This window comes from Ischnura elegans, chromosome 1, assembly GCF_921293095.1.
Source record: "Ischnura elegans chromosome 1, ioIscEleg1.1, whole genome shotgun sequence".
Lineage (NCBI taxonomy): Eukaryota > Metazoa > Arthropoda > Insecta > Odonata > Coenagrionidae > Ischnura > Ischnura elegans.
In genome coordinates this window covers 39,447,207-39,508,154 of record NC_060246.1, presented here as the reverse complement: position 1 = coordinate 39,508,154, position 60,948 = coordinate 39,447,207, and the positions used below count along the sequence as shown (strand labels likewise).

Below are 60,948 nucleotides of genomic sequence, written 5' to 3'. Positions count from 1 at the left end.
GCGTGCAATTACTTTTCTCCATAAAAAATGAAAAATCATGAATTAACAAAGTATTTATTTGAATATACTTGTCGATTATGAAAAATGTTAGTTTAAAACCCTCTATATATTACCCTGTTTCCCCAAAAATTTTCCCCTGGGTTAACGCCCCCTCCCCACGAACGAAAATCCTGGCTACGCCACTCTACCTACTACTACCTAGTACTGTACTACTACCGTACTACCCTCAATATCGATACCACTACCGTGGCGTAGCCAAGGGGGGGGGGGTGTCCGGACTTCCCTCGAATTATAAAAACACAATTTTTCCTTCATAAAAGAAAACAAAATATTGAAAAATCATAAATTTACAAAATATTTCTTTAACAACTTAAGTTTTTTGATTATGAAAAGTGTTAAATTAGTTAAAACCCCATTACTAGTGCCCTGTTTTTCAATAATTTCCCCCCCTAGTTTTGGACCCCCCCGAACGAAATTCCTGCCTACGCCACTGGATTACTATAATGCAAGGTGACTCATTATTCGTGCTTTAACGTATAATCAATGGGTACTGTGCACGGCACCGCACGACACCATGACACTGCACGGGCATGATGTCCTTATATACCGTCCGTAAATAAGGACCATTTAGGAACCATGATACATATGTTCATGGTCACGGGAGAGGGAGTTACTCGATCGATCGATTCAGTCAAGGAAGTCGATTTGCGAATTGTGTGGATTCGACTATCGAATGATATCGACTGTGGTCGACGAGTGGAATAGACAAATAAAATGGAATGTAGGGGTTGATTCAGATGGATGACAGTTATCTATTATCTTGTTTAATGTCCGTGTAATTTTTTATCATGGGGTGTATCATCGGCATAGCGAACTGTTGTGGTGGGAAGATTGTGGAAGGGAGGATTAGGAATTAGTTGTGAGTGTTATTCGCAATTAAATTTTCAGTAATTGCGAACTTCACAATGTTTAGAAGCAGGAGCTGGTTTGGAGGTGGGCTCTGGAAGCCTAAAAATCCTCATTCCTTGGAACATTTAAAGTAAGTGATGATTTAATTTCACACTTTTTTGATAGAATTACCCCTAGCATCGTAAAAGAGGTAATCGATCAACTTCTCTTACAGGTATCTTTACAATGTTCTCTCCAAAAATCAAGTAGTATCGGAAAATAACCGTGGACTTTTAGTAGAAACCCTGAGATCTATTGCTGAAATCCTTATTTGGGGTGACCAGAATGATAGCAGTGTTTTTGAGTGCGTATTTTTTCGAGGATCACTATATCTTTTCTCTCTTTACTAGAAAGTCTCTGTTTAAAACCTTTTAATTGCAGTTTCTTCCTCGAGAAGAACATGTTGTCATTTTTCTTAAAAATAATGAAGCAGAAATGTGGCAGCTATGTCTGTGTTCAACTTCTTCAAACATTAAACATTCTGTTTGAAAATATTAGGAATGAAACTTCATTGTGTAAGTGGCTCACCAGCGCATTCTCTTCGTCTAAGCGTAATTTATTTTGTGAATTTGTGTTGCATATCGTGTTCTCTAATACAAACTCGTTTTTTCAACAGATTATTTGCTCAGCAACAACCATGTAAATTCCATTATTGTTCACAAATTTGACTTCTCCGATGAAGAAGTGATGGCATACTATATTTCTTTTTTAAAGACGTTGTCATTGAAGCTGAACACACATACTATTCATTTTTTCTACAATGAGGTGAGTGCTAATAACATACACGCAGGTCCACCAGGGAAATGGGAGGTGGTCCAAAACCTTTTGGCCCTTACATCATGTACTGTTGGGCAACATTTGATATACGGAATGCCCGTGTATCATTACCTACTTATCTCAGGGCCCGGTTGAGCTCTTGGTGGCCCAGATTAAATTTTTATATTTTACTCCCTAATGTATTCCCTCCATCTTTTATGGTTTCTCCTGTGCATAGTGAAATGGATTTCTGGTCAGGCTGATAAAGAAACTTAATTTATATGCATAGGATGAACCTCCGATTTTCTAAGGACACAATAAATTTACTGGAATGTATAAGCTTGTAGTAAAATTCCACAGATGATGGCCTGTGAATATGTGTTACCATGACTAAGTATTGCCTCTACCAGTGCTTGTCTGCTGCACAAAGATGTCACTGAAGGTCCAAATTATCTCAGGAAAAATTTACTTCCATATTGCTATCCGATATTACCTATCCCTATTTATCCTTAAAAAGAGTAAATAGCCTATAATTACTGAGTAACAAAGCTTCTAAGTAAATGATGAAAAAATGTGTTGCATTATTCCATTCACATTCAAACACTGGGTAAAAAGTGGTATGTGATGATTTTTAATTTATTTTGACTCTGCTGAGTGGATTCAGGACCAAATGGGAATGGAAGAGTGCTCTGTGAGGATACTGCATAAAACTGATTTTAAGTTGTATGATGAGTTTGTTTAGTGCGTATATGCTAGTAAAATGGATTAACTGTTACTCTCAATACTCACACAGCAGTGAGTATAATAAAGCTGTTCCACCAGAGGAACTGCCTCAGTACTTGAAATCTGTAATTAGTTTTTAAATACTATGGACTCATTTCTGGTGCTGGCAGTTGAGTTTGCCTAAATATCAAGTCTGTGATGGTTGCAGTAGGGTGAGCCTCGGTAAACAAGGTATCCAGATAAGGATTTTGTAGACCAATGAGGCGGGCAGAGGATGTGATAGATTTGACTCATTGAAAGGCACCAATAGGGTAGTTTCCTTCATTAAAGAAAACGAAAGGCATTGATTGCGATTTTTACCCAACATTAGTGTATTCATAACAAATAAATTATTTGGTTTTAGAAATCCCAGTTTAGACGAATGTTAATGGTCAATTTGAACCTTATTTGAAAATGGCCAGATTGGTGCCCATGCGATGCCACTTCACGTGACGTCACGGGGACCTAGATTCTACACGAGTAGTCGGGAGTTTTACATCGTCTGAGATTATCAATGCACACATGTGGCACAGAGCTCAGGGAAACATTTTTTTATTATCACACCTTAAAACCTAAATGTCACTGGCACAAAATTATAACACTTTTGAAAGCTTCCACGGCAAAACTCTCGGCAGCGAAGACACACCCGCACGCCACAACTTTTACAACCATACTCCCCCTCGCCGTCCTCAACAATCTCCCTCCACCATCACTTGCTGCATTGTTCCTCTCCCACCAATTGTCACATCAACACTCAACTCACATATAACTCAAGATTAATCGTTAAACACCTATTAAAATTGCCTATGGTTGGAAAGTTTCCTTCGTTTGATAGGGTGTTAATAATCCTTATTTAACCCCTCAAGCGCGGCGGGCATTTAATTAAATCCCATCTCAGCGGCCGGATGAGATATAAATGACTTCGCCTTTTTGGCATACTATTATTCAATAATTTATATCTTTCATAATATACGATCAGTATCGTTGAAAATTTGAGTAAACTTGCGTAATATAATACGCTACTATATAATAATTTTTCGAGCGATTTGAAAGAATATTTATTGTTTTATGTATCTCCTTTTATGAACTAATGAATAAATTTTCAATTTCGAAAGATTTTAATTTGGTTTCGAATAAGGTACGAGATGTCTAACATTTCATGCATTAAAAAAATACAATTACATGATGTAATTTAGTTATTTGGGGTTGAAAATGTCATAACAGATTGAATACTTTCGATGGGATTACCCGTTTCGCCTACTTGAAATTTACCACTCCGCCCACTTCTCTGACTTTGTTCCATTATTACCGTATCATTTCATTTAGGTAATCACGTGCTAATGTTTCAAACGTCAATATGTGAATATTCAAATGATTTACCTTAGAAAATCTGCTTTGTGTGACATGATTTGAAGAAATCCAAACATATCCCACTGCACATTTTTCACACCAGTACACAGAGTCTCTTCATTTCCCATACTAGGCGCAAACTGCACACCTCCTTTGAGACTTTGATTTCTTCCCAGATGCAGGAATTTTCTTTAGGAAATGTATTTCTGTGAGTCTTGGTACTAAATTGTGCAATGAGTGACGGCCATGTCCAAACAGTTCGTATGACGTCGGATATTTCAAAAATATTACCTCGACCAATGGCACGCGAAATGATAAGTCAAATTTTTATACGTGTTTTTCTTATGATCAACATATGAATTTAGGACTGCCGCATTCAATTGTCTCCTAAATAACTTCATACACCGCTTGTAATGGCGTTTTCTTTCCATTAGTTACGAATGCAATAACAGGTCCTACAAATTCACCCCACCAATGAATTTACTATAACCTAACACACTAACAGACTTCTGAGTCTCTTCTTTGCCTTTCAATACTATTCCCATTTCGTAGGATCCCCAATTGTAAAAAAATACCACTCACAGTAAGTACACCCGATGAGAATTTCAACACACTACCTGAAAGAACACCACACAGCATGAATGACTCAAGTGGACTGAAGCTCGTGGTTTAGAAGCTCCCTCAAGAGACGAGAAAATATCTCGAAGGGGCCCTGGTATATGCTGACTGTTTAGATGGAATCTTATCTTCGTTGATTACTGTCCAGAAAAAAATACAAAAAAATAAATGCAGAGCGAGGCACATGGCCCCTTCGCCTAGGACGCTAAGGACTAACGAGGCGGGCCAAACACACTTGAGGCTCGAGGTGGCGACAAACAAGCAGAAAAAGGAGACAAGGCATTCAGTTCTGAAGATACCATATCTCAAGCTAAAGTAGCTGACCCTTGTTGACGTCTCTCAAGCAGAATAGGCGGAAGTTTTCATGATAGAACAGTGGAAGGAAGGCGTTGAGTTTTTGGACCTAAGTCGTCAACGCGCTGGTTTAAAACGGAATTTATCGAAGCATTTTAAAAACATTTTGAAAGCATAAAACCGTTATGGATATTTTATTGGAGAGGAAAAACATTTCTTCAAATGATAGAGCAATTAGTTTTAATTTAACATGCAATGTCTGGCGGAGAAAAAATATTATATACAGTAGGTCAGGAAGCGTACTGGGTACGCATGACGGCGTTGAGGGGTTAAGCCAAGCACTACCTGTTAGCAGGGTACTCTGCTACCTGCTAGCAGCCTGAATCGTATCGGCACTCATAGCCTTGCACCAAGGTGGCCTCACACGGCTGCAGCTGGAACCAGAATGACGTCACACTGGCTTTTCCCAGCATTCATACTTGGCCGTCGCGTTTTCGTACTCATGATCATTTTCAGTTTTCATTTAGTCATGAAAAATACCGTATTTCTTTGAATATAGTCCCCCTCTGAATATAGTTCCCCTCCTCATTTTGAGGCTTCATTTTTGGGAAAAGTTAAAAAAATGTGTTTGCATATAGTCCCTCCCTTTACTTTTACCACAGGCATTTTTGGAAAAAAAGGGGGGACTATATTCAGACGTACATGGTAGATATCGTCATTTAAAAATCTAAAAACATGAAATACGTACACCAGTAATAATAATATTGCAATTTAGGCAATTAAAAAAAAATAGGAAACCACCCTAATTTAGGCCCCAGCTTGTGCTTTGGCAGTCAATGACACCCCTGTTGAAGTGTTGGGTTTCCATAATGAAATAGAGTCGGTGCTGAAGAGAATGGAAGAGGTGAAAAAAATTGATCAGAAAAGTATATGAAAAAAGTGTTGGAATGGAAGAATAAGGAAAAGTAGGATAAGATGGGTTTGAATGGAAGAAGAGCACCAAGGGAACGCACAAGGTTTGGCAATACTGCTAGCACATTCATGATGATGACGCAATGGAGGTATGAGAGCGACTGAATTTCCAAAGCACTTGGTCTCGTCTGCTTATTAGCAAAGGGAAAGTCACGCGTCGAGAAACTTTCCCTCCCTTCTCCATCACTTAATTGAGCCACACCAGTTCACTTGCAAACATAAAATGAACAGTTTCTAATTCTGACGGATCATTTGCTACTTTTCATGGAGATGTCATTTGTCCTCTATTGTTTTTAGTGTATTGTCTCTATTATTATATCTCCATTGTTTAATTTTTATGTTATTATGCCCAATATGTATATTCCTTGAAGCTGATTAAAGTAGTTGTTTTGCTTTTAAAAGTGTTGTTATGTTTTCAAGCATTATTTATAATTTGTCATTTTTTCAATGTCATAGGCTTTTTGGTAATGGGTATGCGTAATATTATTTTTTAGGGTTTGTATTGGTTATCAAATTCTGGTATGGTGAATAAGTGGAATTTTTAAATTTCAGAAATATTAATTTTATTCAAGGCATTTACAAGATTATGGTGTTCTTTTTGTTCAAAACATTATTCTCTCAAGGCAATATGTAATAAATTTGAATTTCATTTCAGCACACAAATGACTTTCCCTTGTACACAGAGGCAATCAAATTTTTCAACCATCAAGAAAGTATGGTTCGCATTGCTGTCAGAACCCTCACGTTGAATGTTTACCGTGTTGATGACAAATCTATGCTCAAATTCATTGGTGATAAGACTGCAGCGCCATACTTCTCCAATCTTGTATGGTTTATTGGAAGTCATGTTTTGGAGCTGGACTCATGTGTTCGAAATGATGCAGAGTATGTAATAATTATCCTGATTATGACTATTTAAACTGTACTTAACAAAAAACTTAGAGAAGAAGAATATTTAAGAATTAAGTTATTGAAAAAGTTACCCCCTTTTCTTTGCTGTTGTTTGCTTTAATTTAGCATGTACTTAAGAATACTTAAGGTTCCTCTCTGACAATTTTACTTATACAGCAAAGTACAATTTTCATGTTTATATGTCTACAGTACAGGTTGCTAAAGCTATGTGCTATGAGTGACTACAACAGATGAAGCTTCGTTGTATCTAAATTTAAATTGCCTTATGACTTGTTAATTAGCATTAAAGGAGAGGTTTTATTGAATGAAGCATTCATTGAATTTAGTTTTAAGGCATAACAACAGTAAGAGAGATGATAAAAAAGGATTGATGGCCATTTCGATGATGAAGGGTAATGTACAAAATCAGAGTCTAGCATTTAAAACTTTGTGTATTTTCACTTTAGAACTCAGATTAAACCACTGGTTTGTGGCCTATTTCACCTTTCAATCTGACTTAATTGTAGGAAACTAAAGAAACTCATTGATTGGGTTATATACTTGGGTATTTATGTAAATGTGGTGGTCCTTTTTGGAGTATTTTTGGTGTGTCTAGCCTCGGGTTATTTATTTGTTATTTATGCTATCACTTTTCTTATTCCAGCCATCAGAGCCAGAATCGACTCTCAGATTTGGTTGCTGAACACTTAGATCATTTACATTACTTAAATGACATTCTCTGCTTGGAAATTGGAGACCTTAATGAAGTACTCACTGATCATCTATTGAATAAACTGTTGATTCCATTGTATGTTTACTCTCTAACCAAAAGACGACGACATTCTCAACTGGAAGTAAGTGACTGGATAAAAATAGTCTTTTAAGCCAGTAAATGAACTCTTCTTATAGATAGATACTCAATAGATAATTTGTGCGAAATAGATAGAGACACGAAATTATGTATTTTGTGTCTTTTTTTCATTTCAACAACACCATGGTACCTCATTCTCAACTCATACTTAAATATAGCTAATATCATTGATTTAGTACTTGAACCCATCTGCTGCTGGAAAAATAAATTACAAATGTACTGTGACTGTATGAAATATGTTGAAGAACATTGGACCATCTCTTTTCTTCTGCTCTCCCTAGCATTTTTTAATTTTTATGACCCCGAAACTTTTTTTCATGAACGGGACTGTTGGCAGCCCTTCCTTCTTAACCAAACTAGGCTCTTCTTTGATTGTTAGCAGTCACTTACCATCAGGAGCGCAGCTAGGAATTAAGGCTAGGGGGGTTTCAGTGCAACTAATACTGGGGGTCTGGGGTATTGCATACCCGCCAGCGTAAGCTGGAGGTGCATAGGCCCTTCGCCAGAAAATTATAATATTAAGATAAATGGTTCAAAATGGTGATTTTTACGGCCTTCTGAGGGATATTTTAGTAAACAATTCTATAAGTAATATTAATCCAATTAAGTAAATAGATTTACATTAAAAATTTCTGTGAGCTCTGGGGGGGTTTTATCCCCCGAACCTTCCCTCGCTGTGCCACTGCTTTCCATTCCCTAGTATGGTTTGTCCATCAATTATCCTTTCAATGCTCTCTGGAGATTGGATTCTAGCGATTAGTTTCATAGACAAGTTTTAAACAGAGTCTTTAAATATCAACCCATTTCCTTGGTATTTGGGATCAACTTAAACGGAAAATTACAATCACACTTCATATACATTGTACTTTTTGTAGATTTTTGCCAATGAAATAATGTCAACAAACTATCTGAAATTCCACTAAGGTATCCCTTAGTGAGTGGGGTCCTCCCCCCAGATCCCTGGAAAAAGGGATGGGAGGAGGTTACAAGGGTCTTTTTCCTGATCTGCTCTTCCCAACTAAAAAAAATCTAGCTACTGCTGCTGAAGGGTTAAGTTATTGCTTGGAATTTAAATTCAATTCAACTGTTTCAAGCAAGCTTCGATAGGATAATGGGTTAGACAATAAAGGTAAACTTGTTGTAATATTGCTGTCCCAATAAAAAAATATTAATACTGCATGTATATGTATATTAAATGAAATTGAAAACATTGCTATAGCTACAAAAAGGTATTGTGTATGTTGTTTTAAATTTAAGCTCAAAAAAAGAATGTTATCCTAAGAAATGTGACTTAAAATTTGACATAAAACCAGCAGTTTAAGTGAAACCATATCAGTAAATGATTTTGTATCTTTTTTGGGCTTTTTCCATCTTCAAACCTATGCATGGTCATTCAAAATTTTTTGTGAGATAATTGGATGGTTTGTAACCTAATTAGCCATTATAGGTGGTGTGTAAATACTGAATCTTATAATAATAATAATTTATTTTGTTATTGCATTGCTATGTTATTTTGGTTGATGTAGCAGAAAATGAAGTGATGCGGTGCCCATGTATAGAAAATAGTTTTGTGAGCTCAAGAACATAATTTTCTTAAGTTTAAGCAAGATGTTTTCCATTTATTATCAAGAATGTATTAGGCAAAATTAAATAAATTGATTTACAAGGCATAACATAATATTTGATAGATAAAAGTTAGAAATTTTATGAAGATCAATATGATTCCTTTACATTATAAGGAAAATATCTGTGATATACTTGAGTGTACCAGCATACCCAAGTTTTGCTAAAAGGTGCATTTGCACCAATGTTAAAAAGAACAGTGATAATTATGTCTGAGAATATCCATATCTAATTTTTACTCCATGCCACTTGTCTTTTCATATTTTGGTCTTCTAAAGAAATCGTTAATTTTTCTCAATTGCAAGTTTTTAAAGCTAACCTTTCTTGAACTACTGGTATAGTTTTTTTTAATTTAATTTTTTTCCAGGACTCAAAACCTCATGTTAGCAGTGTGGTTTCTTTGTTCCTTCTGTCTCAAGTGTTCCTCATCATTACACATGTCCCTTTGGTACATGTTCTCGCATGGATTATCCTAAATGGTGACATGAATATATTCTCTGAAGGTGCATCAGAAAAACTTGCTTCCTATCGACAAGTGAGTATCATAACATATTGAGTAGATTTTAATTTATTTAGCATAAGTCATGCATCATGACCGTTTTATTTTTGATGTTAAAATTTTTATTCCTATGAATGATTGTGAGAGGAAAATCTTCAGTAAGGACGAGTCTGTTCTTAAATTTTTTCGGTTCTCGGTACTGGTTCTCCCCATATTGCGGTGGATATTTTATGTATATGTTATATTTGCTATCTCTGATCGAAAAGCTTTAGCGTTAATTGTAAGACAATATACTTTGACTGATCGGCCAAATTATGAGAGAAAGTAAATTGACGTCCTGGACGCGGATTTATTATCTAGCATGAGCTGCACAATTTATGTGGTATTAAACATTGCACATATCGGGCTTACATTTCTCTTTAATGATGTAGTTATAAAAACACTGCGGAAGGTGAGAATTTTGTTCAAATTTCCCTCCCACTGGTATAATAGAAAATACCAAAACTCAATTTCCAAACTGCAGTGAAAGTGGTGCCGCTCCTTATTTGCAATACTTTTGAATCTGACTGTACATGATTCAATCTTAAGAATCTCACTTTTTGACGAAATGATTTTCTGCCGGCCGCTATTCACAGCACAGCACACGGCATTGCAGATAGTCGTTTTATCAGAAAGCCGCCTGAATTTCACGTGAACGGCAGCCGGCGAAAAGTCGTATCATCTGAATGCGGCCTCAATGTAGCTTTGTCTGTATTTCACACCTTAGAAGGCACATAACCAGGCCGGATTGAAATGGGCATTGGTGGTGGATTGTGGTGCATTGTGACTCATTTGAAGGTGTCCATGGAGACCTATGGTAAGTTGAAAGAAAGGCACCGTGCAGTAGACAGTGGCAGGTGTATAGTCAGCTCGTTTGGAAATGGTCGCGGCTACGGAAATGTTATAATGTTGGGTTGAGGGTCAAACTGACGGACCCTGAAATGTGCGAGTTAGCGAACAACTCTCAAAAGAAATAAACGTGGACGCCATGCAATCAGAAAGCAATGTATGCGTTTTTAAATATTTTTTTCACTTTTTGTCCTTGAATATACTGCAGACCATTTTGGCTTTGGGTGCCTAATTCAAATTGTCACCACCGTTCTGATTTGGTTCCATAGTACTGACTTTATGCGATCGTTTCTTGATACCAGTTCCACAGGCCAAGAACCAGCTGTACCAAGAGCTGGGTACGGAACCGACCCATCTCTAGTCTTCAGCTTTCCCGTCATATTCACTAGGCTAATACATTTTAGTGCTTCTCAAATAGAATGTAAGTTATTGTCTTCATCTCTGCCAAGGATTCTATGGACCATTTGCTAATAATATTTTGGGTTAGTAGGGTGATGACCAGAAAATGGTCAGTCATTCATCAAACCATTGATGTAAGTGGAAACTCTTTGTGAGTAAAGATGGATTCAGCTAATCAGTCTATTTTTTTCTATCTTTTGTTCATTGAAAGCTGTATCATTCAGTGAAAATAGAATCTTAAATTTGTTTTTAGATATAACTTTTCCTGCATTGAAGTTCACTCATTGATTTGCCTTGTTTTCTTGCATTTTTCATCCATTTCATATTTACAGCTTAGAAATTTTTATCACAAACTTTATGTATTTTATGGTTAATGTTTTGTCGTTTAGAAACATTTCCTTGGCATTTTTACAGGGAGCATCTAGCTCTAAACCTGGCTTTGCACCTCCTACAGAAACATTGGAAAAGTCCTTAGAAACTAAAATCAACTCATCTGCAGTTGTTATGGCCTCTGAAGCCAATGTGGACGGTAGTGAAATGATAAATGATCAGACAAATGTGGCTGGTGGTGTGTTGAAAACTGAGTCTGACCCTCAAGGTTAGTAATTTTCTTCCTTTCCTGTTTCCTTTTTGAAACCAAGATTAGGTTGTCATGGGACAAAACTTATGCTTTATTTTTAATTATCTTTTAATGTTTTTCACTATATTTTTACCAGTGATCCTAAAGTGAGGTGTTTACTTGAAGCCAAATTTCAAATCATAAATTTGAAAGGTGGATGGGAAAATTTCCGTAAATACAAGTTTTTTTATTAAGCTGCTTGCTCATAAATTGAAAAAAAAAATGTTTAAGCTGACATCCTGCTGAAAATTTATTTGCTAAACTAATTGCTATCTATTAAATAAATATCCCCAAATATTTATCTCTAAAGTAGAGTCCTGGGAAATACCAACAAGTCTAATCGCTCACGCAATTGAAGTGAGTCTGTCAGATTCGGTTTGAGTGTAAGCATAGCTTGCTCAGGTAGCTTGAGAGCTCAAAAAGCTTGCTCTACATCATTTTTCTCATGCAAATCTCTCTGCTCTTCCCTTATTCATCACATTCAAGCCTAAAACAATTCTAACATATTAGTTGAATTCGGGTATTGTGGCACTTAGAAGGGTTGAAATGACTTGCTTCTGAAGTTATGCCATCGTACACACCAGTATCAATCCATCTGGAATAGGATAGTTTCCTTAATCAAAGAAATCAAAATCTAATAATTGCCGAATTAACCCTATCATTTTTGTGATAATTGCATGTAAGTGGCTGTGATGAAGAAATTCTGGTTTAGTTAGAAATCAAAGTTCAGCTTTAACCTCATTTGAAAAAGCTCAGAATGGCAGCCCTTATGGCTTTTGTGCATATGGTGTCATATATATGTCTATATTCTATATTGCTATCAGCAACTGGCTTGCTGGTGTTATCGGTAGCATACCTGACTGGTAATCTGGAGATCTGGGTTTGAATCTTGGCTAAGCCAAATGATTTTTTTTCATCATGAATTTATTTGTTTGTGTGTAATTGCACGTGTGCATGAACTGCTTACGAATTTTTGTTTATCATGCTGAAAACGTCCTTTGCAGAGTAGCGACTATGTAGAGTTATCTCTTTGACAATGATTTAATTAGCACTGTCTCTGTCTCCTATGCCACAATGTGGGATTGAGACGTCAAGACCTTGTCCGGTAAAACCCTGTCCGAAATTTGCCCTGGAGAAAGATGGCTTGGTAGTGTAACCGATAGCACACCAGACCGGCAATCAGGAGATAGGAATTTGAATCCCGGCTAAGCCAAATGAATTTTTCTTAGCAAATTTCATCTTTGGTGTACACGCTATTGATAATTTCTAGTTTTCCCTTCTAATTAGACATCATTTTAATTTCGTGGAGTACCGTATTTCTCCAAATATAGTCCACCTCTGAATATTGTCCCCCCTCTTATTTCGAAGCTTCAGTTTTTGGAAAAAAATTAAAAAATGCACAGGAATATCGTCCCACCTTTACTTTTACCTTGGGCACTTCTGGAAAAAAAGGGGGACTATAAATATGTGTATTCAGATAAATACGGTATATGTTTTTCCGCATTCACCTTTCTTGATCCATTACCTTATAAAACATTATATGTATCAAGGTTGTTTGGGCCAATAATCATACTACATTCATATTTTTTTTGCTAATCATCATACTGCAGTTAGGTGTTGGTGACCTGCAGCATTACTGTATTTATTGACGTAAATAGTGGCTTAAGATATAAGTACTTGTTATTTGAAGCAAGTATTAATCTATGATGAAAATATATTTCACATTGTTGGACTTCAATTTAAATTACTGCATGTGTATGAAGTTTAATACTGGTGATCTCTTAAAATTTTTCACTCCATGGTTGAACTAAAAGGTCAAGCTGGAATACCTGTGTGTAGTAAATGAAGGTCTATTTCTTTTATGTCCTAGATTATTCAGGCATGGATGCTGAAAACAAGTCGTTTCCCGCTGACAAGAGTGGTACAGATCCAGAAGTAGAATCTATAGTACCTCCTTCACCAAATGCCAACATCACTGATGAAGAAAAAGAGCAGCGATTGGCATTGGAAAGTAGTAGTGGTGGTATAAGTGGGATGTCAGCTACAGAAAATATCTCTCCAATCCCAATAGCTCAAGTGTCTTCTCTCACCAATAAACCATTTCTGGAAGCTGTTTTTAATGCTCTGCAGTGTTCTGATAATGATTATGTTGCCCTCTTTGCTCTTTGTTTGCTCTATGCCCTTGGACACAATCAAGGTAATCATGAGTTTCTTACAAATGAATACAGTTTTTGGAATACTGGAATTATTTGCATTGTTCATAATTTTGGAAAATAAATATATACTTAGTATTACTACTATCATTTAATCGACATAGATCAGTTTTCTTAAAATTACTTTCTTTATTCCACGCTCTCTTTCTCTGGATAGATGGTATGAATAACATGCGTTTAGTATGAATGATTGAATGATTTTAACTCTTTGTTACTGTTTTCATTGACTCCATTATTAACTTCCCCAGGTGTGAATGAGGAGTTACTGGATTCTGTTTTGTTTCCATCCGTGAAGCCAGAGACAAAGCATTGGTACAATGTCCTCTTGGTGGAAAGGCTTATTAAAATTATATCATTTAGTTGTCAACCAAGTGAGTAAGGTAGTCAAATCTCTTTTCTGCTCATGGAGTCATGAGGAGCAGTTTTTCAATTAAAGTTGTTTATTCTCACACAGATTGCAGAATTCGTCTTGTCACATTGGAGCTTACAATTAGGCTGTTAACACAGTTGGTTACGAAAAATGGTATCAGCTATCTCCATGATTGTCATCTTGCAATTATTGAAGGTGCTAAGGAAGAGAGTACAGCATTACTCCGAAATTTTTACAAGGTATTTTTTGCTGGTAACATTTTAAATGTCAGAAATTTATTTTTATAACTGAATATGTACTGGAGTAGTAGTAATATTGTAGTAGTTATCTTCAATGTTGTCTATTTTAGATAGGAATAGTTCAGCTTTTTCACCATTGTTAAGTTAAGCACTGTTGATGGTGACACCAGATGGTAGTTTTCAATCTTAATCGCACATTTTAATGTAGTTTCAATTGCTGAAAATCTAATATGAATCATATAAGTAGAGATGTGGTAGGGATTAGAAGATTTGTCCAAACATTAGTATTATTGCAACTGTTGATTTGATGGAGATGGGATTAGAGATACATATAACAAATCACTTGATAATTTTACCATCAATTTTATTTTTCCGTATGTTATACCAATATTTCTGAACTCTGACAAAATTGATGAATGTGTACAAATGTATATTCGGTATCTATGCATGAATGTGAATGATAATGATGACCAAGAAAAATGAAATATAATTTTTTGCTGGCATATTAATATCATGGTGTGACAGTAGGTACTCTGAGAATGGTTGTTTTTTATTACAGAGTGAAGAAATTTTCTTGGACATGTTTGAAGATGAGTATAATGAGATGAAGAAAAAGCCCCTTAATGTGGAGTGGTTAATGATGGATTCCAACATACTCCTTCCACCTACTGGAACTCCAATGACAGGCATTGAATTTAGCAAAAGGCTCCCATGTGGCGAGGCAAGTGAAATATTTTCTCAACTTACCCTGAAATAGGATTCATAAATTTACCATGCCCTCAGGAGTGTAACCCCACAAGCCCGCCCTGGGTTCTTGTCTCACCTGTTTGTTTGGTCCCAGCTTATGGCCAAGGTTAGTGGAATGCTCCAGGACTACTGATTTTAATGCTTGGCTAGCAAGAAATGACATTGTTGGTCCTTCATTCTCATTTCAATGGACTGAAGGCTCATGGGTTATATCAAATCTATTGCAAATTTTGAGAAAAGACCCAAATCATTGAAACAATGAGGAAGTAATAACTACATCATTTCCAGCTATGCCAACTAACAAAGTTGGTAATTTTGAAGCATTCCATTGATCTCAGCTGTGCCATTAGGTGGGACCAAGCGAAACAGATTCTGATACAGAAACACCAAATTTGTCTAACCAGCAAAGACTTTAACAGAGACCAAGGGCTAGACCCGAGGAAAGCAATGAATTCAATTTAGAAAAGGGGGAAAAGTCATATGTGGCTACTTAACAATTACAACTGGCCTCACTTGCCCATGACAGTATAGAAGCCATTCACCTGAGCACTCGACGTTAACTAGTCCAGGGGACAATGGGACAGTATTCCATTGTTAAGTCAGCAGAAAATGAGGGCATAGTGTGGTTGAGAACCTGAAAAAAATTTATTGCAGTCCTTTTCTGGGTAAGGTATTAGGGGATCATTTCAAATCAACAGGAACCAGCTTTGACTTGTGTGCATTAACTGAGTGACTTTGCAGCTTGTATCTACACTTACTATGACAGACCTCTGTATTTGCATTGGTCTTCAGTGTAGTGATATATTTGTCTTTTATTCAGATTTCACTTCATTTCATTCCCCTTTGAACATAATGGATTAATGCAGTTGATCACTTTCACAGTTTTGGTGTTGGGTTTTCAGTGAAATTATCTGTTGTTCTTTCATTTATTCAGATCTCTAGAAAGCTACAGGATTATCTATCCTCGATATAATTATCATTAATCACGAATTAATTTACCTGTAGGTTGAACGTGCACGCCGAGCAATCAGGGTCTTCCTGCTCATCAGAGAACTCTCACTCACTCTCCGCAAAGAACCTGAGACTCAGCTGCCTCTAACCAATCCTAATTCTTATGTTCCAGTAAATGAAGTTCTCGATCTTAGTGAGTTCCTCTTTATTTGTCCATTTTTTAATTATTTACTACTTAATTAATCAAGAGTTGACACCTACTGTGCTTGCAGAAATTAGAGGCGCATGAGTTTGAATTGTTGTATCTTGGTAACAAATTGATCAGTTGTGATGAAATATGTTGGAATGGAAACGAAATTTACTTCTTTTTTTTCCTTCCTCTCATTAGGAATTGATACTAGAAATTGGTAATAAGTATTTGTTCCAAAAGTTAATGTGAAAGAAAACTGCGCTTTTTTCCATATTTAAGGATTTGTAGGCAGTCATTAAACATTGTGGGCACCATACAGGGTGGAGAAAAATTGTGACACCAAATTTAAACCCTTGATAGCTGATGCCAGCAGGAACCAAAATCACTAAAGATGTTTAAGTCGAAAACGAACCATTTTTAAACTGCTGAAATTTTGGGTAAACACTCTTTTTGGCTGCAAATTTGCCCTGTTGCCAGATGCCCTGGACAGCTCATGAATTCAAATAATTTGCCGGAGATTGCGATGAATCTAACGAAGCTCACTAGCTCAGTGGTTTGAATCCGCTTGGTTCTAGACACTTCCAATTTTATTTTCATTTCATTGCGTAAAAAAGAAAAAAAAAACATTAGCAGCTGTTGACTCTAGTACAGAATTTTTTTAAATATTGTGCTAGCCCTGATAAGGGTTTCTTTTTTAGCTAGGACATTTATTACTTACAGCAGGTTCTCAATCTGGCGACACTCAGGCACTCAAAGCATTTGAGGTCATGAGCTATCAAGAGTATCCAGCAACAGGACAAACTTGTGGACAATGTGAGCGCTTGACAAAAATTTTATAGTTTAAAAATAATGCGATTTTCTGTTCTGAGTGCTTATAACAGTGGAATAATAAGTAAGCAAGTCTGATCTGCCAGGACTGGTCCATTCTCCTATATAATAGTAGTCACCACATTATACGCAGCAGTTTTCTGCTCAATAAACTAATTAATTAAATGTCCGTAGTCACAAACAAAACAGTATTACTGAACACTAAAAATGAGTGTTTTCTTTCTTTTTTTTTAAACTCTCAACATAACTGCATAAATATTTTTGTGGTTGATAACCACCAAAAAATTCCACTAAGACTATCAGATTCTTTTTTCATTGAATATCACTATTGCATGGATGCAAAATTACAATTTCGAACGAAACATCATTAGTAATTTAGGTTCCTACTGGTATCAGCTATTCAGTGTTAAAATTTCATGATGCAATTTTCCTCCACCTTGTATGTGTGTACTGTTTTCCAAAGTTGGAGCTGAAACCATAAAAAGTTATTATTTTGTTTTTTACTCACTTGAATTTCTAGCTGCCCTGCAATGGGAGAGCTGGGCATAATGTTCAGCGACTGCTGATGCATCCTATGGGAGTGTATGGGGTTTCCTGCTGCTGCGGCAGAAGCTATAAGTGGCAGAGCAAGTGATCTATCTCCCAAAGGCTTAAAGAGCACGAAAGAGCGATGTAGCTTCATAAATGGGATGCATTGGCATTTGCTGAACATTACACTTCCAGCCCTGAGCATAAAATAATGTTTAGCCATACACGGGTGTAGGCAAAGACAGAAGATTACCATCCACGCTTTATACGCGAAGCTGTCGAAATAACAAAAAGGCAAAATAATTTCAATAGGAGAAAGATTATAACCTGAGCTGGTTATGGAAAGGGTTCCTTGCTCATTCTAATGCCAAATGGCTACCGCCTTCCGCGCAAAATTCAAATCCGGCCTAGAATGGGACAACGGATCCTATATAAGATTGAGACGAGAACATCGCTCTCATTCTCTTGACAATGGTCTCAGTAAGAGGAGTGAAACATTGAGCAAAAAATGTTTTCCAAGCAGCATTTCCCAAAAGGAACTTACATGGTAATATGAAGCTCTTACATTTGTAGAATGCACTCTAATACTCATGCATAAAGAATTTCTTGAAAAATCAGCATTAAATGTGGAGTTAATATTTTTCAAGTAGCAAATTACTGTGCCTTTTTTCATACATAGCCTTAAAAGAAAATTCTTAATGCAATGTATATTTAAAAATGGTGTATATTTAGAAAATGTCGGTATAAATTACATTTTATTTTCAGTTCATGTCAATGCAGGTTGTAAAATAGTTACAGAGGTGCAACACTTAAAATTCAAATATCTCAACTTTTTGCTAGGACAGTAAATATTGAATTTTACTACTACATACGTAGCTTTATCTTCTACCTCACATGAATACTTCAGTGACCTCAGATTTTGCATGAATACATACTTGTATTATTCGGAGAGTAAATGAATTCAGGCTTATTTAACCGTTTTCATAATTTAAAAATTTAGTTACAAATATTATTTTATTTAATGATGTCAGTCGAAGATACGTATTTAGAAGAGCTCTGTCATATATTCATGTGTTATTATTCATAAGCTTCTGATTGAATATAATGTGAGTGAAAAATTTGTTAATGAAGTTTTTTATGTTATGTACGTAACAGCACTTCAGTTGTAATCCCAACGTTGTCATTTACTATTGCAATCAAGTGATTTGAATGATACTATTTGGGAATAGTTACATGCATGCATGTATCCCAAGTTTAATTCATGATGATTGCATGGTATGATTTCAATTTCAGATAATAGTGATTTGATTGCCTGTATAGTGGTAACCAAGGACAATCAGAAAATACGTCGCTTCCTTGCTACAGACAGCATACAGCTCATTCTTGTTGAACCTGATACTCGTCGCCTTGGCTGGGGTATTGCTAAATTTGTTGGACTACTGCAGGTAGGTGTTTGCATCCTGGATATATAAACCTATCATTGGTAAATGTGCCATGGAAGGGAGTGGTTTAGCCAGGAATTTCATTCAGGGGGGGAGATCCAAAACCAGGGTGGAAAATTTTTGGAAAACAGGGTACTAACAATATGTAGAGAGTTTTAAACTAATTTAGACACTTTTCATAATCGAAACACTTCATTTGTAAGAAATCTTTTGTAAATTCGTGATTTTTCAATATTTTGTTTTCTTTCGTGAAGAAAAGTAAATGTGTTTTTATATTTTGGCTAGCTAGCAACGCTACTGGTGGAATGTTTGCGTAGCAAGTGCTTCCAATGGCTCTGAAATCCGAAGCCCTCTCAGTCATTCACTCAGACCTAAAAGCACTGTTCGTTAAAAAAATTCAGTATGGAAGGGAAAGATGAGCAACGACAAAAAAAACTTCTTCTTGTAGCCATTCTCTCATAAGTTAAGAATGACAAAATCCAATAGTTGCCCCTAATTTTAAAAGTAATTAAGACTTAATCTCCTAATGTAATGACAATTTCCTAACCGAATCATCATTTATGCTATCACCTATCCTCGTATACCACTTATCTCATTCTACGATTAAATCGGTTTTTACCAACATTATGTTGCTCTTTGTGAATGTTCCTTTTTAATTCAATAATTTGACTTGTTTGTGCTGACATTTTATGATTAAACCTTAGAGACATCTTCTTTTTGGTGGCAATTTTTAAAAATTACAATTGATAGTATTTAGAAAAAATGATTGTATTGATAGTTTTAAATTGTACTTAAGGCATCTAAGTGTGCTTTCCATTGTAAATGAACTAAATTGGTATTTGCCTTCTTCTGATTCTGTTTTTCATCTTAAAGTTATGCGATGCAAAAACCTCATAATAACGTCAAAATGTAAGTCTGTTATTCTATAGTGTTTCCAATTCCTGTTGTTTTAGCATTGGGCTTATACCAAAGCCTGTGCACTGAAAGAGGTAAAATAGTCATCAAGTAAGCTAATTGTATTATGTTATGTTGAAAACATGTGGTATGTGATCACCATTCTAGGAACGTTGATAGGAATTGAGTCACAATTACGAGATGAAAATTAGTGTCTTTAACAGTTCCATAAGCATAATTGAAATGAATTAACCGTTAATGATATTTTGTCAATGTATGCATCCAAACTGCTCATAGGAACCCTCCATAAAGATATTTGTAATTGTAATTAAGATTGTATACGTAAATGTAATATTTGAACCTTTAAAATTCTCATGCAGAAAAACCAATTGTTCTACAGGCTCAGGAAGAAGGTTTTGATGTCTCCATGTTGCAGTATAACTGCCTGCAGAAAAATGTCTTCTACAACACACTAGTGTAGCTGGCCAAGTACTTTCTTTCCAAAGTTGCAAGGTTTGGGAACCTTAGGAAGTTTTATTAAAAGTTATATCAACGATTTATATGGTTTTTGAATATTCATGGAATTTTAGTGGACAAAGTGAAACTTAGATTTGTAGGTAAAAAAAAGTGTTCTTTATTTCTTACTTTGTTTAATCCACCATAGAATCTATTTTCTGTTAGTTCAAAATAGAAACTAAACGCAAAGGAATGAACGAAAATTAACATAGGACATACTTAGTATTCAAAAAGGCTAAAAGATGGGCGTTTGAGTAAAGAAAGTATGTTAGGGTGCAAAAGTAATGCATAAGAAAGAATGAGCGATGCTGTGGTCCACTCCGATTACTCCGAAAACGCTGCCAGGGTGGAAGACAGTCGGACGCTGCAGCTGACGAAAATGTATTCGGCACCCACGTCGGCTAATACAGTGGTTGACTGCTACGTATACAAAAGCTGAAACTCCTAGGTCAAGGCAGTGGCGCCGACTCCATTGGGCCTGAGGGGGCCCGAGCCCCCTCAAAGATTCGTTTGGGGGGGCGGAGCCCCCTCAATAATTCAAGAAAATAATTAAGTTATATTATGCTTTGTGAAATCACAAAAATATATTGGTAATTTTTTTCCCATGTTTGACGATAGTTACCTTTTAAAATGAATTCAACAATGTGTTAAAACAAATAATTATAAGGTTAAGCAGGTTAACTGAATCAGGTAGTGTGAATCATGACAGCTTTTCGGCGCTGCGACACACTTTGAATTTAACCTCTTCCCGGGGAAAAACCTCCGATGTGGGCCCCCCCAATATTTTTTATAAGTCGGCGCCCCTGGGTCAAGGCATTAGAACCACTTTATAAACGGTATTACTACAAGAGTTTCATGGTAGCACATTCTGTCGGCATATTTCTGAACTTACCTCGACAGCTCTGTAACCGAAACTACTCGACTCAACTTTCGTAATACTACTCGAATCACTTGAGTCGAGTACCAACTATGTACTCGACTTGACTCTTCGAGTACTCACACAACCCTAGAGTTGATTAATGATAAATGCGAAAATGGCACTTATGGTTGAGAGCGTGCATTTATCCAGATAAAACTATGGCATAAAAATGGCAAAAATTTAGAAATTTGGATGAAATTTAAAAATGTCTGGTTTGAATTTCTCAATATTTTATTTCAAAATGATATAGGGAATTGTATTAAGATTCAAAACACCCAGAATTAGTATTAATGTCTGACCTTAAATGTGCTTGTAGAAAGCAGATACTACTACTCCATTTGGAAAGATGCCTGGCTTGTTCAAATAATAGTGATGTCGTTAATAATCACAGGTTCTCCCTAGTAAGACCATATTAATATAATTGGGCAACACATTTTAATATGGGGCTTGTCTTTACTTGCTTTAGGTTTGACTGTAATTCCAGGTGTTTTTTTTTCAGCTGGCAATTTTTTTTTCTATATAACATTCATTGATGACGGTGGTTCATTGGTCATCATTTTTTAAATATTCAATATCCTGTTGTATTTTTTCTATAATGCCCATTAAAAATAATACTTAAAAGTAGAGATGTGCGAATAGTATCCGCGAATACTCGAATACCTCGAATATTAGAAAGTATTCGATATTCGAGGTTTCGAATAGTTATGCGAAAAGTACCGCCTCGAATACCTCGAATACTTTGAATTACGCGTCATACACTGTCGCACGCACGTCGTTGGTAGTTGACTCGGAAAAATGTAGAGAACTGTAGTCATTTAGTGCTCGCAGCGCCGTTTTACGCAAGTTGACGAATTACATCAAATTCGTGGATTTTAGCGGTGAAAAGAGTTCGACGAGGGGAACCGAAAATGGTCGGGTGAAAAAATCCGAAAATCCCCGATTCCCCCCGCCAGGAGAACCTCAGTGCCGTGGGATAGCAACCTTAGGGCATTTCCCACGATCCGCTATCCCCCTCCATTCAGCACTCGCCTCACCCACTCTGAAGCTTTCCTCTTCTCCGAAATCAAACAAAAGGTCCCAGCTCGCGCAGGGATCGCATTACGAAGACCCCTGCTTCTAAAAAAATATCGAGTTACGATAACAATAAAATCGTGTTTCACGCCCTCCCCCTTTTTCTCACCCACTGACCTTTTTCTGGCTACCTGCTTCGAAGTTACCCATTTCTGGAGGTCAACTGCTGTGTGAGTACCGTGGGATACTTACATTAGCGCATTTCCCAAGATCCGGTATCCCTCTCCATTCAGCACTAGCCCACCCCTCTGAGGCTTTCCTCTTCTTCGAAATAAAAAAAGGTCACAGCTCGCGCAGGGATCATATTACGAAGACCTTAGCTTCGAAAAAATACCGGGTTACACGAGAACAATAGAAACGTGTTTCCGGCCCTCCCTTTCCTCCCCCACTGACCTTTTTTTCCTACCAGCTTCGAAGTTCTCCATTTCTGTGGAGGTCAACCGCTGCATGAGTCATCTATTAGCGCAAAAGGTGTCTAAGAATAACTTTCGTCAATTGATGTTACACCTTTATTGAATTGAAATATTAGTAATTTGCGCGTAATTTCAAAAAGAATAAGACCAAACACGATGTATTTCTAAGTTTATTTAAGCATTTTACGCAAAGAAATAAATGTCAAAATACGACGGAGACCTAGCATTCTGGCGAAACTCGATATGAGCAGCAAAGCTTCTCGGAAGTTGATGCGGTATTTTTTTCCGAAAACATATATCAAGTTACAATTAATGAGTGGTGCTATAAATCTTTATTTTTACAGTCCCAGACAAAGGGATATTTTCACAGAATATTTGGTTTCTCCCTGATAGCAATTCCAATTCATCTTATCTCGTGAGAACTCCCAAAGATGGACTGAAAATAATTGAAGAAAATCCGGTGGAAAAGAGCTTGTATTTTGCAAAATGCCTCAGATTGTCAGCTAGCACTTGGCAGCAGAAGTGGGGGTAAAGCGATGTTAGTTGAATTAATTATATGCCCAATTGTTTCCATAAAATTAAAATATTCATTAATCAGCTAAATTCCTGTTCGAATCCTTTAAAGTAAATCAAAATTACTCCCCAAAATCTTGAGTTGCCTGCTGCATAGGCAACCGAGTCAAACATTCCAGCATTCATCATTTAGTATTCGAGGTATTCGAAATTCGAGGTATTCGAATATTCGAGCAATGATTTAATATTCGAATTCGATATTCGAATTCGAGAAATCTGCTATTCGACCCATCTCTACTTAAAAGTTATTTTGTTTGAATGTAATAATTCTGTTATATTTAATTAAATTTCAGGATGTAGAAGTAACTGCAGATAAAGAAGACTCAAGATACTTGCACATTACTGTTCACCGACCCTTATCATCTGGTTCAACCAGCAGAGTTCCTCTACTTTCAGCTAAATTTATTTTTGATGACCACATTAGGTGCATGGCTGCTAAGCAAAGGTACTTCTCAATACATAATACTTTAAAACAATCTTCCACGTATGAAATCAGAATTTATGTTAACTTTCTAAACTTTCAGGTTAACAAAAGGAAGGGCAAAGGCTAGACAAAAGAAGATGAACATGATTGCTAAATTATTAGATCTCCCGAATTCGATGCAGCCCTGCTCCTCACCTCCAACAAGTCTTCATTCTTTACATGCATTCCGGCATGATAGTTTGCTTCGTGAGTATCACAGATTCTTGATTAAAATTGCTTAAAATTCTAGGTATCAATGTAATTAATCATTGATAAATCTTTCTTTGTAGTTTACTTTCTTTAATGGAATTCATTTACTTGGAATGAATAGCCATACTTAATGGTGAACTTCCTGTATTTCAATCCAATTGATGCTTAATGCCATGTCTTAAATTAGATTTTTTCAAGCTTTACACAAAATCATTGCTACTTTTATTCTGATCTCTAAGTTGAAGATGAAATCAAAACTGAAACCCATTGATGGGATAGTGATTGATTTGAATAATAGCATTGTAAGAGGTGGCTGATGTAATCCTTCCTCCATTCCTTTCCCACCCAAGCTCAGCATTTTCTCCTTTCCTTTTGTTTACCACGTTCCCCACCACCCAGCCAGCCCTTCAGCTACCAGAAGTGCTTGCTTGGCTGAGTGGGGTAAGGCATGTGATCATGCGACAAATCCGAGCCAATAACAGCACGATGAAGTGCTGATGAGAGGGAGACGACAGCACGGTAGTCAGTAGGTGTCGGTATGTGATTGAAGTGAGCAAGTGCAAGTGCCCTTCATGTGAGTTCTTCCTTTTTCTGCGTGACTTTTCCTATCCTTTCCGGCAGACGACGACAACAACGAGAAGGCCATGGCAACTTAAAGCATCCCCACTCCATCTAGTCTTAAGTTGCCATGTTCCTGATGATAAAGGCTTTTTGACATCATAACACTATGTATTGAGGAAGTTTTAAATATTTGTCATTGGGTATGTACTTTGGAACCTTCTACAAATTTGTTTTACTAATGATTGAATCAAATGCAATTGAAAAGTGAAGTTAAGTGAAAATGGTGGCAATGACCAGAAGAAAATTTTATTTTCATTATTCCAATTTTGTTCTACTGTTGGATATACGTCTTGTATTATGTCTTTACTGCGACTCTTACAGGTCTTTATTTTCTCAATGTTGATTTTTTCCATGAGTCATGTTAGTGGATATATTTTGCAGGGGGTCCCATTGGTAGTGGTAGACTTAGTCGTGACCTGCCTCCATCTGGCTTCATGCAGCAATCTCCCCATCTCCTGCATCATCATCACTATCACCACCGACCTCTCTTCACAGTCAACAGAGTTCCAGGTTTTGCCACTGCCATGAGGCGTAGTGGTGCTTCAGACACAGCACAGGGTGTGCCATCTTCCCTCCCCTCATTAATGCCACCTATTGATGGAGTTCCTGCGATGTCGGCCTTGTCACATCTGCGTGCTGAATCACTAGGTAAGACACCCTCTTAAATTGTTAAAATTTACTGTTTGTTAGTGTCAATTTTTATTAAAATTTCAATTTCATTTCATTCATGGTTTTCCTTCAGCCTTATCAGCTCATAATTCTGAAGAATGATACCATTCAATACTTTCTGTGCATTACTGAAACCAAAATTTGTAGGTATTTCTTTGGTGAAGTTAACTACATGGAAGGAACATATAATCCTGGAAATTTTATGGCCATGTCATTGTTGTAAACTTGCAATTTTAGTTGTAGTGTAATCTATGGAATTACATGATTCTTTATATTATTTATGTGAGTTCTTAAAGTCCCTCTTTTACACTTTTGAGCGGGTTAAAGGAAAAAAGTGTAAATCGAGAGTAAGTACAATTTAGTGAAAAAAATCCCTCACAGTATAAATATTCTATTTTTTAAGTGGATCTTGTCTTAAAATAATAGTAAGTATAAAATATGCAATTATGACTACAAAAGATTAACTTAACTTTTCCTTATTTGGCATTTTCACTTCCATTAGCATTAGCTCAACTGATTCAGGCGTTATATAGTGGAAGTTCGACATATTGAAATGAAAGGTAGTTGCACTTTTCATTACAATTGGCATAAATACCTAACAATACTGTCAGACGAGCTTTACTATGCTTTCCACCATGGCAATCTTTGAAGTCTTTTGAAGAAGCTCATCGAAAAAAAGGCCCAGTCTCATCCAAATTGTAAATGTCTTTTAGTGCATACTGTTCAGTATGCTAACTTAAAGAATGTTCCTTCCACTGTGTAATTATCTGGGGGTCAACACTGTTTCACACATCACAAATTGATTTGTACACAACGTTGTACTTAATTTGAAACTGGCTTAACAATCGGTTTGAAGTCATGAAGAATTCAACTCCTAACCTCATCATCACATGTTGCGCATTTTCCTAAAGAATAACTTCACTGATGTTAGATGCTCTGGCTCACTGAAATCATTATTTCAAAATTTCTTCCAGTTTATCATATTTTGAATACATTCTTAATGTATTTTTGCCTCTGCGCTGGGTCTGCAATCCACTGCACTGGTTTCAATGGTTTTGTGTGATTTTACTACAGTGTTCTATGTGAATATTGGAATCCCAAGTTTTCTGGCTAGGGAAATGAGTCTCTCGAGCAAGTCATCTCTTCCCATAAATTTTGTCTTCTATTGACAAAGTTCTCTTTCGTTTGTGGGCCATTTTTTGTTTTGTTTGCATTATTTGATGCTGTTACAGAAAAAGTAAGGAAAAAGTTATTATGATTGGAATACCTTTGGATTTAATGGCATAACTTCGTAATGTTCGAGGGGAATAAAATTAAATGCATGGATCATCATGAAAACAACCACGAATATACTCATAGTGTCTATATATTTCTTAACACATTTCTTGCAAGTGAGATATAATTATTCGCAGAGAAGTGCATATAATTTCACTTAATTGTAGCCAACTTCTTCCCAGAATATAATTTTTTGATAGAGGATACATGGTTTCTTCATGATTTTTACCGTATAATTGCCACTCGTAATGTATTTTATAAGGCATTTGGGGAACTAGTCAGTAAAATTAGTTAGTACATCTGTAAAATGTTATAATTTAACCTGATTAACATATTAAAGAATGTAGGAGGAATAACATTACTTACTGTAATAAAAAAATAATTTCCCTTGTAAATGCTTCAACCTCTCCACTGTTTACCATTTCGTTTCTCATATGGTTTTGATGTGCTATCCGCCATGTTCCTTTTGGTGGGTAAATAAGGATAATTTAGTGTGTAAAAGTTTTGTAAATGGCAGGTATAAGCCTGAAAGATTGTATTCATCTCATATTATAAACAATTTTCAACTGGAATGTTAAGAGATCCCTTATATTGGGAAAGTATAGAAATAGAGTTGATGTTATTCTTTCTGCACTCAAATCTAGAAAGGATAAATGTGTTTGAGCAAAACTCAGAGAAAGGGTTCTGCTCATGCCATGGTATTATTGCAGATCGTCAGCAAGGAAATGCAAGGTCTCGCAGCCATTTGCCAGTCAATGGTGGCAGTGGGATTGGTAGTGCAAGTGCAGGAAATGGAAGTCCAGGAGGCAATGGAACTAGTGTAGGAGGCCAAGCTGGTGGTGCAAGGTCACGGGAAGGTTCACCTCGACCACCTAGGCCCAGGAGTGAGGAAATTCCCCTGGAGGACATGTCTACTCCACCTTCCCCGTCAACAGTTTGTAGTTCACCTGCATCCACAAGTGGCATTGCTGTTTGCAAGGTAGGGTCACAGGATGACTCAGGAGATATCAACTCTTAATAATTGAATGGAATGCTGCAAGTGGACTTTTTATTATCTCCCCTCATTGCACAGTATTGTTGTAAATGAAGACCTGCTATGAGCTTTGAGTGAAGTGCAGCTGTAGTTTCATAGTTCGTTATTGCTCAAGTAAACTCCCCTGTAATGATGGTTTGAAAAAGGCTGTATTTGAATGAAGTTGATGTTTATTTGAGAATGAATGAGCCTGCTATAACATATATTTTTACACTGTATTTATTTTTAATATTTTCAATATCAACAGCATCGTAAATGGGAAGTATGGCTTTTAATACAGAGGATTAGCTATGAAAATTTAACTTGAATATTTTATCATTATTTTTTAATGTAATAGGTCACCCATACTGTTTTATTTTTAATTTTATTTCTACCAAATGATAAGCTCAAATTGAAAATCTTTTTTGCTGTGATAAATATAGAGTTCAGGTGATTTGATTTTAATCTCTTTTATGGCCGTTCAATGTAGAAAACTTCTATTTTTATAATTTTAATTTATGTAACAATGGATACGGTGGATATTATTACTTGTATGTTTCATATATTTTTGGCATTAAACGCTTAGTAAAAAGAAGCAGTGTACCAGCTGGGTTGTAATTTTATATTGCTGGTGTTAAACTAATTTGTTTTCGTGTAGAAAACTGGTTCAGAAGCATGCGTTAATCATATATTTTTTCATGTGTTATGGTAAAGTTTTAATGTAAAAATTGAATGTGCATTCAGGTAGCTCATCAGTCTTGAGAATTTTTTTGTTTGACTTTTTTTTCACCCATTTGAATAGATTTAATGGATGAATTGTAATTATGGTATTTTGGTTGAATTCACATGTATGCTATTGTTGCACCTTATAACATTCTAAGGCAATAAGTGACTCATGAATGCAAAATCTTGTTTTGTGATGCTTCCATGCCAAAAAATTCAACTGTTGCAAATGCATAAATTTTGTTGAATTATATAAGGGATTTGAAGAAAAATAAAAGAAATATTCACTAAATATAAGTAGCTGTTTATTTGTATTGTTGCTGGTGCCAAAAGCAATAAAGCACTATTTTGTCCCTTAACTATCATTCGCATATATTGAAACATAATTTCATTCCTACAATAATAACGTTTGCTCACCTTGAAATAATTTTTTTACAAGAATATGATTTCAAAGGCATTTATCACATTAAAAAATATTAAATGCTGAATATTACTCCTCAAAGTGTTTCACAGAAAGGCTTCAATATCAAGTGTAATTCAACTCGCACTTTGCTGGAGTTTTGGCATATTATGTGTGTAATAGATTGGATGTCAATGGGAAAATGGAAAATGCCTTCCTGTGTTCCCAGCACAAGCCCAGGAGTGTTGCCTACCTCCAAGGTTCCGGCCCTTTGATGAGAAGAAGATTATCTGGGAATTCTCCTGGACTTGGAGTTGCAGTGTGTGAGTCACCGACCCACAACAGAATCCATTATAGACTAAGGTCCTCATCACATCCCTCCCCTCCAAATAGGAAGTCTCCTCCTGCATCGTCTCAGCCAGGCTACACTTCACGGTCACCAGTGCAGCTGCCATCTTCCTCTTCCTCTTTACCCAGCCACTCTCCAGCTGTCACTCCATCCCGTTTGCCTCCATCATCAAAATTGGATGGTCCGTCCACTTCAGGAGCATCTGCTCCCTCTTCACCCAGCATTCCCAAATTGCCTCCAAAGGAGGCTGAAACAGAGACCTCTTTCATGGAAATGCCACTTGGGGCACGATGCCCGGACATGAATGGAAATCCATCCAATAGTGCAAATCCAGAAAATGCAGATGGTGAAGCCAGGTCAAGGCCTACAGAACGTGCACTACTTGCCGGAAGACATCACCAGCATGGAGAAGCAAGTAGACGAAAGTTGCGACAGAAGGGAATTGTTGAAACTGTTTAAGTTTTCATCGTATAGATTTTGGACCATGCCTAGCATTTTTATCAACTGTACATTAGGGTTTCTTGTGAATTGGCTGTAAAAGTGCTTTGGGTTAAATGTGCTGCTCCTGTGGAGGATAGTATTTGATGTAGTCAGTCATCATTGTCGGTGGAATTAGATTTGTTTGTAGCTGAAATGATTGTACATGATGATCATTGTTAAAAGAGTTGACCTTTTATGTTGTTGTTACCATAAATTATTCTAAAAGATTAAATGTTTCCTTAAAATTTTACAATTTAAAGTTTAATATTTTTTGGAAGGTAAAAATTGTTGTTAGTTTTTTCATTCAGCGCAATATAACATTATGTTCAATCATTATATGAGGAGACTTAATCAAGTATTTATGCTCTGTTAAATTGCTGTCATTTCAGTTAGCTGCATCTGAGTAGTTGAATGATAAGTGAGACCTATTCAAATTCTAATGCTGCATACATTCTAAGAGAGAAATTCCTGAAACTGTTGGAAACAAATTCTCCGTATCTAGCAACAGAAGCAGATCCATGGACTAAGATTGCTATTAAGTTCATAATTTAAGGATTTTTGCCTTTTTCCTAGACAAGTAAGTTTCTTCAATTAAAAGTTTTTAAACTAAAAGGAACTCTTCTATATGGTTGTGAAAGTTTAAGTACTGCCAAGTTTAGTCTTTATAGATTAAACATACATTTGAAGAACATTTTAGTTCATCTCAGTTGAATAATTTCATAATGGTTAAGGCTAGATTTTTAAATGCCTCTCATGGATCCTATTTTGCCATGATATTCATTCCCAATATGAGATTGGATAAGTTTTAGTGGACAGAATGAATTATAATGAAAAAAGTGAATTTCTTTATCCTTGGTCAGACAAACTTAGGAATGTTAGACCTATCTTGAATCAGTTTGTTTGCATGTTTTTCACATCTGCCACTTGGAAATTGTTGTCTTTTATGTCAAACTAGCAGGCCACCTGGCATTGCTCGGGAAGGATGGTAACCAGAGAAGTGGGAAACTTAGAAATCATGGTCACTTAGCCGGATTTTTAAGTGAAGGAGCAAAGCAGGTACAGTGATGGTATATGTATGATAACCCCAATCCCTCCTAATGTATCCCACGGCTGCATCCCTCAAAATTAAAGTAAGACGGTGAGCGCAAGACATTGAACAGCAAACAATGGAAAAAACTCTGTACACCGTGCTCAGGATCAGCTTTTACCCCACTTCGTTATGTGTTTACATGTAAATCAAAAATGTTGTGCAAATGCATACCTCAGCAAGAATGTTTGCACAGAGAGGATAAACCCATAGCTACTGTAGAATTCTATAAGTTATGCTTTCCCATGGAACATGTCGAGTGGTGTACCTACCCAGCAGGGTGTACAAACGCAGAAGTTCTATGATGTCATGCAAAAAATGATAATGAGAAAACGATGCAAGGTACATGTTGGGCACATTCAAAAGTAGCACAATGGGGTTCAAAAGCATAAGATGCACCTATGTACTTCCTCTGATTGCAATTTGTGCTGCCGTATTGAAGCACATAGCGGATAGACAAATAGGCATCCTCTTTCATGTATGTACTTCCTTTCCATATGGACATTCCTTGATGATTATGGCTGTGCTGCTATTTCATTCTGCTACTGACACACAAGCAGAGCTGCCTGTCACTCCTTGAGGTTACCAATCAGTCTACATTTCGACCTTCACCTCTATGTACAGTCTTCATTCTTCATAACATCAGACAGAAATATAGAAAGGACAATGGCCAGGTATCAGCTAATAATCATCAAAAGGAAGACTAAGATATTAGTTTGCAGATAATGATCATATTATATTATTCTTTCATTAAATTGGTTTTTGTACGATGGTGGTTGAAAGGGGTGAGAAGGGTGGGCAAGGCTATTCAAATCGTGAGAGAATGGCAGAATAGGTTTGAAAATCAATACACATTACTGCAGGTTCTGTCCCTCTTTTTTTTCTTCTGATCTTCAATGGTACGTAGGATTTATCCCCTCTTTATTAACTATCAGTGACAAGGGCGTACCCAGTATCAAAACTAGGGGGGAAGGGGGATAAGCCATGGTTGCTCAAGTTGTAGGTATGATTTAAGCTGGAAAAGGTGAAATGAAATCAACATTTTAAGGAAACTGGAACAGCTCTTTATTAGTTTTTAAAATTATTTGCTTGAAAAATATTATTTTCCTGAAAGACATTTGCGATTTTTGGTTCTAGAGGGGGGGCAGCTGCCCCTCACTGGGTACGCCCATGATCAGTGACAGAAAAGCCTTAATAGATGTAGGATAAAATTTTGATCCACCAATGGCAAATTTTCAGAAGTTATTTCACTGCAGCAAGTTATGTGCTTCCACCAGCCTTAACAGGGATTAAGCACACACTATCATTTAATGAAAAGGAGCAACATTTTTTTCACATTTTCATCAAAATTGTGGGTTCATCTTAAAGTATTTGTTCCCAGAGCTTTTTGAAATTTGGTTTCAGAAAAGATCAGGCTATGGCCAGGAGGCCAATACACCAGCCACTATAGGTGCACGGGCTCCAGATAGGTATCTAAAGGGCATAAGGGTGAACTATATGTTAAAGTGAATGCAGTGACTTAAAATGTAATTCATACCAAATATTTGCTCCAAGACGATTCTCATCTTTCCTCGTGGAGAAAATGCCCTCATCTCTTGGCCACCTATTCCAAATGCCATACAATCTTTTCTCCTTTTAAGCAAGCTCAGGAGTGTTCCCCGCAAGCCCACCATCCAACACAAGATATGCTTTTTTCCCTACCTCTACGAATGCATTCCAAATAGGGTAGTTTCCTTCATCAAAGAAAACGAAAGGCATTGATTGTGATTCGTTACCCACCATTAGTGTATCCATCATATACAAATTATTTGGTTTTAGGAATCCCAGTTTAGATGAATGTTAATGGTCAATTTTAGCCTCATTTGAAAAAGGCCAAATTGGTGACCAGGCGATGCCACTCCACGTGACGTCACGGGGACCTAGATACTATACGAGTAGTCAGGAGTTTAACATCGTATAGGATTACCAATGCATGCATGAGGCACAGGGCTTAGGGAAACATCTCTTAATAATCACCTATTAAAAGGTCTGAAAGTTTTCTTCGTTTTATAGAGTATTAATAATCCTTTTTTTAAGCCAAGCTCTTCCTGCTAGCGGGGTACTCTGCTACCTGCCAGCAGCCAGTATCGCAACAGGGCACAATATACTCGCCCCAAGGTCACCTCACATGGCGACAGCGGGAACCAGAATGACGTCACATGGGCTTTTCTTATCATTCATACTTAGCCGTCGCGTTTTCGCGTGCTTGAAAATTTTCACTTTTCAATTGATCGCAAAAAATAGATATCGTAATTTAAAAATCTAAAATCATGAAATGTGTACTCCAGGATCAATAATCTTTCGATTTAGGCAATACAAAAATAATAGGAAACCACCCTATTGTGAAGGGCCCAGGCTCCATTAGTATCATTTAGTCGTACAGCTCTACCTATTGTTCTTCCCTCATTAAATTCTGACCGACCCCCAATTGCAATGATTTCTCCCTCACCTTCACAAGCTAATCAATCTTCCTTTCTAAAATTCATATTGCAGCCTTTTTTGTGCTAAATAATTTCTCCTTAAAACAAAAAAGGTATTGGCATATGTTATTTATATTTAAAATTTTTCGCTTACTTGACAGTATAATTTGACATTGGTTTCCCCAAGCCTAATCAGGGATAAAAATCAAATTGAACTTGTGTCTGTTATGTCACAAGATTACTAGAAAGGACCAATGATTTAAGAGCCATCAAAAATAAAAGTACTCAACTCTAAAAGTATCCAACCAAAACATTTAATTCACAAGAAATTAAACTAACTACAACTTTTCTCCCAGACACCCCACAAAATATACGATTTACAATCTAATTGTACGGATGAAAAATAATGTATATAAATAGTAGGAGCATTGAGTGAATATTGCATAAAGTAACTGCTCACCATGAAGAGAAATTGCAAGTTTGCCGCCAATGACATCTCCAAGGGTACTTGAAAAGGAGCCATGGAAGTGTTCGCTAGGCATTAAATCATTTAACAGCATCCTTTGATACAAATTAAACTGAGAAAAAAACCGATTACCGAATGCAAGATACCTTACTTCCAGGGAATAATACAGACCATTTTAGAGAAAAAACGCTTTATACAGCATTATAAGTGGGGCCACTCATTGTGCATCTTATTTAGTCACTAGGTACCCACGTTTAGGTGGTATGAGTAACTTCTAACAGTAAAATCAACTCAAACTCTCTGCTCAAGCCCATTTAAATGTAGTCCATCAGAAAATCAATTGATAAGGATATTTTTGTGGTAGCTTAAAGCTGGAAACTAGCATCAGTGTAAATTTCACATTTCAGAATCTCAACAACTCAGCTCTTTTTATGCTTTGTTTAAAAATACGGACGCCAATAAATGAACAAAAACTGATACAACGCTGTTCACTTATTAGCAGCAATACCGATACCAACAACTAAAGCGACTAGAGTAAAGCCTTGAGCGACGACTCGCAAACGCATCATATACTGTGACATCTGTCGATTTCCTTTTCGAAAGCTCCATAAACCATACGATAGTGCTCCGGCTGTCGCCAAACATCCTTTGAAAAGAGAAACTCTTATAAATACAAAAAAGTAACTTCTTCCGCGTTAGCTTGAACTTGAACAAAAAACATAGCATACCTATTGGCACTAAAGGATTCTCTTTCACTTTTCGCAGTAACTTCTCTTTGGATGTTTCATCCGCTGAAAGCGAACCGCTTACTTCATTGTGAAGAGTTATCCAGTCAAACTCCGGAGCTTCCTCATTTTTGGCTTCCATGCTTCAGTATTAAAATGGTAAAACGAGTGAATCGTTATTGAAAAAAGCCCATTATCACATATTTATATCCCGATAGATACATTCAACTGGTTAGGAATACCTTATTTTGAAATCCAACAATCTTCCAGGACAGCTTACATAACAAGTTTGAGATGTTTTGAGAACTGCGGAAATTTAACTGCGGCTGAGCGAATCACGGTATGCGCATCGCATTTGTCACGCAACTCAAATCGGGCTAAAATTCAAAGCAAAGCTATGCCACAAAATTCATCAACTCCATCGTTGGTATCAAATTAGAAGGTCTTCGCTATGATTATAATTAAAGAAGCTTCACCTTGGGGAGTGTAATAAAATACCTCTTTTCTACGCAGCATGTACCAGTGAAAGGTTAGTTTCTTTCATTAATCAACGCTATATAATTGGTGCCATTTAAAACGCCACTTTTCTATGTTCCACTCATTATCATAGTTTTGATTGAAAATCCATCAACTTCGTGAATCTTCTTGCCATATTGATATACCTCGGAATCTAGTATTCTTGAATGTACCGCCATGTGAATCCATTATTATTGAATGTTAAACGATTATGCATGATCCACGTACGCCGCTGTACAATATGTTGTTGTGGCTGAAGGGTGCTACGTCAAAATATAAATAATAGTTCATCCTCATTATTAAATAACGAGCGTGTTAATTTCTGCCACGATCGGTGTATATAAAGTCAAACTTGCGGCACACACCACACGGATCTTGGCTACAAAGAATTGGGCGGAGGGTGAAAAAAAGAAACCATATCGAGGAAGGAGGATTAGTTACTGGAGAACATGGAACAAAATTTGTCATAAAGCGAGGAAGGTAAGAGAAACGTGGATGAAGAATATTTGTGAAGAGGTATACAATCTTGTCCTCGGAAAAGTAGAAGTAGCCTTTAGGATGTAGTGAAAAACCACTTTAAAGAAAGAGGCAAAGGGGGCAAAGTGGTTAGATGGTTAAAAAAATCGAGAACTGACTACTGAAAGTGACGGCAAAGTGAAAAGATGGAAGGAATACCTGGAATATTTGCTCTACAGAAACACACAGAGAAAGAAAGCGAAGGGGAAATGAATAAAAATGACATAGGAGCCCCAATTTTAAGGCCAGAATTTGATGCTGTTGTAAGAGACCTGTGGATGAGTCAAGTATTTGAAATTGGTGGTATATCCAGTGTAGCTAAAAAAAACAGTGGAAAAAATCGTGAATCAGCTGAACAAAGTCATTAGTGACATGTATTCAACGGGTGAAATACCAAAGAACTTCGAGAGAAACATCATAATATCAAAACCCAAGAGAAAAAGAGCTGGGAACTGATAAAATTTATACACACAGGTGTCCAAGATACTGATAAGTATCATCTGCTTAAGAAATGGATAGTTGTTGAACCAAGACTAGAGCAAAGACAAGTGTGGAAAATTTTACTGACAGGAGAATTGAGGGGAGAGCTGCATCAATGCAATCTTAGGTTTGTTGACCGGTGATAATGATGATTTTAAGTTAATTAAATGTATGTCAATTGGAACCTGCATACTGCTTCTATAGATGAAAATGTGTCAAAAGAGAAACATTTCATTAACCTTTTCCTTACTATACACGTATATGTACGTGTGGACGTTTCCTGACCCGGGAGACGACGGCCATATATTTGTGAGATATGCGTGTGAGATTTTCCTAGCCAGGAGAACGAAAGCCGTTTATTTACGTTTTCTAGCTCTCCCCCTTTTAGGACGGTCGCGGGTTTACGTTGTCTTTGTCTCGGGACCCAACCCTGCGGGGTTTAGGATTTACCCTCGGAATCCGGGAGCAGGTACATTACCTCGCAGGTACATTACCTACAGGCACATACCTCGTCTTTTATAACCCCTCTTAGCGGGAAGGGACAGCGGTCATATAATTGTTTATCCAGTCAGATTTTGATATAAATATTTGTTCATTTCTCAAGAAAAATAAACTAAGAATTGAATTATTTGTCTTATGAGCAGCGTTTGCAATTTTTAAATGAAATTCTACGATAAATATTAACTTATATCTCGAGTTATGTATAAACATCAACATGGAAATTATTGCTGCATTAAATGCATTAATATTGGCCTTAGAACTTTGTTTAAAATTTGACAATGCTCAGAAAAAATTAGGAATTCAATTCAAAATCTGCAATTTACGTGCAAGCAACAATTATCCATTTGCTAAATACGTATAAGCAATGCATAGGTTGACCGCGAACCAATGCCGCAGGTATGGTCGTAAACCCGGAAAGGAGGGAGCACAACTACTCTCAGAGTCCGAGATAATGCAAAGTCCCTGCATGGAGGGGTCGAAAAAGGTTCAGCAAGACCCTTCTTAACGAATGCCCTCCAAAAATGCTCCGTACCACGAGAAAGAAGAGTCTCTTGGGGCTCAGTACAGCAGTCATGCCAAGACGAAAACTCCGCTGTCTCGAAAGGTTAACCTCTCAAGCATGTGCGATCCAGCATATGCATCCTTGCTATTCCGTTCCTATACGGTGCTTTAATCATAGGCATTTTAATCGCATAGGGTCAGGGGCGGATCCAGGATTTCTTTCTGGGAGGGGCACAAGCAAGGCCGCATCCAGGATTTTGTTCAGGGGGGGGCACAAGGATACCTTGTTATACAAAACGAACGAAATGACAATGGGACCGTATTAAAAATCGAGCATATTTTTAAGGGTCTGGGGGGGGCACGTGCCCCCGTGCCCCCCCCTGGATCCGCCTATGCATAGGGTGCTTCAATTAGGAGCCCCTGAAGATTTTGTGCTGACATTAAGTAAAATATTTTTAGCATCATAATGTCCCTCCGGAAAAATACCATAACAGTATGTTCTATTAAAAATTGTTTGAACTTGATAATTATTGATACGTATTTACAAGTTTCAGAGCCGTTTAATTTTGCCTGCTCCCTTTATCCGGTGGTTGGGAGTTGACATGTCTGTGGTGTTGCTCAATACAGGATCCTGGGCAGTTTTAACATCTGTATCATTTCTCATATCTCTGTCCGTTTTTCTCACTCACTACACACTTTCTTTTTTCAGCGGGAAGTGTTTCAGTTTGTGGGTTTTGTCGAACAACATGCTGTCTGGTCAATCGAGCACATTCCGAATCGGTATCTGAGGGCCATCCTTTTTGTTGTTCTAAATTATGTCCCGCAATGATTTTTTTCACTAAGATTCAAATATTCAGTAATTAGCAAAATTTTATGGTGTTAAGGATCTTTTTTACAACTTCCCTCCCCTTTCTATAAAATTAAATTATAAATAAATGTAGTGGGACATGAAAACCTTTCCTTGCTCAACACATTGAGAAAAATGGAGTTTCCTAGACGTTTTCAACTGAAATACATTCTGATGCTTGATTTCTTAATTATTCCCATCAATATGAGCAAAATACTCTTATTTCCACCAGAGTTGTAGGAACCCACTTTTGAAAGAGCGATTTCTTTTTCCTTTGTAGTTTTCTCCGTAAATTTTCAAGAAATTGTGCTGCATAGCGGTTTGTCTCAGTCACTATAATTGTAATTATTTCATCATCAAAAAATAACTCCAATGCCAAGGGATCCTCTTTACTTGGGATAGGTGATATTTTTTTCCATCTAAATCATACTCAAAGGTTAGAGGTGCGTCTACACAGCCGATCTCTTCCCAATTATTTTCTTGAAAGTTCACAGAAAGATGAGATGGTATAAATCTTTGAAGCTAGAGTCAAGGATGTATCCAAACTGAAATTTTCGAAGTGGTATCAGAACATTCTGCACTCTTTTCTTCCAGAGCGTCAAGCACAGGCTCATCGGACAACTCATGAGAGCTAGAAGGCATGGTCAACTAAGGAGGGGTTCAGATAAGGATGGGACCCAAGACCAAAAAAAAAAGAAAAATAAAACCACCAAAGCAAATGTAGGTGTGAAAAAACCCCAACCCTCAGCTTCAAACCTCGTAAATAAGATAACAGATGCTGGCAGGCCTTCGAGGCTCCAAAAACTATTGAGTGACAATCCCTGGACGTTCCAAGCCTTCACTATCATTGCCATGATGAAAGAGAAAAGAAAGGATGAGGCAGAAAAGCAGATGATAATGAACCACAGAGTGAAGCATTCAGCGTCCCCACATAGAACACACAATCCCTATCACATGAAATCAACCACTATCACTACCAAATCAAAGCACATAAATCGGAGCATGAGTGGAAGACTATCTTCCATGAGCGTCCACCAGACTCCGCTCCTAGAGGAAGCATCCTGGCATCAGCTGGAAAAAATATTCTAAAAAATACGAACACACAAGCAAAGGCAATTAAGAGGCACAGAACGAAAGCAGGCAGATATGTCTCACATATATACTCACCAAAAGTACATATAGGTGGCTAAGTTCTAACTACACGTATCTCAAATTTGGCCGCTTTGAGACAGGTATCTTAAACAAAGTGTAACAACATTTAAAAAAATAAAAAAACAAGCAAATAACAACTCTTTGTTTGGAAATAAATGCTTCTTTTTCAGTATTATGAACTTTTGGTTTTTAATTTCAGTGTGCAAGTAAAAAAAAATTAATCGTTTTTTGGATCCTTAAAATTTTCTATTTTTGAGATATGTGTTTTTAGAACTTAGCTATCGATATATGAAAGCTTAAGAGATAGGAATACCTAATGAAACATTCAGACGCCTATGGTGTGTCGCACATGCTTGAGGCAAGGCATTCAGAGGACGAAGACAGTGGGTTGCACACGCTGAGAGAAGGACCATGGGCATTTAAAGTCATGCATGAGGGGTTAAATGTGGTCATAGGACGAAAAGTGAGTCTTTATGGTACATATAGGTATTTCCAAGGTGTGCTACTATGTATTCTTGTGCAATATGGATGCACTTATTATTGACTAAAATGAACCACCTCTAGGGTTATGATTAATGAAATTACTCTGGAAAACTGATATCATCTAGGGAAAAATACTCCATGGTATCCACAAAGTAAGAATAAGATGCCTGGGTAGCTAAATTTGTAATCTGGAAAATACTATACCATAGTTCAAACCCTGCGGTCAAGCTGACCCAGCTACCACTAGCTAGTCCATAGTTACTCCACATATCTACCTTGTGTTCCTAGTATTCTAAGTTTAACGTTAGCCTAAGCACTATGGTTTTTATGTGAATGACTGTCCTTCTATAGCTGCATTGTGTGTGCCGCAGCATATACCACCTTGTCCTGTAAAGCCTCCAAAAATCTACTGTGCAAGAAGATGCCTCAAATTTGTAATTCGAGGGATTTTAGATGAAGACAAATGATTTATCAGCTGAGGAATTTCTGCTTAATATAGTAGTTGAAATTTTAATTTCACTACATTCAAGGCAATACTGTTGACTCCAAAAATATATTTTAAGCTAGGTATAAAAGCAGAAAATTTATAAACAACAGGAAACAAGAGTTTACAATGATTTAATGTGTCTTTTAAATTTTTTACAATTTCCCAATATGTGTGGAATATAATAGCATAATGATCAATTTAGCTCATGTGTTAAATGAATTAGTTGATAAAAATAAGATTAATAAAGAAGAAACTCATATTTTCTTTTGTCATCACCTCACACAGGGCATTTAATCAGTGGTATTGTCATGTAGTAGTTGAGAGCATTGATGAGCTGAATTCATTCATAACTCGCATGCTCACTTAATCTTCAAGTGCCCTTTGATCCCCGTTGATTCATCCATCATAGAACATCTATTATGGATTTTTCATGCCGCTGAGCTTGTGTTTTGTTTTTTTGGTAACAGTAGACTCAGTAAAGCATCCGCTGCAAAGTAAATTACATTATTAATTATTGTCACATGTGTAAAACTATTTTAATATTTTAATTCTGCTGAACCATGGTTCTCACATTTTGTAAGTACGATATCCCTGAAATTTATAAGTTGTATACTATATATCTGTTAGATCTGAAGGTGAATTTTTAATTACTACATACTTCTTAATCAGCAAATAATAAGTCTCATCCAAATATCTTTGTAATGCTGAGGAGGGCCTAAGGTTGTTGCGATCTGGGGAAAGCAAGTCTCCCATTTTGTGTCTTTATGTTATGTTAGAACACGGAATTGGAATGAGCAAAGGCAAGCCAATACGTATTCAAGTTGATTTTGCATGGAGTTTTGTTCCAGTAGACTTTTCCCCCATGGCCATAAATCATAATCTCACCTCTTGATCTATTTGCAATGGCCTATATGCAGATAAAAAATCTTGAGTTAACACTTTTTATAGACTTAAAAGTATGAATTAAATATTTCGGCTTGTTAGACTTTGCAGTGCAAAATTTACGTATCCTCCCTAAACAATGGAATTTCTGGATCAAACCTAATTTCGTTCATTCAGAGCCACCAGCTCTCCTCACATTGAAATTTGGTTAATTTATAATAGGATCTTTCACCAACTTTCCATATTTTCTCACTGTCAATCGTGATGGATTTTGGAAAATATAGAGAATGGGATTTGTCCATTTTTCAATCCATCTACCACCTCTCGAACTATATTTGGTGAAATGTTGAAGGCATTAACTCTTTTGCTGATAATTTTATGATGATGTCACAAAACAAAGCCAAGTGTGCTGAGATGCCAATACTATTGATGTTCCTGAGTGCATTGCTGCTTCTCAGCTATTCCGCAGCGTCTTGTATGTGCTTCATATGTTTTTTTTTAATTTCTTAGCTATTTATACTCTTGTGAGAAATTCTTTCTCACTGAGAAAAGCTCATTCTAAGTGAGAAAATGAACCAGAATTCTAATGATGTCACCTACTCATGCATGAAGTAAGTGAGTTGCATTTTTTAATTCTAAAATTATAAGAGAATGGCAGAATGTCAAAGATTTTTTTGTCTTATCTTCATCTATCAAATTCTTTTGACAAATTTTGATTTTGGGTCTGATTGAATAACCCCATTGATTTTGATATTTCTCATAAATAATAGTGGTTTGTACAGGGAGGGAAGTGAGAAATATCACCCTCTATTTATTTTTTGTGTGTAGGAATTCAAATGTTTGGCTGGAAACAGAAGATGGCCTGATTATTTTTAACCCCACAAGTGTATGAATACCAGGAATGGGATTAGTTTACCATTTAGAGATCATTAATATATTAACTCATGCAACCTATTTTGCCATGCAAAACGTGCCCAATTTAGTATAATTAGTAAGGCTGATATTCTTCATCTGTCCTGCATCAACACAAATGGAAAAATAACCACTAGTGGGCAGAGGCAATAGAATATGAGTAATGTAATAGATGGGAAGCTATGGAGCCGCTTCCATAATTTCTGAGCATGCACAAAGTATGTTCAGATGTCTGTGGTTGGAGTCTAACTTGGTTGTGGGAGCACTTTGGATGGATGACTTTAGAGAACACCTAGTTTAAAAATATATCGTGCCACTTCTGGGTTTATTGGTAACTTCCTTCTCGCATTATATCCGCTAGAGGCAGTTTTTTTTATAATTTTTTGCTTATTTGTGCTCTTTTCCTTCATGTGATTACCACATTGGATCGCCTGTAGGTTTAAGCATTTCACTCCCCTGTAAAATTAAGATCTCTCTTTTGACTAAATTGTAGCTTTTATGAATGATTAAATGATTATAAACACTTACTTAATGCCACTGCTGCTACCAAGTGAAATGCGGACTCACAGTTGATCTCTAACAGAGTTCCAATGACAGTAGATCCACCAACCATGCCAAATCTTCCAAATGTCAGCGATATACTAAGGGCTGCAGCTCTAAGGAAAAATAGGTTCACACAAAGTGTACTGATTAAGCATACTGATTGGAATTTTATCTTTACATATGCATTTTATGAATCCGATGAAACAATGAGATTAAATATTATTTCAAATCACGATTAATGTTCGGTATACTATAGACCTGCAACCTGGCAGGCATTTAAGCCTATGGGGTCATCTTTTTTGGAACTGAACAACTTTTAGGCCTCGCAGGGCCTGACGGGATGATGAAGTCAAACAGGACCCTTACCAGGACAATAATTAGCTGAGGTGACCAGAAGGAATTAAGCATTCTCCCTTCATCATGATCATCAACAGTCATCAATTCTGAAGGCCTGGTTACACGGTACATTAACACGCACAAGTTAATGTACGTTTGCGTGAATGATTTTGGTGGACCGGAACGGAACATGTACGAATGCATGAACCAAATTAGAACAGGTTCTATTTTCCGTTCGCACAAGTTGGGTGGTTACACGGTACATTTTCGTGTTCATTCACGCGTTCATACATTTAGACACTAACCCGTACGTGTTAATGTATCGTGTAACCAGGCCTTGAGATTGGTTTCACATGGCTTTACAATCAATTCTCCTATCGAGTAATCTTTTAGCACCTACATACCTAATTCTTCTCCTTTACATCATTCATCACCTGCTATATGCATTTCATTTGTGGTCTACCTCTGCTGTTCTTCCCTTTCACCAGTCCTTCAGAGATGACTTTCGTTATTCCATTTTTTCTCATTATGTGGTCAATGAAACTATCCCATCTCCTACCCAAGGTTTTTAAAAGACTTCTCTCCTACTCTTCTTAAAACTTCTTCCCTGCCCACATGATCTATCCATTTAATCTTTGTCATTGGTCTACATATATCACCACCTTTGAAAAGCTTCCAAAAACCTTGATTTCTCAGCTACTGTCATTGTCCACTAACTCACTGCCATAAAAAAGCATGCTCCTAATTTAAGTCTTAGTGAATGGCCTCATAACTTGCAGCTTATATTTTCATCTGCAAGAAGGCCCCTCTCTTTGTGGAATACTGCCTTTGTATGGGCTATTCTACTTACTATACTTGCTGCCATTAAAATTAATCAAATATGTACTTGTCGCTGTATAATCAACATGAAGACTGCAAAATATACTGTCTAACTCAGTTTGAAGGAAAGTCAAACTCAATAGCTTATTTGCCATTTTTGTCAGCATAATCAGTTGCAAAATATCAGCAGCCTAGCTTCCTTCCCCAAGCATAAACTGTAGGTAGTGGTTGTCATTATGTAGACTAATAAGATTATATTCAATGCTTTGCAGTGGTCAATTTCATTATGTATCACAACATTATGTATTATCACAAGATTTATCTGTATTATGTATTTCTATTTTTATTCGGGATTTGCCTGTTCTCTTACATGCAGGCTTTACCCCATTCTTCAAACTGAGCCTTCTTCTGATAATTCACCCTCTTATTTATGGCAAAGAGTAGAAATAAGGATTTATTTGTATCTACAGTTATTCAAGACCTCTAGATTTTTTAAGGAAGCATTATGATGTACGATTGTTAAAAACAACGTGAGATATGGTTGCTATTTTAGTCAGTGAATCCAAGCATAATGAATCTTTCAAGCACAGCATATTTTTTTCATAGATTTTTGTGCTACAAGTATCGATGATGCACTTTGAAAATACATACACAAACATAAGGAGAAATTTAAATCTGATGATTTAAATGGCCAGGTTGCAAGTCTCTGCTTTATGTTATAAACTTAAATTTTATGATGCTTGGCTGTAATTAATTAATTTTCATGCGGTACTTTTAACAAGCCTTGTATAATATATTTTCCTATAAAATCTAGTTTTTTATTTCACATTTACTATAAAATATTCAATCCAATTCATTTTCAATGATTAGCTTGGCTAGTATTAATTGATAAATGCATTGAATTTTATTGTGGTGCTATGTGTCTGTTCTGTAGCAAGTTGAGTAGTATGAGCTGAGGATTTTGAAATATTGTATGCAATATCAGAAAATATCTACTATTGTTAGGTAATATACATGCAGTTGCATGGACGGTACATTGAACATATAAATTTTGTACAATAGTATTTATTACAATTCATTCTTGGTTTTATGATTTTCATCAAAGCAGATTTTTCAGTATGTTACTTATTCCCTATTGGTAATTTCTCTGAAATTTATTTAGCAAAAAATAGTTTAAAATATTAGGGAATTTATGGGTATGCTGTGTACAAAATTAGTCATTCAAATACCTTAGCTGTGTTGGAAAAATATCTGAAATGAGTCCGCCAAGGAGTGTGATGGAAACTCCAGCACATGCGTGGAAAACAGATGTCAGGGCAAGAGTTAACGATGGAGGGCTGGAAGGTGCCACACCAAAACCAATGGCTGATCCTACCAGCATTAAAACCCCTGTGAATATAATTCATTATTCTATTATCATTGAAATCAGTCATCACCTCAGAGATTACTGCATATGTACAAACTATTTTAAAATCATTTACACCAAGGATGAAATTTGCCCTGAAAAAATATTTGGCTTGGCCGGAATTATAACCCTTATATCCTGTTTACCAGTTAGGTATGCTATCAGTTACCCCACCAAGCCATCTTCTTTCAAGGTGCTCATAGGTATTTTTGAGGTACAGGCTATTTTTTATGGCTAGGCTCATAAGTGTCTCAAGGGCTTCTTTTTCCTCCCTATTTATGTCTCAGTAAAGCAGCAGTTATTTTTTTCAATTTCATAGTGAGCTTGCTATTTGAATTTCTAACTCTCACAAGACTTTCTTCATGAAAAGCCACAAGGTAGCAGTTTTTAGTCAAATTCACTACATATGAAGTATATTGACTGTGTCTTTTGACTTCTTTTTAGGATCAATGTGAAAAGATGCTCAATTTTGGTGCTAAAAATGTGCTTGAGGAGTCCTGTCATGTATCATATTATAGTCAAATCAAAAGCCCGAGTGTTACCTTTACTTAGTTATTGTTCACAATTTCCAAAGGAGTAAAACACAATTCATGTGAGATGCCTTGCTACTTGAGTACTTTGTAGAAGGTATATAAAATACAGCTCTCAATCTATTAAGTGGGACATAAATTTGATCCCCATGGTGCCTTTAAGGTTGGAGTTGGCTATTGTCTATGTCAGGTTTCTCTTGTCCCTTCTATGCCTATTCTCCTGTTGCAGGGCAAATGACCTGTCACCTCTTCTGAACATCAATACCAATCATTTTCCTGATAAAAAGATTTCTCTGAGAATTGCTGCAAATTAGGATTTGAGGGTTATTTGAATGGAAATACCTGATAAAGTTTCTGCACTTTTCTATTGATAGTTGTGAAAGTCTTGAATAAATCACAAATTACTCACCAAAAAATATCCTCTTGTTGAGGTAACCAGACAGTAGCGAGGTGAGTGTATAAGCTAATCCAACAGTTCCACCAATTACAAGAACATTGGAAAAGGCAGATGTGTCCACAGTTGCTTGACAGACATCCCCATCCATTGGCAAGATCACAGTGGAAAGGGATGCTAATGAGAGTGCATCACATAGAGGACCAGAGTTTATATCCGAGGCTGCAATGCGGCCAAAAATATCAGGTAGCCACATAAGTAATCCATTGGCACTGAAAAGAATGTTTATAATTAGAAACATGGGATTGGTTATTTCTTCTCTCATAACAAGTGAAATACACTTCTCCTACAGTATCTTCTATTGTTTTAAATAATTTGTGTCAATAATGATTAACATTGTATAAAATACATTCCAAAAAGTACTTATAATAAATCAGCCTAAGAAAGATTGTGCGTCGTAATATGTACCAGGGTCTTGAATAACTTTTTCCCTAACTCTCTTCATGGTATAATTACAGTCATTAATGGATTATGTATCACGCAAATTAAATGGTGAAAGTTTTTCCCATTAGATACCTATTGTTAGGCTAATCCATGTACTTATAACTGAAAATATACTACTCTCGTAAGCTGCAAGGGAAGTTGATATCAAAAGAAGTCTTTCTGGCAACATTTTTGTTTGTTTTTATTATATTAAAATGATATTGCCCAGTGAACATGTGTACCTTGAGCAAATGCATTATTGATACCAGTGTTCATTGGCATTGAATTACTCAATTGAAAAACTGTGACTTTAATTTTCTATGTTGAATGCCCATCATGCATGTTATATTTAGCATCTCAGGAGTGAGTTGCTTGTCTTTTAACACATTCAATGTGGGCCCGATTTTCATGGAAGTTGTCAGAATCGGCCGATAAAATAAGAAAGAAAAAAAGAGAGATGTTTTCACGCCATAACTTCTGTTCAAATACTGTTATTTACAAATGGCACACACGGGTCGCAAGAGGGAAGCTTGCTGAAGGCCATGCACATGATCGGAAGAATCAGAAGTGGATATTACTCATGTGCGGAGGTGGAGAAAGGGCTCCCGGCCCAACCAACAGAGCATGTTAAATGACGTGCTCTGTATCTCGGCTTCGACGGGACCACGTCAATTGACGCGCTCCATGCTGAATGTGTTTATATGCCAGTTTCCTTTGAATGTTTCCATTTCTTCAACAGGAAAGTGCACCGTTATATTTCCTTTTATATTTGAACTAAATAACTGTTGTAGAATATGAAAAAAAAGTAACTTTCAACGATCTTCTTTGAGGATAAAAAATCTAAGTGCTTAGTGGCACTTATTTTTTCAACGTATGATTGAAATGTAAACCTGCTTTTTTTAATTATCAAATTAGTGTCAAGAAAAACATAGTACCTACTTAACGATATTAATGCTTTACTCTGATATATGTAATATCCATGAGACCATAGTTCTTAGATTCTTAAGTCAGATGATGGCCACTGAGTTTTTCTGAATAAAAATCTTTAATACTAATTGTTATTAATGAGTTAATATAGGATGACATTTTTCCATCTTATCCTGTATTTTTTAATACTTCATTGGAACTCTCACAATTTACTTAGTGGGTATGTAGGACATACATTATCAGGCAGTCTGTGGGCTTGAGTTTTAAGTATTCACTTCCTCTTCACCCGTGACCAAAATCTTATTGATTTTTGCAGGATTTGTTTTTGTAAGAAAGGGAGACCTGAATGATTGATGGGGAAGGCACAAAAATATGTGATTGAATTGGAATTTAAATTGCTGCTGACTTGATTTAGGTTCAAATATTTTGGTCATTCCACTGTAATTAAGACTTATATAGTTGCTGCACAGACATAAATGAGTCCAATATCAGTGCCAATGTCTGTCAGGTTATCATAGTAACAGGAGGCAATGGCATGTGCCTCAAATTATTCTCATCAAAAATAATGGTGCAGCTTACAGAGCAACAAGTTCTTACCAAAGGAAGGCTCCTGCTTGAAGTGAACAACAGAGTGCAAGTGGTAGTATGTGAGGTGGCCGGAATAGTGGACTAATTTTTATCCACAGATTGTGTAAAGCTGATAAAGGACCTCCCTTTTTTGATCTTGGTTGTTGATGATTGGAGATTCCTAGTTGTAAACACTTCACCTGTTGATAAAGAATTTTTATGTATGGGCAAAATTGAAAATGATAATGAAAGTTCCTAATAAATAATTCTGGAAAAAACTGAATGCTGTTTGTGGTTCCAATGAGTAATTAGGTAGGCTTTAAGGTATAGTAGGGCTTTGATTATAGGTCTGAATGGAGAAGAAAGCCATAATGGACAATGGAAAGACTAATGCTCCATTCATGATAATTTGCTCTGCATTTGTCCTTGTAATTCTCCTAGTGCACTTTTCATGGAAATACCTACCTACATGCTCCTTATTTTGTGGAGGGGATGGGTAGGAAAGGGTGAATGAAGAGGGTAGAAAAGAGAAAAGGGAAGGTTTTTTGGGGGATTGACTAGGTTTTCTTGGTGGATAATCCACACTCAATTGAATGACTAATAATGTACTTAGGTTCTACTATAATATCAACTGCAAAAGTCATGCAGCAAATCGAGTGGTGACACTTTCATGCGATTCCCTTTGTGCCTTGCCACCCTATGAAAATAGGATATGTAAATTGGTAAATCCAACCAGAGTCTTCATGGTTCATGATAGTGAGAACAAATGTTAAGGTGGGTGAGATATTCTGTCAGCCTTTTCAGTCTCAAGATTTGATTGCTACCATTTTATTAGAATTAATATTCTTGATCTTACCCCAATTAAATTTCAGCATTTTATTCCAGAGGGAAGTGAGAAGGTTGCACCCTCTGAGGTATTAAAAAAAAATTAGATACATAGTTCTTTTAGAATGACCTTTTTCCGAGAGCTGGAAATCATGACTTTCTCACTGTGAACATGGTAAACTTTTATTTATCTATTCTAGCAGCTGACCACAAATGCACTCAAAGCTGTGTTAAGAGCTACAGAAGTGGATGTATTCCACGCAAAATATTTTCTTTGAAAACAGTGGCTCAGAAATAAAAAAAATAGATTAGTACTCACTGCAGTGAGTGACATACTAGGCATTTTCTCTTGAATAGATTAGTTTTTTACTGCGATTAGTGTATTAAACTGCGAGTAGTATATCAAACTGCAATTAGGTTATTATGCTGTGATTGGTATAATGCTAAAATTAACCAAAAGAAGTGAATAGCCAAGGAAAATAAATCTTTTTTTTACAATATAATCAGTATGTACTTCAGATAGTAAAGAAAATTAGAAATAATATTTTTCAATGGCAATTATTTCAAAGGAATCAGTTTTTCACAATGCCATTAAATTAATAGAATGTTTACAGCAGAAATATTTATATCTAAACGTAGTAAAAAAATATGCATTGTCTAAATGTATATTTCGACCTTGAGCATCCTTAGGTGGCCTTGAGTCAAGATGAAGTCTTGAGACCTCTTCTGCAAACTTATACCTATATCACAATCAACATTATTGAAGCTATTTTCCAAAAATCGTGAAATTGCAAAAAAATTCATGGTGTCTTATCAAACAAAGCCCCAGACAAGGTCAAGAATTCAAGACAGGGCATCATCGTGTGTTTTTGAAAACGGTACTCCATACTGAACCTAGCCGTCGAAATCATGTTATATTGCATGGTGTTCTGTAAATTGACTTGTAAATTAATTGAATATATAAAATATATGTACGGGCAAACCAAGTACAACGGCACCTTTTTTCCTGTATATGAGAAAATGTTCTAAAAAGACTGAATGGAAATTTAGGAGGAGTTTCAATTACGATAGGAGGAAGAGAATAGGGTTTGTGACCTTTATAAAATGGAATGAAGCCCATTCTTGTCTTCCAACCTTCAGAATATATTTCTTTATTACGCTTAAAGATGTTATTGTCTTAAATGTCTAATTTTAAGTTACATCTAGCTTCATGAGCCTGAATTATGAAGACAAATTCTGTTAGCTATGATAAGGGGTTGTGATTTCTTTTTGGCAATCATCACGGCTCACCCCTATGTCATGATGATCCATTTGCTGTTAGTCGTTCTGGTGCTGACCAAAAACATGAACGTACATATAAAGATAATTATCTATCAATTCATTCCTTTCAATGTATCGACTATGGAGTGAAAGTGGTGCTGCTTGATTTGTTGCACGACTTTTGCAAATGATGGTGTATAGCCATTTTCTCTTTTAATAATTACAGTTAGGATAAGTTTAATCCATATGCCAAGTAAGCTTAAGATTAAATATTTTGGTCTCAGTCTACTCCAATTGCTAAATACTAGAGAAAACTGAGGAAGTTATCTTTAATTTCAAAGTTATATTATTGCTTGTTATCGAGTATTGATGAATCAGAAAAGAGCATAGAAGTAAATAGCAATGGGAATTATTGATGTTATTATAAATCAATCATAGAAAACTAGATTTAATGCTGCCATCATTGAATTCTGATTATTTAATAGCCCTTCACAATGTATGTGTATTTGTATTATTATCAGTGTTTTTCAAAAGTAACAGCTCTTTAAAAAAATAATTTATTTGACATCTTTTTAGGTCTATTCTTACTGGGTATTCAGCTTTGGGAATCCCTGTGTTGTCTGAAAACATTGAAGCGAGAGTCTTCAGAGCTTCTTCTTCTCTTCCCTTTGACATTTGGAATCTTGGTGATTCATCCAGTGATGATATGAGCAGTGCTGAAATCAGACTTGGAAGTGCCATCATCATCAGGTAAATCCTCCAGGATGATAAATTGATACCCCATGGCAGGATGAAGTTGATCTCCTGAGTTAGAATGATCCAGGCAGTGGCTGTTGACGTTTAACATTACTGCTGAGGAGTTTTTCTGAGAAAAGGGGCACGTCAGTGAGCATTGCTGTGGAATTGAATTCCTGCCCATTGCCTTGCCCATGAATGTGTGTAATTCATTGACATACATTTTTTCACTTGTAGATAAAAAGTGTCGCATTGATGCAGATATCTCGTGAAAAGTGCATGGACTTTAGCAGTGAGTGATTTTGAGATATTTTTTTGGATATTTGAAAAGTTTCCATCATTAAGAGGTCTCTTAAAAATGGAAATCTCCCAAATAACTCATTTGAATTCCAAAAACTGATCACCAGAGATGTTGAAGCAAAAAGTTTTTTGAAGGGAGAAATTCTGATGAAATTGGCATCTGCTAATATATGGGTGATTTTTGAGATACTGTTTCTTTCATTGCTCTTGCTGAGAAAGCCAGTTCCCCAACAACACACATTTGGATATACATATGTATATATATTGTATTTTCATGGGTCACATACATATATATTTTTGTTATGTATTACATCTGTAGTACATATGTATCATTGAATGTATTTCCTTTGTATTCATACATATGTAAAAGTGGCACTTGTTACACGATAAATACATTTGTATTTTTTGTGTATTTTTGAAATTTGGATACTTATGTAAATGTGGTCAAAAATACACAAAAATACAAATGTATTTATAGTGTAACACGTACCACTTTTACATATGTATGAATATAGAGGAAATACATATGTAAATGTGGTCAAAAATACACAAAACATACATTATGTATATTTCCTGTAATACTTGGGAGGTAGATTTTCGTGGCGTCTTGCGAAATGTTCATAAACATTTTTTCCAGAAATAATATGTTCACAGCAAACGCCAGATTTCCCTATTTTAATGATCATTCATCCATTCGAATTTATACCCAGAAAACTTAAAAATAAATCATATACTGGTCGATGTGAGCAAGGGTAGTAAATATGGCGGCTATTTATGTTAATTTGTAAATGCACGCGAAATACAGACGTATTACATATGTAAAATTCAGTTTCTATCCGCGGAATATACACATGGAAAAATGGTTCACAATACATGAAAAATACAAAACATAGCACTTGCACAGATCAAAAGTAAAAGCGAAGTTTGATTTTTTAAACAATATTTTAATGTAACTGTTTAGACAAAAAATTAAATTCTCAATTCCGCGGCTCACTGTCGCTAGGGAAGTGAGTGGGAGTGATGCGGTGGCTACAGTCATACAGTTATAATCTCGTTGACAGTAAACCTCGGCATTTCGTTCGAGACTACGAGAACGTGCTGCAGGAGGAACTCCGGCATCTACGCTAATAAACAAAAGGAAATCCGTTATTAACTAGCTACTGATATGTAGTTAATTTTATATTTGTTTGTATTATTATACTTATTGGAAGAATTGACTTAGTGTTTTAATCCTCGATAACCGGTGCGTGTGGATGGTGTGCTCAACCCGAAGCTATGTTTTGCTGGAAATGTGCTTCACTCCCACACGTTATTGCGATTCGTGCAAGCCAGCTCCAGCAGTTTCCTGTCACTGGATTATTAAGGTAAGGTATGATTTATCTTTTATTGTATTGTACGCCTACATAGACTACATTAATTATGTTATTTGAGTATATTTGGATACAACTATTGGCGCAATGTGGTCAACACATTGCGCCAATAGAGGTAATTATTTTGTTTATGTTTGGCTATTGTTTTCCTTTTTTGTTGAGTTATGTATCGAGGAGACTAGTGTCCATTGAAGTTATATGGTAAAACATAGTAATGTCAATCATGTACGTATAAATTAATAGATTATGCGTCGTATATAGTAATTCCGTGCTTCGCGGCTGAAGTTACATTTTTTCTTCTCTTAATTAAGAGCAGAAAAAATTGTTTAAAGGAATGTTTTCGTTCACGTGTAAGTTGTTTTATCGCTGTTTATTACCACAACCTACTGTATTGTAGTTCTTGCATTCCTAGTTATCCTATCCTTTAGTCATAACATATCTTTGACCGTAGACTTATCAGCGTAGCCTTGTCACTAATAGATTCCTCGAGGTTCCGAGCGGTTTTTCCCTCTACTTCTAATTATTTAACGAACAAGAAGTATTGGTCGTGTAATATCGGTTCCCTTAAAGCAAAATGTAATATTTCTTTCATCTTGAAATGCAGTCAATCAAGGTGCATTTCGTCATTATTATTAACACAAGATAAATACGTAATTTTCATGCGAAAGTTTGTCATTATATGTAAGAAAAAGGTGCGTACGGGCCAAATTAATTAATTATAATTTTCTTTTCATGCTCTTTCGCGCATACCCAGCAGGCGACGATGTAAATAGCTTGGCCTGGACAAGAGGAGAATGGATTACGGAAAAGACGACGAAGCAAAGCCAGAAGACCAGGTGGAATTGTTAATACCGAGGTAAGCTTTGAGGGAATTTTTTTTTTTACCATAATGGAGAGGTTTCTTAAAGTTAAGCCTGAAATTATCGGTTATGTATGAAATTTATTTGTTTGAAAATTTGATATCACAAGTTTATATTTTTTCTGTGTGAGTCAACCGCTACTAAATCATGGTACTAATATATATTAGTATCATGTAATAAATAAGCATACGCATGGATTCACTTTTTCCTAGTTAATTTATATTTAAAAGTAGTCATATGATCTTTTCTCATATTTCTCATTCTTATTAAGAGAAAGGCTATTAATTTTGTAAAATGAAAGCATATCCCCAAAATATATGATTTCTCAAAGGACAAGGTCAAATCTGTGCTAGCTGGGACCTCGACATAATTGGTAAATGAAAAAATTTAAAACTTATGTCTGGAATCTAGCAGAGAAGCCAAACTTTCATTTGCTTTCAGAATACAGAATTAGTAGTAAAATTACAGACTTCACAGAATACTGACTGCCTATATGAATTGAAAAAAAATAAAATTGAAAGGCCTTGAGCTCCTATTCAGATCTTACAAAAAGATATATTTTTGCATGACTTGACTTCTTCTTTTCTCGTTTCAGAAAGTGGCTAATTGTGCAGAGTTGGTTTCCTGAATTCAGGTTTCTTCTTGTGCAATGGGTTACAACGCTTGTTCCGTGCTAATATTTTTTTCTACTTTCCAACTCAAACCATTGTTTGTACTTGATTTATCTTTGTGCAATTTTTTTAAACTAAGTTTCACCTACTGTTTGCTGGCCCTTAATGCTTGTTAGCAATATTCATGGCCACACTTGTTATTTGTGTGTATTATTTTATTTTTCTCTTTGAATAAATGTTTTATTATCTGTATGTTCTGGTTTCCTTATATTTATTCATCCGTTTGATCCATATTGATATTAAGCGGATGTGGGTCAGAAAATCAATATGTATAATTCGTGTACGAGGGCCTGCAGATACACATGTATATTACATGTAAGGATATTCAGATTTCCAATTTGTAATACGCATGTATACATACATCCTGAGGGACTTTTGAGCCACTTTTACGTGAAATATACAGACGTAATACGATTGTATTCTATTGTATACATATGTATAATTCATGTATGGGTATTCAGATTTCCAATTTGTAATACACACGAATACATACATCCATAGGGACTTTTGAACCACTTCTACGTGAAATATACCAATGTAATACGATCGTATTCCATCTTATACATATGTATTTGGTCACGTATTTTTTGTGTATTATTGATGTAATACAAATGCCGTGTTATCTGGGTTGTAATGCTAGGGACATTAACTGGAGCAATAGTGATCATTTGAGTAAAGATGCCCTGGAAAAAGGGTACTTAGGCAGGTGAATTTTTAAAAGTTAAGTTATGCACAATAATTGGCTCCGTTACTGTAAAATTTAGCTCGGATATGTATTCTCGTAATTTTTCTGAGCTCAAGCATGGTATTTTTTAAATTAGGAATAATCTAATATGTATGTTAAAATTTATGTTTCTAATATCAATAGATTGCTGAGATCAGTTAGAAAAATGAAGATATCTGGATTGTTATTCACTGCTGGCCCTCCTGATAATAAAAAAATAGGTCTGAATAGATTTTTTTGTTGCTTTGATCATGATTTTCCTTTCTTGAATGCCTTTGCCTGGCATTCCAGCAAGTTATGATCAAAATATTTGCTATGCAATTATCCCATGTTTGTGATGCTAAATTCAATCTAATCAGAATATATAATATGTCGGAGGGCTTTCATGTTGAAGTAGATTTCAGATACATAAATTATTGTTGAATTTGATGCAGTATAATAACATTATATGTATAGACTTAATTGTGCCGTATGGAAAAGTAAAATGTAATGTATAAAGGCCTATCATCTGTGATGATGGAAAGGGAAATTTATCAATTTAGCAACGAATCACAAGTTCCTATATTAGACAGTACCCAAAAAGCGTTAGGAAGTTTTTTCTTCCTCACAAGCCTGCCCAAAAATAGGGGTGCACAGGATACACGAGGGCGCAGCTTACGCGAGTAAATACGGTAAGTGAATTCTGGGTGATTTTTTTGTTTTAAATTGCCTCGATATTATCTAATATCATCACTTTTCATTTCAAACAGTACATATCATCAATTTTTTTATTTAATCATACCAATTTTACATACATATTGTAATAAAGGGAATATATTATTATTGTAAATATGTCATTTGGACTGTCTCAATCAAAAAAGTAATTGTCTTCTGTAGGAACCGTCTAGGGAAAAATGATTTTCTCATTAAAATTTTATGCACTCAATTTGAAGATTTGAAATTTGTTTACCTGGCATTCCAATTACTGCTGAGGCCACAAATAGACCACTCACAACCAATGCTCTTGGTCTTGCAGCCTCTCCATGGTATTCACTTAGGAAAGCATAAGAGACAGCTGATGGGCCACTTACACTATATCAAAAAAGTTGACAGGTATGAGATTTTATAAAATATTTTTAGATAGCTGAAATTTCATTTGTTTGGTACATGCATGATTAGTGTAAATCTTACCTTAGGCCATTGAAAAACCTGCATACTAGAAGGAAAGTGAGTGAAGGAGCCATGCTGGATAGTATTCCAAAAATAGTATCCAAAGACAGGCATGTCAACAGCACAGGACGCCTTCCCCATGAATCTGCTAATAATCCCCACGGCCACAGAGAAAGCATCATTCCTAATAATATTAGAAATATTCATTACCTTCAATTTCTTTATTACAAATTCACATGACTTTACATATTTTGTCTTGACAAGTAAGCTACATTTATCGTTACAACCTGAAATCTATTCTCATCAGTAATTTGTATTTACCTCTCCGTCGCCTCCTTCACTTTTCTGAGACCTGATCAATATACAAGAATTCAAAACCTTTAGAACGACGTACATATCGTATTGATGGTGGCATAATCAGCAGGAAACGAGTGCTGTGTTGGTTGCCTATGTACCAGGGCCTACATGTCTTTTTCCGCTGTTCTTGCTGTCCTATATTATAAATTTAATGATAAAAACGAAAAAAATAATGTTTGCAGGCTTTCAAACGTATTTTTACCTATAGTGAACCAGCGAATATTGGTGAATTTCAGTTTGAATTTGATGTACGTACATCAAATTAATATGTATTTCCTGGCACATAGGCAGCCAACAAATCACGCTCACTAAGTTTCCTGCGGATAATGCCACCGTCATTACGATAAGACGTCCTTCTGAGGTTTTTAAGTCGTTTAGATCGATTCAGCTGTCGCAAAAGATTACACGTATCTAGAATTTATTTGCCGGAAGTTTCGGTTCATTTTGGGTTGAACTTTCCAATTCATCATGAAATAAGATGACAGATCAATCCTTATAGGCCCTACAGATATCGAAGGGGATCAAGGTGTTCTAATCCACCGAAATATTTAGAGCAGGGGTTCCCAAACTGGGGGGCGCGCCCCCCTGGGGGAGCGTGGAGAAAGTCCAGGGGGGGCGTGACACCCAAATGAAATAAATAAAAAAATTACAAAAATAATTTCCTCAGATCTTTGAAACAAAGTCTTTCTAAGTTTTCATAATTGTTTTTGTAAAGTTTCAATGAAGTTGTGAACTTTATCAAAGAAGGTTGCAGTTTTTAAAACTACAAAACACACAAGAGTTCAAGGTTCTCAAAACCGTCCCCCTCCACAGCAGTTACTGTCAGACACAACGGGTGTGTGTACCGATCTGGGATGCGATATCCGTATACTTCTCGCGCACGCGCAGTGCAACCTCCCTTCTCATTGGCGCAAGGGGCGCCGCGTTGTTTGAAACGTGCAGGGGAATGATATCGAGAAATTAATTATGAAAACTTTTTTTATCAATACATTTTCGAAGATGCTTCATTTTTGTAAGCAGATGTATTGAAAATAAAAAGATCTTTTTATCTTACAATGAATATGATCTATCGAGGTAAGTATCACACTCCTATTGCACTATCAATTGCTGTTGTTTATTTTTATGTTTTCAAGTTTCGAAAAAAATGGAGAAATCTTCAAAAATTTATTGATAAAAAAGTTTCCGTTATAAATTTCTCAATATCGTTCCCCTGCACGTTTCAAACAACGCGCCGCCCCTCGCGCTGATGAGAGCAGAGCTCGCAGTATCAGTAATTATATTCGTTTATTATGTAATACTTGTTTTAATTTTCATCATACGTACAATTATTGAATCTTTCCGTTCTGCGTTACCGCATTCAACAGTGAACAAAAAATCTACCTACTCACCGTATCAAGTAGGCACATACTTGTACGAGTACAAGTACTTGTACAAGTAGGAGTTGGTATGTACGGCACCGTGGAAATAGGGTATTGCAAAATGGAAAGCTGATATGTGTAGCGGGGGGCGTGGTACAAAAAAGTTTGGGAACCCCTGATTTAGAGGATACAATATTAGATGTAATCCCTCCTGATGAACCCCCTGAAATGCTAAACCCCTCCAAGTAAAACTCCCCGAAAATGTTTTCGGGGTATTTGTCTCATCAAGCCTCGGGACCGTTGTGGTGGCATCGATTGCAGTCAAATCACACAGTACTCACCAATAGTCGTCACTCCTCCTAGAAGTGTTTTGTCCGAGGGAGTAAGACGTAAATCACATCTGGCTGCCGGTAATAGGTATGAAATCCCCACAGTCTCTACAATTCCGCAAAGAATGCAGAAACCGCTTGCTACGACGACCAACCACTTACATTTGGTTCCTTGGCCTGGAAAACGATTAGATATGTTTTTAATTCACCAAATATATACTCATCTCGTTAATTGATATAGGTAACCGTTTACTAGGGCTACAAATTTATCTCATTTTCATTTTTCATGGTGTTCCCATTTTCAGTGGAAATATTTTCGTCCACGTTTTACTATATTACGGCTCTTTGTCTGTTAGAATTTTTTATGAAAAAAATTGTGATCATATCTTTATCCCTTCGTAACGGAATTAAGTCGTCAGCCTTTTATTCAAAGTAATTCAAAATTTTAAGACCTCTGCTAATTAAATCTTTTGAGTTTTACAGTGCTTCAATGCTCCCCCTGAATGCAAGCTTCCGTAGATCTAATTTTAGAACCCACTGGTTCTTCTGTAGGCTTACCGGGCCAATAACGTCATTGAGGTTTTAACTTTGAACAACCAGAGGCTCTCCCCGAAAATATTTTGAAAATTAGGGCCAGAATTCAGAATTTTGAAGTCTTTTAAGAGATTTTCCGCCTGAAAATTATTCGTGATACTTAATCTATTATATACTTGGTCGCAACATTTTGGGGTGTCTATTTGCTACACGTGTTGTGCATTTTAACCAGCCTAGCAGCTCTTAACGCAAAAATGTTTTCGCAAATTTTTTGTTCTGAAAAATTGATGTCGCTTTTTCCACGATAACTTTGATTCCGTTTACCAAGGGCTCTCTCGTTAGCATATCTCATATTCTGGATGTCAGGAGTCATTTTTATTATCATCACTGAGTTGAAGTCGTTTTTCTGGACGATGAAGAATCGGAAGACTTAGCAGAATTACACATTGGGATAACGCCAGAATCTTCTAGCTTCCACTAGGTTAATTAAATTTTCTGAGATGAATTATTGGTAGATGAACTATAGAATTTCTACTATCATTGTTTATTTCTATTAATTATTTATACTATAAACATCCACGATTTACTGACAGAAACAACAAATAAAGGTATATATTGGTAGAAAAGGTAAAGAGTAAGTAATACTTATTGAATTATTTTTTATTAGACATTTGATTATTTCCTCGATGGAACCTAAATTTGTTCAAATCTCGATCGAACACCTTTTGTGACTATGGCAGAGTATATAACGCTGAAACCACCGCCCATTAACCACGCCACTGTTTAAAATCCGCGTCGGCGCACTATACGGATACGCCGCTTTTACAACTTTTGCCAGTTAGTGTCACTCACTCATTGCTTCAACCCGAACATTGGTTTTTCTTGATGGGGATGGAGCTCATCCGGACTGAGCCACCGGTGTTGTATTACACACAGTTGGTGTATTTTTGTGTGGGGGATGTCCGAAGGCCTCACCCAAGTTTGATCCTGGGACCCTTCGATCGATAGCCGTGCGGTTAAACCACTTGTCCACCCACGCTCCCCTTTCAAGTGGTGTGATACGGTCTGTTTTAGTCCGTGAATCACTTTCTGAGCGCCGGAAAAGGATACGTACCGGTGAGAGCGATGGCCTCTTCGAAGCTGGCCGGTGGAGGAAGGGCTTTCGGTTTCGGTGGTGGCACGAAGGGTGGCGGGTGGGACAGCAAGAGGGAGGGCGAGAGCTTGAGGAAGGAAGACGGAAGGGATATTTCGCCCTTCATCGTTGGAGGCGAGGGATGTCACTGGTGGGTACAACTTCCACGGCACCCGTGCTTCGCTTCGGAAGGACGAAGTAGAATGCTCGGGCGCAGGGACCGAGAAGCCCCATGCAGGCTACCCTCTCTCCTTCCCATACCCTCATTCGCCTCCCCCTCAAACGCCTTCAAACCTCCATAAAAACCTCATCTCGACAGAGCGCGTAATTTATTTCGACTCCGGGCTTAGCAAGCATCCACGGCCTCCGTAATTTCGACACATATTTTCGTTGGGGTTTTCTTCGAGGAATGGGTGGTAGGAGGAGAAGATAATTAGGCTCTGTTAGGCCCGTTGATAAGGTGTGTAGCGATGAAATGCGGTAGCTTCAAATGTGGTTCAGAGAGGTGCATTCGTGGAGTTGATCAAATTGTAGAATCTTGATTGTGCATAAATTGTAATGCCTTGACCTTCCTATATTTTAACGGGAGCAGATTATCGTCATTGATGTGCCTAAGAAGAATTCTCGTCCTCCTTGATTACGACCCTAGGTCAAGCAGTTTCCCCTTACGCTTCTTTCAAAAGATCCGGCTTTTTGCCGTCGCTGTTCATGGCCTGCGCCGTGCTCTTTTCGTGTGAGCAATCGCCGGCTCGTAGCCCGTGTATATGTTTAATACGGCGAATGGTGCTGCGCCGTGCTAGTGGGTAGTGGCGTAGCCAAGAATTTTGTTCGGGGGGAGGAGAGGGAGAGGAAACCAGGGGGGAAATTTTTGAAAAACAGGGTACTAAGTACCTACTTTTAAAGTAATTTTAACACTTTTCATTGCCGAAAAAACTTCATTTTTCAAGGAAATATTTTGTAAATTCGTGATTTTTCAATATTTGGTTCTCCTTTGTGATGAAAAGTAAGTGTGATGTTATATTTCGGGGGGGGGGGGGGGGAGGTGGTCCGAACCCCCACCTCCCCTTCTCTACGCCGCTGATGGTGGGGACCATGGCGAGGTTCCATGTGTTTGAAAACATATGAAGGCTCATGGTTAATTTAAGTCTCGGCGCACGGCAAAAATACGGAAAAACTTTGCTGAAAAATGAGGCACTTCGGGACTTCAGCTTACTACTGTTTCCAAAATCCAGAAGATGGTTTTCCATCGAGAACGGACGTGTTTTATGGGACAAGAGATTTAATATTCCATTTTTCCATTAAATGTTTTTTTAAATCTGCCAGTGAATGAAATGTGCAATAGAACAGGCAATCTTTGAAACCGATTCAACCTATTCTGAGACAACTATAGCATTATCACTAAAGCTACGTCGTTTTAAGTGCAATATTTTATGGTTAGTAATGGATTTTAATATTTGCACATCAAAATTCTATGCCAACCATTTTGGTTGTAGATAGATAACTTGGTTCTTGATTGCCGCAAAAATGTTATAAATGTGGCAGGTGGGCACAAAAAATGCGTGTGTAATCCTCGTGTCCGCCTTAGCCTCCAACTTCTGAAATAAGGTCCATAAATTCTTTCCGATATATAGTGAAGTTTTACTGGGGAATTATTTGGTTTAGGAATTCCTACATGGCAGCGATTTTTTTATCACGATAGCTGCGAGAATATTTTTTTGCATTATCTCGTCACTTTTTTCA

At 36.6% G+C, this 60,948-nt stretch overlaps 3 protein-coding genes across 5 annotated transcripts; 1 reads left to right on the top strand and 2 right to left on the bottom strand.

Annotated features, from left to right (window-relative positions):
• Positions 1 to 736: 736 nt before the first annotated feature.
• LOC124159146 (protein CLEC16A homolog) lies at positions 737 to 30,163 on the top strand. 3 transcript variants are annotated; one of them, XM_046534740.1, is made up of 20 exons: positions 737 to 1,039; positions 1,124 to 1,252; positions 1,330 to 1,463; positions 1,565 to 1,713; positions 6,356 to 6,585; positions 7,256 to 7,445; positions 9,453 to 9,620; positions 11,286 to 11,469; positions 13,361 to 13,687; positions 13,861 to 13,863; positions 13,952 to 14,074; positions 14,158 to 14,312; positions 14,872 to 15,033; positions 16,065 to 16,203; positions 18,850 to 19,001; positions 23,678 to 23,829; positions 23,909 to 24,054; positions 25,060 to 25,326; positions 27,333 to 27,601; positions 28,987 to 29,836. In XM_046534740.1, the coding sequence occupies exons 1-20, from the start codon at positions 966 to 968 to the stop codon at positions 29,563 to 29,565; spliced, it is 3,732 nt and encodes a 1,243-aa protein (XP_046390696.1). In that variant the 5' UTR covers positions 737 to 965; the 3' UTR covers positions 29,566 to 29,836. The 3 variants fall into 3 exon arrangements, with proteins under 3 accessions (XP_046390696.1, XP_046390716.1, XP_046390706.1); XM_046534760.1 differs by lacking the exon at positions 28,987 to 29,836 and adding an exon at positions 29,976 to 30,163 and having other exon boundaries at positions 738 to 1,039; XM_046534750.1 differs by lacking the exon at positions 13,861 to 13,863 and having other exon boundaries at positions 738 to 1,039.
• A 3,261-nt stretch (positions 30,164 to 33,424) lies between these two features.
• On the bottom strand, positions 33,425 to 34,664 carry LOC124159165 (HIG1 domain family member 2A, mitochondrial). The gene is made up of 3 exons (XM_046534783.1): positions 34,566 to 34,664; positions 34,327 to 34,466; positions 33,425 to 34,244 (listed from the first exon to the last, which is right to left on the bottom strand). The coding sequence occupies exons 2-3, from the start codon at positions 34,463 to 34,465 to the stop codon at positions 34,087 to 34,089; spliced, it is 297 nt and encodes a 98-aa protein (XP_046390739.1). The 5' UTR covers position 34,466; positions 34,566 to 34,664; the 3' UTR covers positions 33,425 to 34,086.
• Positions 34,665 to 39,921: 5,257 nt separating this feature from the next.
• LOC124159156 (synaptic vesicle glycoprotein 2A-like) lies at positions 39,922 to 59,428 on the bottom strand. Its single transcript, XM_046534771.1, has 10 exons — positions 59,191 to 59,428; positions 57,555 to 57,719; positions 55,520 to 55,682; positions 55,299 to 55,420; positions 50,278 to 50,519; positions 47,635 to 47,804; positions 45,643 to 45,899; positions 44,528 to 44,687; positions 42,129 to 42,256; positions 39,922 to 40,293 (listed from the first exon to the last, which is right to left on the bottom strand). The coding sequence occupies exons 1-10, from the start codon at positions 59,333 to 59,335 to the stop codon at positions 40,235 to 40,237; spliced, it is 1,611 nt and encodes a 536-aa protein (XP_046390727.1). The 5' UTR covers positions 59,336 to 59,428; the 3' UTR covers positions 39,922 to 40,234.
• Between the last annotated feature and the right edge of the window lie 1,520 nt (positions 59,429 to 60,948).

Excerpts from the sequence above, each read along its gene's own strand:
- LOC124159146 (XM_046534740.1), top strand. The coding sequence starts at position 966 with ATGTTTAGAAGCAGGAGCTGGTTTGGAGGTGGGCTCTGGAAGCCTAAA. Across the intron at positions 11,470-13,360 it reads AACTGAGTCTGACCCTCAAG|ATTATTCAGGCATGGATGCT; the intron begins GTTAGTAATTTT and ends TTTATGTCCTAG. Across the intron at positions 14,313-14,871 it reads TACTCCGAAATTTTTACAAG|AGTGAAGAAATTTTCTTGGA; the intron begins GTATTTTTTGCT and ends TTTTTATTACAG.
- LOC124159165 (XM_046534783.1), bottom strand. The coding sequence starts at position 34,465 with ATGGAAGCCAAAAATGAGGAAGCTCCGGAGTTTGACTGGATAACTCTT. Across the intron at positions 34,245-34,326 it reads GAATCCTTTAGTGCCAATAG|GATGTTTGGCGACAGCCGGA; the intron begins GTATGCTATGTT and ends CTCTTTTCAAAG.
- LOC124159156 (XM_046534771.1), bottom strand. The coding sequence starts at position 59,335 with ATGAAGGGCGAAATATCCCTTCCGTCTTCCTTCCTCAAGCTCTCGCCC. Across the intron at positions 55,683-57,554 it reads AGGAGGAGTGACGACTATTG|GAATGATGCTTTCTCTGTGG; the intron begins GTGAGTACTGTG and ends TAATATTATTAG. Across the intron at positions 50,520-55,298 it reads AGCAGTAATTGGAATGCCAG|CCACTGCCTGGATCATTCTA; the intron begins GTAAACAAATTT and ends AAACGTCAACAG.